This window comes from Panicum virgatum, chromosome 2K (assembly GCF_016808335.1).
Source record: "Panicum virgatum strain AP13 chromosome 2K, P.virgatum_v5, whole genome shotgun sequence".
Lineage (NCBI taxonomy): Eukaryota > Viridiplantae > Streptophyta > Magnoliopsida > Poales > Poaceae > Panicum > Panicum virgatum.
Genome location: NC_053137.1, coordinates 53,973,906 through 54,044,604, shown reverse-complemented (window position 1 = coordinate 54,044,604; position 70,699 = coordinate 53,973,906). Strand labels below are relative to the sequence as shown.

Here is a 70,699-nt window from a genome sequence, read left to right as displayed (position 1 = left end):
AATGAGTTGGGAGGGGGCAATTTAGGAAAACCTGGCCGTGGGCTAGGGGTATAAATAGCCCCCTCTCTCCACAGTGTAAGGGGTTGAATTTTTGAATCTTTACTGGAGAGTCTGACATCCGCTTTCATTGTTTTCGTACTGTTCATGCTCCCTGTTTGGGCATCAAAGAAACAAAGATCCCAACAGAGGCGCCCACCGTTCCAGCACGAAAGACAACCCTCGATGGCCCCAGCGAAGAAAAAAGCCACCGCCGGCACCACAAGCACCACTGAGCCTGGTCGTATCCTCGATGGCCCTCAACCACAACTTGAAGGAACCAACCCAAGGATCGAAGAAATCACCAACGAAGTTGCCATTCATGGAGAACCGGCTGATACCACTGAAAACACTGTTCATCAACTCACAGAAGCAGCACTGAAGCTCAAGGCCCTGGAAATGAAGAAAAAGAACATCGAAGCTCAGCTTGCAACCAAAAAGAGGGCACTGGACCAAACAAACAAGCTAGCCGAGGCCAGGCGCAGGCTAGCAGAGATGGAGGCAGAAGTTGAAAACCTGCAGAGGGCATACCAAGAAATTCCCGAAGGATCCTCTCAGCAAGAAAACCGCTACATCCTCCAGACAGCCTTCGCACAAAATGAAGACAGAAGACCGCCACCTGTCAACCTTCCATTTGACCCAACTTCGCCACTCTCAGTCGCTCTTCAGCGAACTTCATGGCCTCTCGGCTACAAGCCAACACAGCTCCCCAAGTACAATGCTACAACAGACCCAACCCAGTTCCTCATGGCCTACGAAGCAACCATCGCTTCGGCCGGAGGTGACGACTCCACCATGGCCAAGTCCTTCGTCATAGCTTGCGAGGGTTCGGTGGCCAACTGGTACTCGTACTTACCCCCGCAATCAATCAACAATTGATATCAGCTGAAAGGAAGGCTATTACAGGACTTCCAAGGTTTCAGAAGGCTCAACGCCAACACTGTAAAAGACTTCAAATGCCCCCAGCATGACCGTGAGCCTCTCTACGACTACTTCCGAAGGTTCGTCCAAAAGAAGGCTCAAATCCCAAACTTCCCAGAGAAGGACGCGATAGAGAAATGCATCGAGGGTCTCCTGCCTGGCCAACTTGCGTCACACCTCATAAGAGAACCTTCGAGGACTCTAGAGGAGCTTTATTCAGAAGCAGAAAAGTACGCAAAGTCAGACGCCGACCATCGCAGAAGGGTCGAGCAAAGAAGAATCATGCGTCAGGCAGAGAAATACAACCAACAAACATGGCAGCAAGAAAAGCAGCCAGCTCACCAGCTCGTCTTACCTCTGGAACCTTCGAATGAAGATGAGGACCAAATGACCTTCGATCCTTTCCTGACACCACCAGAGCACCAACGCACAAATGATAAGCAACCTTCGTCCGGAGCACGAGTCAGAGGTCGCGGCAGAGGAAGGGGCCGAGGTCGTGGACCTTCGCACGACCCCAAAAAATTCTTCTGTCACTTCCACGGATCTGACTCCGACCACAGAACAAATCAGTGCCCGGAGAAGAAGAAAACCCTTAATAGAATGGAGGCCGAGAAAAAAGCCAAGCTAGTTGGGCACACTACATGGCCACAGAACCAACCTTCTCAACAAATACAGTACACACAACCTTCATACATTCCACCTCCACCATTTACACAAGCGTACCGCCCACCCATGTTTAACTACAACTACAATCACAATTGGCAGCAGCAGCCAAACCCACAAACGCAACCCATTCAAACCACAACCCAAGCTCAACCCACTCAGGAGCAGCTACCTCCACCCCCAGCTCACCCACCAAAGCAAGAAAACCAAACCACAAATAGCCAACCCACAGCACTACCATCCTTCGGCATGATCATGCCCATCTCCGGAGGATCGACCCTAGACTTCGAAAACAAGAGGCAGCGCAGGGACTACTTCAGGCAAGTCCATTGCATCGTCTCCGAAGGTCCAACCAAGAGAACCCAGTGGTCACACTCTCCAATCACCTTCTCCGAAGATGTCAACCTCATCAGCTACCCACACACAGATGCCCTCGTCATCGAGGCAAACATTCAAGGCTGGAGGATTGGCAAAATATTAGTTGACACCGGCAGCTCAGCAGACATCATATTTTCTGACACCTTTGATAAGATGGGTATTGACCGAAGCCTGCTTCAGCCTTCGGACATCCCTTTAATGGGATTCGGAGGAAAGAGAGTGAACGCAATCGGCAAACTGTCACTACCCGTGTCCTTCGGAGACACAGCCAACGCAAGAACAGAGCACATCACCTTCGATGTGGTAGAAATGCCCTACCCGTACCGCGCAATCTTAGGAAGAGGGACAATCAACAAGTTCGAAGCTATCGTCCATCAACTATACTTGTGTATGAAAATGCCAGCTCCCGCGGGGGTCATCACCGTCCGCGGAGACCAGCAACTTGCGCGGGACATTGAGCGGGGATACACCCCAGGACAGAAAAATGTACACAACCTTCGGAATGAATCCAAGCCCGTTACCTTCAAAGAGCAGCAAAAGGACAGCGAGAAAGCAACCTTCGAAGAAGACTGCCAAGTTAAGAAGGTCCCCCTCGATGAACATCTCCCCGACAAAATGGTCACTATCAATGCAACCCTAGAGCCCGAAGAGGAGAAAGAACTTCTCGAGTTCCTCCGCAAGAATCAAGATGTTTTTGCATGGTCCGCCAGCGACCTTCGGGGAGTCAGCAGAGACATCATTGAGCATCGCCTGGACATCAACCCAAACATCAAGCCGAAGAAGCAGAAGCTTCGCAAAATGGCAGATGAAAAGGTCGTAGCAGTCAAGGCCGAAGTCCAGAGACTACTAGATGCAAATGTCATTAGAGAAGTCAAGTACCCAACATGGCTGGCAAACACTGTGCCGGTCAAAAAGAAGAATGGCAAATGGCGGATGTGCATCGATTTCACTGACCTAAATAAAGCCTGTCCGAAGGATGACTTCCCGCTGCCAAGAATCGACAGAGTCGTTGATGACGCAGCAAACAGTCAACTCATGTCTCTGCTAGATTGCTTCTCTAGATACCATCAGATATGGATGAGAAAGGAAGATGAAGAGAAAACAAGCTTCATAACACCCTTCGGCACCTACTGCTTCGTAAGGATGCCCGAAGGATTAAAGAATGCAGGACAGTCTTTTTCAAGAATGTCCTCCGTGGTTTTAGAACACCAACTTAGAAGGAATGTCCTGGCTTATGTTGACGACATCGTTGTAACCAGTTCAATAAGAAGCAACCATGTGGCAGACCTGGCCGAAACCTTCGCAAGCCTAAGAAAAGCAGGGCTGTCCTTAAACCCCAACAAGTGCATCTTCGGAGTTCACAAAGGAAAGGTGCTAGGATGCCTGGTTTCCACAAAAGGCATCGAAGCAAACCCTGACAAAGTAAAAGCCCTTTGGAAAATGGAGGAGCCGAAGTCCATCAGGGACGTACAGAAACTTACAGGGCGAATAGCAGCCCTAAACAGATTCATCTCCCGCTCTGCAGACCGAAGCCTTCCGTTCTTCAAGGTCCTTCGCAACGCAAACAAATTTCAGTGGGGCCCCGAGCAAAGCGAAGCCCTCCAGGCACTAAAAAACAACCTACAGAACATGATCAAAATGACCTCACCTGACCCGAAGGATGTGCTGCTCCTGTACATCGCAGCATCCTACTCCGCAGTCAGTGCAGCACTCGTGCTCGAGAGAGACAGTGAAGGGAAAAAGAAGCAACTACCTGTTTATTTCGTATCAGAAGCTCTCGCTGGCTCGAAGCTCCTGTACTCAGAGCTAGAAAAAATCGCATATGCAGTAGTCATGTCTGCCCGGAAGCTTCGACACTATTTCGAAGCTCACAAGATAATAGTGGTCACAGATCAACCTTTGCATGATTTGTTCAGTAACAGAGAGGCATCTGTCAGAATTGCCAAATGGGCTTCAGAACTCTTCGAGTTTTACATAGACTACGAAAGAAGAACAGCCATCAAATCACAAGTATTGGCAGATTTCATTGCAGATTGGACATCCCCAACCTTCGGGGCCTGGTGCAACGACGGAGCCGGCATCGCTGCAATCATAGAGTCTCCTTCGGGAGCAAAAACAAGATACGCAGCACGGCTGACCTTTGGCAACTTTGAATCATCAACCAACAACACCACTGAGTACGAAGCCTTGCTGTTGGGCCTTCGCAAAATGAAAGCCCTCGGCCATCAAAATTTCATAGTAAAAACAGATTCAAAGGTCATCAGAGATCATATCGAAAAAGACTCAGAGGCAAGAAAGCCAGAGCTCATCGAGTACCTCGATGCCGTCAGATCCATGGAGAAGTATTTTAAGGGCTTCGACATCGTTCACATCCCGAGACACATGAACGACGAAGCTGACAAGCTAGCAAAAGTAGCATCAAGAAAAGAGCAATTACCTTCGGATGTATTTTTCGAAGAAATCACGGAACCTTCGGTCAAGCCGAAGAAAGAAAAACAAGTCTTAGTCATCTCAGCCGAAGACTGGAGAACACCAATAATGAAGTACCTTCGGGGAAACATCGAGCTGCCAGATGAAAAGGAGGAAAAGAAAATGTTCCAGAGAGTGAGAGGCTATGTAATCTCCGAGGGAGAGTTGTTCAAGTCAGGTGTAACCAGCCCATGGTTAAAATGCATATCCATAGCCGAAGGAATCGAGCTCCTCAAGGAAATTCACTCCGGGTTTTGCGGATCACATATTGGCTTCAGACAACTTGTATCCAAAGCCTTCAGGCAAGGATTCTTCTGGCCAACGGCGCTGAAGGACGCTCAGCAGATAGTGAAAACCTGCAGAGCATGCCAAATGATGGGTCCAAAATGCTCAAAACCTTCGGAGCCAACTCAGCTGATACCACCGACCTGGCCTCTTCAAAGATGGGGAATTGACCTAGTGGGACCTCTACCCACAGCACAGGGCAACTACAAGTATGCAGCAGTCGCTGTCGAGTACTTCACAAAGTGGATCGAAGCCAAGCCACTAATCAACATAACCTCAGAAACGATCAAAAAATTCTTTTGGCAGAACATCATCTGCAGGTTCGGGGTCCCAAGAGAGATAACAGTAGATAACGGGAAACAATTTGATTCACAAATCTTCAGTGAATTCTGTTACAGCGTGGGAACGAAGGTAATCTTCGCCTCGGTGTATCACCCGCAATCCAATGGTGCCGTCGAAAGAGCCAATGGCATCATCTTCGGCAGCATCAAAAAGTGCCTGTTCGAACAGAAAAAAGGAAAATGGGCCGACGAACTCCCGAAAGTCATCTGGTCCCACAACACCTCAGAATCAAGAACCACCAAGTTCACCCCATTCAGGCTAATATATGGTGCCGAAGCAATGACACCAGAAGAACTCAAAAATCGAAGCCTAAGGGTGACACATCAAGCCGAGATCACCCCCTCGGACGACAAAGACCTCATAGAACTAGACATCCTCCAAGCTTCAGAAAATCTAGAAAAGTATCAACAAGAAACCACGAAGTGGAGAGACAAGAAAGTCGTGAAAAAGGGCATCACAGTCGGAGACTGGGTCCTGAAAAGGAAGCCAAATGCCGAAACCTCCGGCAAACTTCAACCAAAGTGGGAAGGGTCATTCCTAGTAATCAAGAGCAACAGGCCAGGGTCATACCACTTGTCCGACGCCGAAGGCAACGAGCTGAAACATCCTTGGAACGCAGACAGCCTCAAAAAGTTCTACATATAAACTTGTAAAAAGGACGCATCGCGAAGCTATAAGCGATTGCGAACCTTCAAATTTATTTTCAGTTCTTTTTTACATTGCAAACGGGCCGTACTCTTTTCCTCACAAGGGGAAACTCCACTTCGGAGGTGAGGTTTTTGACGAGGCGGACCCATTGTAAGCAATTTCAATACAATGAATTTCCCTAAACAAATTGTCACCTTCATCGAAGCAGCCCAAGTGGCAAGCTTCGGCAAACACCTACATGCGGCACCAAACAGTAAGTTAGCAAAGTATGCAGAATTCACAAACTTTGCATACTTATCCAAATGCCAAGAGGCTTCGACCTTTTAAAGGTCCGAACCAAAAAACCTTCGGCAGAAGCACAATAAGTGCAAAAATAACGCCAAGGGGCTTCGACCTTTTAAAGGTCCGAACCAAAAAACCTTCGGCAGAAGCACAATAAGTGCAAAAATAACGCCAAGGGGCTTCGACCTTTTAAAGGTCCGAACCAAAAAACCTTCGGCAGAAGCACAATAAGTGCAAAAATAACGCCAAGGGGCTTCGACCTTTTAAAGGTCCGAACCAAAAACCTTCGGCAGAAGCACAATAAGTGCAAAAATAACGCCAAGGGGCTTTGACCTTTTAAAGGTCCGAACCAAAAAACCTTCGGCAGAAGCACAATAAGTGCAAAAATAACGCCAAGGGGCTTCGACCTTTTAAAGGTCCGAACCAAAAAACCTTCGGCAGAAGCACAATAAGTGCAAAAATAACGCCAAGGGGCTTCGACCTTTTAAAGGTCCGAACCAAAAACCTTCGGCAGAAGCACAATAAGTGCAAAAATAACGCCAAGGGGCTTCGACCTTTTAAAGGTCCGAACCAAAAAACCTTCGGCAGAAGCACAATAAGTGCAAAAATAACGCCAAGGGGCTTCGACCTTTTAAAGGTCCGAACCAAAAAACCTTCGGCAGAAGCACAATAAGTGCAAAAATAATGCCAAGGGGCTTCGACCTTTTAAAGGTCCGAACCAAAAACCTTCGGCAGAAGCACAATAAGTGCAAAAATAACGCCAAGGGGCTTCGACCTTTTAAAGGTCCGAACCAAAAAACCTTCGGCAGAAGCACAATAAGTGCAAAAATAACGCCAAGGGGCTTCGACCTTTTAAAGGTCCGAACCAAAAAACCTTCGGCACAAGCACAATAAGTACAAAAAAAACACCGAGGAATTCGAAAGACGGATGCCAGAAGGGGGAGACGTTTTTCCTACAAGTAATTGGCATCCATCATCCGACCACAACCCGAGACAAAACGCGCAAGAAAGGGGGGAGACGTTTTTCCAAAAACAAAACTCGCGCGCACTGCCTCGGGCAAACTCATGATAACCTTCGATGCTAACAAGCGGCAACCCGAAGCACAGCCTTAACGCATCCTTCGAACTAAGGACCCAACGAGCCAAGTGCGAGAAAGGGGGGAGACGTTTTTCTAAACATTACTCTCGCACTTAGCTCGTCGGGTAATAACAATAACAAAATTGTAGACGTTTTTTCCACATACAACAAAGCACCTCGAAGGATGCATACAACAAAGCATCTCGAAGGATGCATCCAGGGATACAAAACGAAGGATGCATAAAGAAAGACATGCGAGAATATCATACATTTCAAAGACCCTCGCGAAGGTAACGTTCGGGAAACAAAGCAAAAATTACAACGAGTCACGACCGGACCAAAATAAGTACTCCGCTACGCTGCACCCAGGGTGAGCAAGGCTGAAGGCCACCCAGCTCATCTTTACCCTAGCATTGTTCGCGTCCTGCAGTATGGGAATATTTACAAAAAAATCCAAGTCCTAGAAACAAATCCCCACAAGCTAATATTTAGACCTGTGCCCTGGAAGAACCAGTAGCACCAATCCCCGAAGGAGATCTCTGATCCTCGGACATTCGATTATCCTCCGAAGGACAATCAGGAGATGCCTCCTGCACCAAATAGACAAAACCAATCAAAAAACAAACAAAAGACAGAAAAATCGCTAAAAAAAACCCTACCTCAGCAGCTGCGGCAGCCAGAGTCCGAACAGCAACCTTGCCAGAAGTTTCCCAGAAACGCTCAAAAAAAGAAGCCTTCAACTCTTGAATTTTTTTCCACCTCCACCGCCAAACCTTCGTACGGTACATATTGAAAACCATCCAGTCGTTCAAGATCAACTGCGCCGACACGAAGAAGATTTCCAAGAAGCCCCTCGAAGGAAACAGAGGCCGCGTTGTCATTTGGCACGCTCATCACCTCGCCAAGGCCCTCAAATTCTGACTTCAACCAGTCCAAAAGCAAAAAGAAAACTTGAAGACCTTCGACCGGCTTAGGCAAGGGCAAAGGCTCAGCTCCAAGGGCACCAAGAGCCTTCTTGTACTCCTGGTACACTCCTTCGGCCAGTCTGGCAACCTCGGGTATGACCCGCTCGAGTTCTGCCATTCTAATCTGAACCCATTCCAACTCCGTGATCCTACTCTTAAGGGCAGATTTCTCATTTGCATCCACCTCAACGGCCCTCCGTAGGCTCTCTAGAACCTTCTCGTTATCCGAAGCGGTTGACTCCAACTTCGAGCACTTAACCTTCAGTTGCTGGTTCTCCTCTCTCAGAGCGAGAACCTCCGCCTCAGCCCGCCGCAGTTTATCAGCCAGGCTGAATCTCTCGGTGGCGCTTTTCTCCAGAAGATTAGCATCTGCCTTGGTCTTTTGTATTAACATCCGACTAGCATGGGTAAGCCTCTTACTTAGCTCACCAATGATGAAAGTAGCGTCGGAGGTGGACGCTTCAGCCACCGCAGCCTCAAACCCTGAATCAAAAACAAAATCACCTTCGGGAACTCTAGAAATTGTTCAAGAGACAAAAATAAAAAAAGTCCACAAACCTTTCTCGAGAGGGAGAATCCCAGTCGCTCCAGGCCCGTGCATCACGGCCAACAGCTGCTGCATCGACGCCGATACAGCTGCAGAAAGCAAAAGTAAAAAACCCTTCGGACGCGGCGATCAAGCTAGGAAGTCAGGAAAGGAAAAGTAGGTGAAACTTACCAGACTCATCGAAGGTCATCCCCTCCAAAGCCTCCACCTCCCTGTCCGAAGGTGGAGCAGAGGAAACTCCACGAGCCTCCCCACCTCTGAGCGCCATCAGTGTCTCACCCACCAAGACCTCCCCCTCCTCGATGTTCAACGCAAACACAGGCTGCGCGACCTTCGGGGCTGGAGCCGAGTCCTTTAAGACATCGGCCGTCGAGGCGGCACCCTTCGGCACGGGCGGCCTCGGAAGGTCCGCGGGCTTGGTCCCAGTCTTGACGAGGCTCTGAATCCTCCGGCGTTTTGTCGTACCTTCGGATGAACAATAAAGATTAATCAACGCTTTCGCCACCTCAACCCGACGGCCGGAACCAAAAAGCATGGTCCCGTACTCATCGCTAAGATCATAATCGGATCTAAAAAGCCTCCCTTCGGGAACTACAATCTCCCCGCCCACCGTCCCCATGAGCTCTTCCATAAATGAGGGCGTACCGCTGTCGCCCGAAGAAACCTCCTCATCTTGCGCCTTTCTCTTGGCACTCTCTGCCCGCGCAACTGAAACCTTCGAGCCCGAAGGTTTCCGACCGCGACCGCGCCCCCGTGCACCGGCAGACCCGGAGCTCCCCGCCACCTCCGCCTTAGCTTTTCCTTTGGACTTCGCCTCAGGAACCTCCGAGCCTACGTTCCCCGTCGGTGTCATCCTTGCAATGGCGTTAGCCGGGACCGGCCGAGGCTCGTAAGCGACGCCCATCTCAGCTAAGCAACGGTTCAACCGAAGGTTCCCTCCGCACACCTCAACCAAAGAGCGGTACTCCTTTTTGTTCCATGGCCCCAAAATCTCCGCAGCCCGACGCTCTAGCTCGTCAAGAATAACTTCATCGCTGGCACCTTCGGGTCTTCGAAGCCCAAAAAACGGAGAAGTCACTTCGTACTTCAAACCAACAAAACTCTTGCGCTCGAACCTCACCGGAGACCAGCCAGCAGCCAGTGGCCAAACCTTCACAGCCAGAAACTCCTCGACAGCATCCCGGCCACCACAAACTTGGCAAGCTGTCATGAAAGCTTCCAGACACGACTTGAAACCTGGCCCTCGTTTGTTGAAGGCAGGCTGATAAACGTGATCGAACATCTCAATGTCCGAAGCAAGAAGGTCCTTCTCCTCGTTAGAACCTTCGGGATCGGGGAAGCCAATCTTCGCGTAAAACCAGTATTCCAACCAGTTCCCTTCCCACTTGTTCTTGTAAGCTGTCGAGAGCATAAGCTTCAACAGGCCAGTCCTTTTATTCGGTTTGCGAGGAACGAAGGTGCAGCAGCCGTTCTGAACCTCGCTAAGCTCATCATCGTCATCTACATAGACCTTCCGAGGCTGGCAGTGTAGCTGAAAGAGCCTGCAAAACGCATCCACAGACACCTCTCCTCCGAAACTCCGCACTACCCACAGAAACTTGGACAGTGTAACAATCCCGTTCGGAGTGAAATGGTGTAGCTTCGCGTTGAATGGCTCCAAAAGCTTCGGCACAATTGGATCCATCGGAAGTCTAAGTCCCGCTGTAAAAAAATCCTCAAATACTACAACCTCGCCGGTCTCCGGTACAGGAATCAATTCTGCCCCCGGAGGGCGGCAAACCCCCTCGGCGAAGTAGCCCTTCGTAACGTAGAAGTCTATCATGCTCTGAGATACGACAGATGGCTCGAAAAGCAGAGTCTTACGTTTCTCTGGAGCCATCAGATCCGACACGTCCGCAGAAACAGCCGAGAGGCTTTCGCTGGACCGCTGCTGCTGAGAAGGCTGCGAACCACCCGCCTCTCCTTCGGAAGCTGCACCAGAGTCTGTATGGAGAACTGCCCTCTTAATAAATGCCATAACTACAAAAGTAAACAAAAAAACAGTCAAATCACAAACCAAAAAGCAAACCTTCGATCAGCCTCGCTGTCTGTTTAGTGCGAGCCATGAGCCGTAGTTACTTACACCGAGGAAAACAAGCAGATTCACCACGCACAAGAACCTTCGGACAAAACGCTTTATAGCAAAAAGCGACGAAGGATAGCAAAGCTCGAAAGGGCACAGGTTCTACCCCCCCTCCTCCGCTTATATAGACGGTGAAAAGGAACAGTTCCAGCGGTAAAACCGAGGAGACTCCAGCCAAGCGGCGCAATCAGGCAACGACACGTACACAACAAAAACCGACCGTTGCAGCCGACGGTTCGGGAGACGTTTTTCCTCGAGAGCTTCCCGAAGGTTACACGCAATCTTCTTCATTAACAAGGGTTCGGACCGTCAGCTTCGGACCTCGCCCTCGAGGGGCTACTGTTGGGGATTGGACCTTCGGGTCAAGCCCTCACCCTCGGAAATGCTCCCTAACCTGTTTGCAGGGCTACAACGAAATGGAGCTAAGCGCACCCGAAAGTATCGGATGAACGCTGAGAGGCGCAAGCTTGAAGACCATGACCTTCGGTCCGAAGGATATCACCTTCCGAAGGCCGAAGGTAATGGATAGCTACCCTGAAGCGCAAGCACAAGCTCCAAGACCTTCGGTCCGAAGGATTTAGTCTCCACCGTGCCGAAGGTGACGAACGTCTACCCGGAAGAGTAAACTCGAAGTTCGAGACCTTCGGGAGAAGAGCCCGCGACCGGGAACGGTGACGACTGACCGGTTGTTGATGGGACCATCAAGACCCAAGCTCCCGGAGATACCCGAAGGTTATGGTGACCTTCGTCGACTGAAGACACGTGAGTAAAACGTGAGTATGTAAGAAGGTCGGAGTTGTACACCCTCCAAATGCGTGAGAAGGTCGGATTTGTAAACCCCTCATCTTGTAATTTTACCCCGGAACCGGCCAAGAGTGAGCTGTAAATGAGTTGGGAGGGGCAATTTAGGAAAACCTGGCCGAGGGCTAGGGGTATAAATAGCCCCCTCTCTCCACAGTGTAAGGGGTTGAATTTTTGAATCTTTACTGGAGAGTCCGACATCCGCTTTCATTGTTTTCGTACTGTTCATGCTCCCTGTTTGGGCATCAAAGAAACAAAGATCCCAACAAAGATCTCACCGACGATGAGGATGAAGATCCTATCATGTGCTTCATGGCTAAAAACTCCAAGGTAACATCTCCAAACTCATCGGACGATGAAATGGATAATGAAGTAGAAGTTGCTAAACAGTCAAGAAATATGGTAAAGGGGCCGCAACTAAAATGATGAAGTTAGTTATGAAACTAGATGAAGCGGATGAGACTCTTGAAACACAAGACGAATTGCTTAGACTTGAGAGAGAAAGATTCAAGGCTCTTGAAAAGGACCTCGCCAATGAAAAGGAGGAAAACAAAATGCTTGTGAACTCAATCAAAGTCAAGAATGGCACTCTTCTTGAGCTAAAAGAGTCACTCTCTAATGAAAAAGAAAAAGTGAATGATTTGACTAGAAAATTTTCTTTTGTCAATGACACTAACACTTTCCTAAGAAAGGATAATGAGAAACTTCAAGAGAGCATGACAAGCTTACAAGCTAATCACACGGTACTTGAAGTTCAATTTAATACTCTTTGGGAAAGTACTTCTAAGACTAGAGAGACATCTAATTCATCTAGTCCTTCTACAAGTAATGGTTGTGCACGGTGCTATAACATAGATATTCAAACTTGTGCTACTAACCATGTTAAGATGAATGCAATGAAGAAAGAAATCTATAGACTCACTCACCTATTGCAAGAAGAGGCTCCATCACATACACAAATCCCAAAGAAAAATCCCTCAACAAGGGTAGGTGAGTTTGAGAAACACACTAAGGGATTTGGGTCAAGATACATGAGCAAGTTTGGGTTTGAAAAAGGTAAGGGACTTGGTAGGAATGGGCAAGGCACTCCACATGCCATTCCATTTATCAAGAACAAGAACAAGATCGCCTTGGGTGCTCAAGGAGGTCTAGTGAACATGACCGCTCACAAGACAAATGATGTGATTCAAGAAAGTGGTCATGTCAAATTCACCAAGAGAGGCACAACATATGATGAGGGTGCTAAGATTGTTGCATCCTCATTCAAAGAAGATAAGTTCAAGGCCTCTAACTCAACCAAGATCAAGACACAAGAATCATCTCATGTATCTTTTTATGCCGATTATGTATTGACAAGGAACCACCGTGGTAAAGTGGTTGCCAAATTTGTAGGACACCGTACATGGAACACAAAAGTAAAAAAGTCATGTTTGGGTGCCCAAAATTCTTGTGACTAACATTAAAGGACCCAAGTATTGTTGGGTACCTAAAAGAAAAAAGAGTAACTTTGTTTTGTAGGGATACTCCTACGGTGGATCAACTTGGGTGATTGATAGTGGATGTACAAATCATATGACCGGAGAAAGAGTATGTTCGAAACAATAACCGCATCAAGTGGAGATCATTTCATCACCTTTGCGGAAAATCAAAAGGGAAGAGTGCTTGGTACCGGTAACATTAATCTAAACTCAAAGTTCACTCTTTCAAAGGTTCTTTTGGTTGAGTCACTTGGTTATAATTTGTTGTCCATCTCACAACTTTGTGACTCGGGCTTCAATTGTTTGTTCACTAACGAGGGTGTAACCTTCATTAGAAGAAGCGATGACTCCGTTGCTTTTAAGGGGGTGCTCAAGGGAAAGCTCTGTCTTGTGGATTTCTCTCAAAAGAGGGCTCAACTTGATGCTTGCTTGATAGCAAAGTCTAGCTTGGGTTGGTTATGGCATCGCCGACTAGCTCACGTTGGGAGAAATCTCAGCAAGTTTCTAAAGGGGGTCACATCCTAGGACTAACAAATGTTTCTTTTGAGAAAGATCGTGTTTGTAGTGCATGCCAAGCCGGGAAGCAAGTTGGTGTTCCACATCCATCAAAGAGCATGGTCACTACCATCAAGCCATTTGAACTTCTACATATAGATCTCTTTGGCCCGCTGGCGTACATTAGCATTGGTGGTAACAAATATGGTCTTGTCATTGTTGATGATTATTCTCGTTTCACTTGGGTATTCTTTTTGCATGACAAAAGTGTAGTGCAAGAGACCTTCAAGAAGTTTGCAAAAAGAGCTCAAAATGAATTCGAGACTAAGATCAAGAAAGTGAGAAGTGACAACGGCACCGAATTCAAGAACACTAACGTAGAAGAGTTTCTAGATGAAGATGGCATTGGTCATGAGTTCTCGGTTCCATACACCCCTCAACAAAATGGAATTGTTAAGAGAAAAAATAGAATTCTTATTGAGGCCGCAAGAACAATATTTGATGAGTACAAGATCTCGGATCAAATTGGTCACGGTGGCCACGCACAGGGCAAAAATATCGAGTGTTATCTACAGGGGCAAAATATCGGGTGTTACAGCAAGCTTGCTCAGCGCTTTAAGGCCGGCATGTAGGCGCTTTTCCCCGTTCATCCCACCTGCTGGCCCTGCCCGATCGAGTAGGGGAGCCGGATCAGAGGAGCCGTTTTGGCAAGGATCCTCTTTGCTTGCGCGGGCACGCTTGCCCAGCAAAGTAAGATCTCCATGCTGCTACAAAGCATTATCCTTTGTCCGCAAGGCTCGGGAAAGCCGGCCGGGGATCGTATCTCGATCTCAGGGAGTCCTCGGGCACAAGCAACCTACTATCTGGCTGGTGGTTGCACTGTAGCTGTGGGGAACAAGCTATGCCTCCCGATCGGAAAAAGCTTGTTCGGTCTTGGTCCCGGCAGTGTTCCGGACGCGACAAATGCGCCATCCACGAGAACAAATGCGCCGTACCACAGTAACAGGTTTGCCGTGTGCCACCTAGCCACAGGCAGGAAGAGCCCAGCCCAGTACTAGATATTTCTTATATAGTAGTCCAAAGTAAAAAAAAGGCCAAAACCTTCAAACGTGCAAATTCCTTGGAACCTATGGCTTCTACATGTCCATCGTGTCAAATCGTGGTGCCATGGAGCTGGATCGAGGCTGCTGAACCTCCCTAGGCCTAGTGAGAGAATGCCAACAAAATGTCCAGACTGCTGCTAGTGTTCTCTAGCGATCGGCAGCGATAGTTAATCCTACGACGATATAATCATGTAAACAAATGCTTGCAAACTTAACTGATTTTCCTCGACTGATGCACGTACTACAGGAGGATGCAAGCCCTTACACGGCCGGCCAGCTGGCCAGCCAGCCTTTCTCCCATCCAGCATCGCCGTCGCGTCGCGTCGCGCCCGGCGTCCCGTCCGGCTCCGGCGCGCACGCCTGGCATTTCGTCCGTGCAGCGGGTGGCTGCCGTGCGCCGCGGATAGAGCTGGTGGGCGTGCGATGCAGACCGGCGAGACTGCGCGGTCGAGCAGCAAGTGCGCGTGCGTAGTAGTTGTTGCACGAGCGGTTGTTGCTCTGCGATCGTCTGTGAAAGAAGGTACGGTGTCGTTTGTTACTGTGCCGTCGCTTTTTCTTTGGTTCGGTACTGAACTATACTGATGATGCGATTCTACCGTGGGCGCGTCGTTCATTCAGACAATGCAGTGCGTCAGTTTGGTCGTTCCGGACTTCCGGTGTGGTACACGAAGACACGTACTTCGTGTGAAGGATTAGCCACGCCACCTTCCGTAGAGTCACCTGCCTTCATAAACAGGAATCAGTAACTGCAACTAGTATATACGTGTGCACAACCAGGAACCCTCTTTTTTTTATAACATCCATGACACTGAAAAGGGGACGGAATAATGGTGGTATACCCCAATTTTTGTATAGCACCGAAGGGAATTCCTAATATTTTATAGCAACAAAGAAATATGAGTTTTTGTGGCATTGGGAAAATTTACTCGTAAACTCCCCGCTTTCCTTGTGTAGATTTCCACTCTGTTTGGTAGCAACCAGCCAATATTATTTTTCTTTCACACCAAATCAGCAACAGTTATTAGCACCAGCCAGTCAGCAATATTTTTCTGCCACTAGCCTCAGCCAGCCCAACGTTGTTTTTCTTTCCATTCCACTTGTCTCGTGATGGCTTGCGAATCGGACGGGCCCTCCATGGCCATGCCGGTTTGAGCCTGGTACCTTGTTCCGTTCACTTTTGTGCCAAGTTTCTGATGGGCCACCAAATTCCCACGTCTTTTTTTATTTTTATATTTTTTAAAATCATTTTTTACATAAATATATTTTCGATTTCATAATTTACAGTTTTGTACCCCTACCGCCCGGCTGCGGGGCGGCAGGGTACCTGCCGCCAACTGGCGGGGCGGTAGGGACCTGAATGTAAATAAAATTTATTTTTAATCGCATTTTGGCCCCTGGGGGAGCCTGCCGCCCCCTGCCGGGCGGCAGGGTACCTACCGCCAACTGGCGGGGCGGCAGGCCAGGCAAAAAATTATTTTCTTTTTAGTTTCCAGAACAGTGAAATTCTAAATTCAATTAAAAAATATAGAAAAATCAAAAAAATACAAACTAAATTTTTTTAGGTTTATTAAATCAAGATCTACTGAGAAAAAATACTCATGCATGTGAAATGTCAATTTTACCCCTGCTAAAATTTTAGGTTGTGTTTAATCTAGTTTATTTTGTATCTGTTGTTCTGTTTGTCTAAAAATCCTGAAAATTTTGTGATAGCCTACTCTTTTCATGTGTATTCCATTGGAAAATTTTCAGGTGCATATCCTAAGTGCATATTTGTGGATCTATTATTGTTGGATTTCCATCATTTAGCAGTAGAATAATAGATCCACAAACATGCACCTAGGCTATGCACCTGAAAATTTTCCAGTGAAATACACATGCAAAAATTAGGCTACCACAAAATTTTCAAGATTTTTAGACAAACAGAACAACAGATACAAAATAAACTAGATTAAACACAACCTAAAATTTTAGAGGGGCAAAATTGACATTTCACATGCATGAGTATTTTTTCTCTGTAGATCTTGATTTAAGAAACCTATCAAAATTTAGTTTGCATTTTTTTGATTTTTCTATAATTTTTAATTGAATTTAGAAGTTCACTGTTCTAGAAACTAAAAAGAAAATAATTTTTTGCCTGGCCTACCGCCCCGCCAGTTGGCGGTAGGTACCCTGCCGCCTGGCAGGGGGGCGGCAGGCTCCCCTAGGGGCCAAAATGCGATTAAAAATAAATTTTATTTACATTCAGATCCCTACCGCCCCGCCACTTGGAGGCAGGTACCCTGCCGCCCCGCAGCCGGGCGGTAGGGGTACAAAACTGTAAATTATGAAACCAAAAATATATTTCTATAAAAAATGATTTTAAAAAATATAAAAATAAAAAAGACGCCCAAATTCCCAGTTTGCCGCTGACGGGTGACGGCAGTGGCGGGCCCAAAGGGTAGTCCAGGTAGGCCCAGAACTACCCTGAATTCTGGCCCAAAAAGATATTAGTAGTTCGCTTTCCTAGCTCAGGATAAGAAGAATTGGCACAACAGACCGAGAAACGGAGGCTGTGCCGCTTGGCCGGGCCTGGCGGCCTGCCAACCCCACCGTCCCTGACTGCCCAACTCACGTGGACTCGCGGACTCGGCATCACCCACCCTCAGACGCGCCGGCGCAAGTCTCTGCACCTGCGGCCCGCCGCAAGTTCTGTTTGCCCGTCATTCTCCATCTCTGATCCAGCACTTCGCCTAAACTCGAGTGGGCGAGCCCAAGCACTGGCCGTCGGCATCTTGCCGCTGCTGTGTGACGCCCCGACCAGTGACCGGCTGGTGCCCGATGCCACGAGCCTGCGGTCCCGCATCTGTTCTGCCATGCAGAGAACAGGCACCCGCTCCCCTGGGAGCGACGCCGGCAATGGAACCATCCACGTTCCCCAATCGGCAAGTCCTGTCATCGTGTGTGTACTCTCATGTCTACTCCATGTCATCGTGTGTGATTAATTGGTCATGGTGTGCCCATAGTATTTCGGCCTGTGCTCAATCCGGTTTTGAATCGCAAATTGTTGGAGAATTTTGTAGCTATGTTGTTGAATTGTGTACACTGACATATTGAATTTGTTGGTCAGGCATACCCTAAATTCAAATCCTGGGTCCGCCACTGGGTGACGGGCCTGACGGCCCACGCTGCTGATTGGCAGCCCGACAAGTTACACAACGTATGTTAGACGTGGAGTCGTGCACTACCTCACTACTACTCCCTACTCGCAAAGATAGAAACAAAACGAAAAGTGACGTGCGCTGCAGCCATACTCGGACTGAAAAGGAGAAGCAGGCAAGAGGCAAGCAGCAGAATGGGTCAAAATCAATGTCGCATGCGCATTTTCGGTGAGTGGCCAGGTCGAAGATGAACACACACCTCGAGGAGAAGCAGGCAAGAGGCAAGCAGCAGAATGAGTCAAAATCAATGTCGCATGCGCATTTTTGGTGAGTGGCCAGGTCGAAGATGAACACACACACCTGGAGCTGCTAACGGTTTGGATTCAAATCTGGTTGAGTGGTTTGGTTTTGGCTCTGAGTTCTGATTGGATGGGGGCAAGTGAGTTCTATGCACGTATAGTTTTTTCTGGATTGGTTTCAGAATGCAAACGGTTTAGATTAGTTTGGATTGATATGGTTCGCTCCTTTACACAGTCCTCACATAAAGAGCCGGATCCTATAAATAAAACATCGCGTCCATATTATAATTTTTTATCGAATTGACTGAAACCTATTGGAGATGACTCAGTATAACCGGTAGTTACTCTATGTAAAGCAGTGTTGATAGAACTACACGTGGGCCCCACGACAAGAGCCGGACTCTAGAAATAAACCATCGCGTTCACACTATAAAATTTTATCGAAATTGACCGAAACTTGTTGGAGATGGTTCAGTATGACTGGCAGCTACTCTGTGCAAAGCAGTGTGACTAGAACTACACATGAGCCCCACGTCAAGAATCGGACCCTAGAAATAAAATATCGCGTTCACACTATAAAATTTTATCGAAATTGACTGAAATTTTTTGAAGATGACTCACTGGCAGCTACCCTGTGCAAATCAGTGTAGCTTGAACTATATGTGGACCTCACATCAAGAGCGGAGCCACTAAACTAGTTGGAGAGAATTTGACATAGTACTTTGAGACCGGTTTGTTTGGATTGAACTATTAGTTTGATTTGCTTTGGAGGAAGAGAACAAGTAGTTTAGATTGGTTTGGGTGGAATAACAAGTGGATGGAATTTGTTTGATTTCTAAAGTGTATTAATAATGAAATAGTTTGGTGGTTTTGATTTGGTTTTCAAACCATCATCAGCAGGGTGACACACACCTCGGTTGGGTGCAACCACGCGCGACGCGTTGGAACGTCTGGGCTGATCTTACCCTGAACGGAAAACGCGTGCTTGTCATGGTGCCAACTGCCAAAATCGAAGCTAAACGGCCATACCACCCCCGAGAGCTTGACAGTGGCCGCGCGCGTCATATCATATCGCACGCGAGAACAGAGCCGCGGTGCCTGCACCCAGGGGATTCAGAGTTGGAGAGGCCGCTGTGTGGCTGCGCCTGCGACGCCTGAACGAAAGCAAGGAGCAGGTCTCTCTGATGGCTTTCCCAAGCGCACGAGCGTAGCTCGGCTCTCTTTTCTCTTCTCCCGTACCGTATGACTATGAGACTTGTCGATGCGTGTGTCCAGTCCAGCCATTTAAAACCTCGATCGGCGAACGAGAGGAGACCCGGAGAACACGAGGGCGAGGCTTTCCACCTTTCCTTCGCTAGCTTTGCCTGCATTTTTTTTTGATCCATTGGCACTCGGCAACGGGCCGGGCTAACGTTGACTCGCCACTCACGCTCTAGTATTCGAAGTCCAGTGTCAGTGGAGGTGAATAGATGATGCTCTGCCTAAATATTCCCCAGCTTCCCGTTGTGCCTAGATACGCTAGTGTAAAATAAGGTAGCAAAGCACTTCTGACTTGTGACTTTTGTCTTCGGTTGCCACTCATCCCTCCAGCCTGCCGGCCGGTCAAACTCGTAACCTAGGAAAGGATCATCGTATGGCAAAAAAAGGGGTGGCGAAGACGACGACCCGGCCGCTTTTGTAGGCTTTGTGGCGAGACGAGGGACGTACGCGGCGCGGGCCCCACTTAAGTAAGAATCGGATCGGGCGGAACGGAACGGAACCACCCGAAAAGAAGGGCCCCGCTGCGTGCAACCATGATTCGTCCATCCATCCTGTCGACCGGCGCCACCAACCAGCAGCCAGGGGCAGCCTGTCCCCGCTCCCCTTGTTGTTTCCGGCGTGCCCAGCCCTGGCACGAGACAGGGACCGACCGAGAGCGAGCGAGCAACGGAAGAAACCCGGCGGCGCGGCGATCGTGTCGATGCCCGAACGAGAACCGGCGCTGGCGGCCGGCCGACGGCGGCGTGTCCCGCGTGGCGCGCGTGCTTGACCCATCGATCATTCACGCCTCACAAACGTCAGTGCGTCACACACTACTCGCTCCGATCGCTGGACTGGCGCGGTGGCGCCGGCGCCCGGAACAGCGTGGCAAAAGGCCCATCGGCTGCCTGAATGGCTGGCTGCTGGCGCATCACGCCCCGCGTGACGCGATGGTGGGCTGCGCTTGCGCGAGCGGACAACGAACTCGGTCGTGTCGACGACCAGCCCACGCGCCAACCGCCTGGCAACCCGTCCAATGCCAATGGTGCCCGAGACCCCGAGTGGGCGAGTCGGTCAAGATAGCGATGATGTGCAGTGGATCCGCACACGCACAAGTCGGGCGGCGTCGTGAATGCGCCGAGGGAAGAACAAGGAGAGCTGTGCGAGTGGCACTGCCTCGACCAAGTTCACGCGCTGGACGGAAGGGCGGGCCACTTTATTTTCATCGGGGGCATTGCCACGCGTTCAGCCATGGCAGTACCGACTGCCAGAAGCCCAGAACCAACCGCCGCGCCACTCTGTTCGGTGCATCCAGTTTTCTTACACATCAAACCAGCACCAATCAGCAACTATCAGCCAATCAATAGTACTTTTTTCTTATAATAAATCAGCACCAGCCACCCATCACAGCACAGCAAACAGAGGCCTCCTCACAGCGTTCTATTTTCTATGGAGTACGGAGTACTGACTATTGACTACTGGAAACCTTCAATTTTGCTCGTTTCCCCCCGGAATTTGTCTATTTTCTTTCTTTTCATAAAATCAGTGAGCCTCTCAAGCTCGCCGTAGCAGGAGAGTCCAGAGAGGTCTGGCAATGGCATGAAGCCATGAACGCACGCAAATCTCAAATCCCCCGTCCTCCGCGCAACTTCCCGGAAATACCCCCGCCACTTCCGCTAATTTCCCACCTAACCTCACACCGCCACACTGCTCTTTCCCCCGGCCCTCTCCCCCCACTCCCCTCCCCTCCCCTCGTCTCTCCTCTCGTCTCTCCTCCTGCCTGCCTCCTCGCCTCCCCCATTCCCCCCCGCAGCCGATTCGTCCGCTCCCCCAAACCCCCCACGCCGAATCCCCGTCGCATCGCCTCCCGATGTCGCCGGCAGCTGGTGGTGCCGCGCCCGCGCAATCGGCGGCGGGGGCGGGGGCGGCGGCCGCCGCCGCCACGCCGGCGATCGCGGTGCCGCCGGAGCCCGGCCGCGCCGCGCCCCGCCGGGATCCGCCGGGCCTGCCGGAGGGGTCCGATCCCGCCAATGCGGCGGCGAGGAAGACGGTGTGGAACGTGCCGGCGCCGCCCCCCGGCGCCGCGACGGCGCCGGCTGCGGGGGCGACCCCCGGCGGCGGCGGCATCATCGGCGGGGACGCCTCGTGGCCGGCGCTCGCGGAGTCGGCGCGCGCGTGGCCCAAGTCGGCCTCGTCCGACTCCCTCAAGTCCCTCTCCGATGGCTCCGGCCCGTCACAGCAGGTACCGAATCTCGCGATCAAGTTGATATGTTTCGATGCGAGTACATCTAGGCGAACCTCTCCTGTTTTGATCATCATGTTCTTATGGGTCTGATGAATCTACTGATGCAACAACCAGGAGGATCCCAGCGCTTCATCGGTGCCCCCACCTCATCCAGGTGGGGAGGTTAATCCGATCCCCACTGGCTCAAACCCTACCTCCACGCCTCCTCCAAATTCCACTGCTATGGCTTCTTCACAGTGGAACGGCTTCATGATCCAGCCAAATCCAGTTCGGCGCGGTGGCAGCAATGGTGGAAATAATGGAGGTGGCAGCCGTGGAAATGGTAGCAATGGTGGCCGCAGGGCTGCCAATAGTAGTGGAGGTGATGGGAGAAGCGGCAGTGGCGGTGATGGCAACTGGAACGAAGGGAGCCTTGGTACTGGCAGCGGTTGTAACAGCAGCAATAGCAATGGTTCCAGCAACTTGAGTGATAATGTCCCTGGTGGCGGCGCTGGTGGGAATGGCAATGAAAGCAGCAGAAATGCTCCTGGCAATAGCCACTGGAACAACAACATACGAGGTGTTGGTGTTAGCAGCAGTAACAGTACTGGTAGTGGTGATGGAAACAATAGAAATAGTGGTGGCAGCAGCAACCACTGGAACAATAATCCCCGAAACTGTAGTGGCAGCAGCAATGGCTCTGGAGGTCGTGGTGGTTACCGGGGTCGCCGTGACCACGAGAGAGGAGGTAATTTCTCCCCTAGGAACTTCCCTAGAGTTCCAGTAATGCCATATCAGCAGCAGCAGCAGCAGCAGCCACCTGGTGTCTACCAGCCTGGGGCCTTTCACCGGCCTCCACCGCCACATGCTTCCCATTTCATGGTGCCACAGCATTTTTATGTGCCGCCATTTGCCTACTCCGGTGAGCCTGAAAACTCATCCTTCTATTTTCTATGAGTAACTTCACATATGTTTATTGTAATGTGGTTATTTTGGTGATAATGCAGCTGATGTGCAACCTTATCCCGTCTATCTCCCGCCAATAGAACAGTTTCAGAACATGCATCTTGTCCGGCCGCCCATGCAGCCTGCATGGGTTCCTCCTCCTCAGGATCAGCCAAATCTCCAAGATGATATTAGGAATCAGATAGAGTTCTATTTTAGGTAGTGAATCTGCTCGGTTTCTCTTTGTGTGCTATTGCTGTTTCGTGATCTTAATTATTTGGTTCTACTCTTGTCTTGGTAGCACAAATAACCTATGCCATGACACATTCTTGAGGAGACATATGAATGATCAAGGATGGGTACCTATCGACCTCATCTTGGGGTTCAACCGGGTGAGTTGATCTTTTTTAAATTTCGCTTCTTGCTTTGGTTTCATGGGTAGGATGTTCTGTTCCTAGTGATTTCCATAATTATTGCCATATCATGCTGAATTCCGATATCATGATATGCTGGTTCTGCTGGCTGTATTATGATACTGTATACTTTTCAAATCCCAGAGCTGTTTTACTTGATCAGTACATAAGTTGGCTCCATATTTAGGTGGTTTATCACCGTAGTTAATTTTTATATGTTGTAAAGAGGCACATTTCTCCTTCCTACTTGATCCATTGCACAACTAGTAGATTGGAGATACGATTCACAATGTGCAACAGAAGGCACTTCGTTTATGTATGGTTGCGTATTTCTTGATCTTTAGGTCATAAATAGTATATGTGTTATGACAATGAAAGTTATCACAAATATAAATTTGCTGCGTGCAGTAGTCTCCTCACTCCCTTCCTGCACAGTCTGAAGGGTTATAACAATAAAAGTTACCATAAGCTGCATGCTTACTAGTTACCTATGCATCTAGACTGGCCAAAACGACCTACATTTTTGAACGGGGTATCTAGTTTGCAATTTTGATCATCTTCTAGTCTTATGTCATGTTGCTGTGTCAACTCTGTTGCTTGTTGCTAAAATGATTATTTTTCACTCATATGATATGCCTGTAACAAACTAAGCAAGTCATCAAAATACATGACAATGAGGATATTGGATTGACCAGTGCAACTTGAATTTAACTTATATCGGCGATCACTGTTGCAAATCATGGATTAAGTAGGCTCATTAGATTCGTCTCGCGATTTACAGCCCATCCATGCAAAAAGTTTTGTAAATAGACTTCATTTAGTACTCCATGCATGTGTCGAAACATTCGATGTGATGTTTTTTTTGCGTTTACGTGGTTTATGGGGTGTGATCTAAACAGGGCCTACATTTATCTTTTCCTGCTGCACTTGTATACATTCAATACCATCCTCCCTTTCCACAGATTGCCATTAAAATTATGCCTACACTTTTCTCCTTTTCTTATTTGCAAATGCAAACTGTTCTACTTAAGCTTCTAATAGGTAAGGTAATTGACTTGATACTGTGGCTTTCAATCTTGTCTGCAGTCTGCACCCTGAAATCTGTTCTTTACTGTTGTTTTGTGCTCTATTCACTGTAAAATCATGGTAGACAAATTCTCTGCTATGAGCTGTTGCCTCATCTTGTGTCCAGGTATCATGGCATGCTTGTATATGTAATACATGCTCCAAGTGAACAACTGACATTTTTAGAATGGAATAATGACTAGTTCTGATATAGTGATATCTGGATAGTGTGAAACAACCTGAAGTATTAAGTGGAAGTTAGCATATTGAAAGAAAAAGGATAATATCAATATGGCATAATGTTGAAAATATTTTGAGATGTCCAGCATGGTTTGCGAATTAACTTGCATTTAGTAATGAGGATTGAATGACAGAAACTTCCTTGCTCTGCTTTATCTTATTGTACTAGAAAATTTCTGTTTGCTAACATTCAAGTTTCAAACGTTAGAGAATAGAGATAAATAATCTTGAATATTTCTCAATAATGTTTTGTAATTTCATTATGTTGATTTGGGACTAGATAATGAATCATATTTTCGAAAAGGCTCCTGCGTGTTCAAGAAAAAAATTGAAAAGGGTTTGAAAATGTGTCTGCAGATTATGTTGGGCACATGCTCATAAAGTTGGTTGATTTGCAAGCATTTGAAGTACTGTGGAACTCCAGTTTTTTGCTTTGGCATGGATTATTTAGATGAATACATAGTATATCTTGATCATGATGCATTCTTCTAACAGTTATATTTATCATTTCTTTATTATGTTCTTTCTTAGATGAGGACATTTACAGGCTTGGTAGACACCAACTATATACTAGATGCTATTCGTGATTCTGAGTTATTGGAAGTGCAGGTTAGGCTGCTGCAACAATTCCTTTATGTTTTATTTTCATGGCTACAAAGATAATGAGATCTGGCATGGATTGTTTTTATTCGTGCTACAGGGAAATAATGTCCGAAGGCGCGATGACTGGATGGAGTGGTTACTTCATTAAGGCTGACCACTAGCGAATCAGGTTTCTTCTTCTACTATAGTCATTGGATTGATTTCATTCCATGTTCAAACTATTATTATACCTACAAACTACTTTTAGATGAGAGTACTATCTCGAATATTTGACAGGTTCAGATGCTGAAATGCATATGCATGTGATCTTCAGGGAATCTGAACGTCTTGGTTGGTCATGGGCACTGGTTCCATGATGGATTGATGTACAGCGGGTCAACTGAAACCGAAAGATTTTGTTTGTTTAGATCAGACGTGATGGCTTCACGTAAAGGCACATTTTGAAGGGGTTATTGAGGGGAAGACACCAATAACAGGAAATAACTTCGACAAAGTAAAAAAATGTTTTTCGGTCTGTATAGTTTTGTCGAAAAGAGGTGATCCTGCCTTCGCATCGGGGATGATAGGTCGTGTTGAATGGTTTTGGTGTTACCTGGGGTTTATTTGCGGGATCGCCCCTCATTTTTGGTTGCATGCACCTGACTTTGTTGTTCTTGGGGGAACGATCCTGGCTGTTGCCATTGACATTATGTATGCTATGGGAATAATTTTGTACTATGTTATTGATTCATATCGTATGGTCCTGGAGGTACGGAGTGATTGTCACTCTGTTCTTGTTGATTCCTAGGTGATCATTATGAATGCTCTCCTGGAACATTTCGGAATTTACAAACTCCTTGCGGTACTAAGTTGTACCATATCTAAAATTTTCGCTGGGCCCGTATCTAAAAATGGGCTCTCTGTATTTTACCGTGCGAGTAATGTTGTGATTAAAGGCTCTGAAGCGGGCTTTGGATCATCAGTCATCATAAAGCCGAGTTCGATCCTCCTTTTTAACGGAAGCACAGCAACAGCAACAAAAATGGAGAGACCAAACGGAGCATCATTTATGGCCTGTCCTGATTTGGGAGCGGAGACAGGACACGTCTCTGCTAGGCTCTTCCCTAGATGAATCTATTTAATCTAATTAGTTTATGATTATTATATGTGATGCCACAATAAGTATGTGCTAATAATGAATTAATTATGCTTATGTTGGTGGAAAGTACTCGGGTTGGAGAAGCACCACAACAGCCTCAACGAAGGCACCTAGAAAACACAAGAACCACAGAGACGGGGGTAATTATAGTTGGATATCCTTTCGACAATTAGACCTTGGACGCCAAAGCGCGGCCGTCGACGCGAACCGTGCGCCCAGGCGCAGCCATTGCTGTCGGCGAGCTGTGGCAGGGCAGCAGCCACGACCCAACCTCCGGATGTAAGCGGAAGAATGGGGAGGAGCGAGCTTGTTGTCCTCACGCCGGGTTCACCACGTGAGCCTCGACCAAACAGCATCCCCCGCTCCCGACTCCAGCCATCCACGAGAGGCGCCGGAACGTGCTGGAGCCTGGAGCTGAAGAACCGGGAGCGCCACATCTCCCACGAGTGCCCGAAAGAGTAGGAAGGAGCGTGACAGCATCGGCCGACGAGGGTGACCTGCCTGCGCACCCGCGGTCTACTCGATCATCCGAGAGAGATGCTCAGACAACCGAGGCGGGGTGGGGAGGTGCAAGGACGCCAGCCGCCACCTAAGGGCGATTTCCTGCTGTTCGCAAGCATTCTTCTAGTTTGCTTAGAAAACTGAGGAAGAGCGTGGGCTAAAAACAACTCCATTATAAACTACTTCTAACTCGAGCGAGATGAGTTCGAAAAATGAGAACCAGAACATCTCAATTTATAGCCACTCGGGCAAGCTGCGTGGCCCGCATGCCACGCCAGAGAAAGCTCCACCTCAAAAAATAGAAAACGTTCACAAGCCAAACAGAGGAGGAACCCCTGCAGGAGACCGACACGACGGGTCGGGCAGACCTCGAGATTCCACATCGGCACCCCTACGGTGCCATCAACGCCTTGTTCGGCTCAGAGTGAAGCTCAGAGTGAAGCAAACCCCCTTTGACCCATGGATGCAAGGGGGCTTCCAGCCTGACATCCTACAACGCTGAAAGGCATAGCTCAGAAGAAGCCCTAAAACGAGGCCAGCATGAAATGCGGAGCGATCAGCAACTCCGCGATTAAACAAATCGCAAAGCCGCTCTGGGAACCTCTAACAGATCCAGGGACTCCGGGTCCCCCAGTGGGCCCACTTCTGCAACTAATACACATCTTAGGCAAATGGCATCCGGAATAGAAGCTCCGCACTCATGGGTCGTGGCCATGTCTAGGCCCACATAAGACAACCGACCAGTCAGGCGGGAGAGTAAACCACCCAGCCCACCGACTGGGCACTCCGCCCGGACACCATCCTCCACATGACACGACCCCCGGCCGGTGAGGGGATAGGCTTCGAACGCACGCCACGCTCTGACAAACCCGCGTGGTGGAAGGAGCAGCGGATGAGGATGAGCGCCTGGGTCAAAACCACCGTACTAGTCGGCCACTCTGGGCACGCGGGTTATAGTGCCTACTGGCACTCTAATAGTGGACGCTGCTCCACCTGTCCGTCCTCAAGCATGGGCGATGGAAGGTGCCGTCAACTCACACCTAGAAATAGATTTATAAGGGCTGGTGGAGGATGAATCATCCCTACATATGCATTTGCAGGGAGGGCCGCTGCAAACTGCATTTTTAGCTGTAAAAAACAGTGACAGATGCGGTACTCGTCTCTAAAAAATTGTTTTTTAAGCCATGATACTTTACGCGTAAGATTTTTGGTCCGAGACAATTCGAGATCGATTATACAAACCCTCCAGCATTTCAACTTGGAACAAGAAGTGGGATCAAAAGAAATAGCGCAATTAGCTGTGCTACCGCTGCACGGCCCGGTGCTTGCCAACATGATGCGCGCCACCAAGATGGCCGAGGCTAAATAGGAGTATGATGTGGCAAGTGCGGGCGTGCGTGCAAATTGCACAAGGGAAAAACCAAACTCCTCAAACGTATATAGTATATACACTCCTCAAACGTTTATACACTATATATCTTCATATATGATCTCTGATTGATCGTCGATGAGCCATGAGGTCTCTCATTCACATCTCCAAAAATCCCTCTGCCTGCAAGAAGCACTACAGCAGCAGCAGATGCGTCGTCGTCCCAGCTGCCGTGTCCCTTAGCCTGTTCCTCGCTGCTCTGGCAGCTTCCAACGTGTACTACTTCACCTCCCCGAACCAACCATTTACATTTCCCCGGCCGTCCTCCTCCCGCGCGCGCTGCGACATCTTCAGCGGCGACTGGGTGCCGGACCCGGACGCGCCCTACTACACCAACGACACGTGCTCCGTGATCCACGAGCACTACGACTGCATCAAGTACGGCAAGCCGGACCTCGGCTTCGTCAAGTGGCGGTGGCAGCCCGACGGCTGCGACCTCCCCCGCTTCGATCCATGGCGCTTCCTCCACCGGATGAGGGGCAAGTCCCTAGCCTTCGTGGGGGACTCCCTCGCCAGGAACCACAAGGACTCGATCATCTGCCTCCTCGCCAGGGTAATTATATTCGATTCTTGCATGTTCCCTTATAATTATTGTACATCTACTTGACTGATGCGTACATGTATGTGCAGGCCGCGGAGCCTAAGCCGAGCTGGCCGAGCAGCAAGCAGACGGTCTACTACTACGGCGAGTACAACTTCACCGTACTACTACAGAAACCTACAATAGTCACGGTTGGAAACTAGCTTGTAACAATCTGTTCTTAAAAATCGGAAATCAAAGTTGAATTCGAAAAATTTAAATAAATTCCATTCAAATCTCTAGTTTGGGCTGAGTTCAGCTTGTTGGATTAGTTTGGCTCGGCTCGTGTATGCTCGGCTCGACTTCAGCGGCACGCATCGCAGGCTCCGCGCGTCGAGCAACATCGACGACGAGCGAACGCAGCAGGCCAGGTGCCGGCCATCCTCAAGAGACGCTCGCCGGGGGGGTTATCAGCCAATGGGCAAGCGCCATCGCGCCACCGGCCACGCCGTCGCCCATACCGAGACCCGTCGACGGTCGTCGCCGGACCCGCGACTGCCACGCGCTGGCCGTGCAGGGGCTGGCCTCCCCTCTTTCCCGGCCATCCTCGGCGTCCTGGACGTCCTCGTTCAAGCCCCCAAACCGGTGCCTGCTCTCTTCCTTGGCTCTCTCTCAGTTCTCTCTTTCTTCTACCTCCGAACGCAAGAAACAGAGGGCAGGCCACCCTCTTCTTCGATCCAAGGTCTGGCCATCAAACCTCCATGGATCCCAAATCCACTACGCCCGAAGCTCCTCCACCTCCCTAGCGTCCTCCCCAACCCCTCCAATCACAGTCCCGACCCCACTTCGCCGGGAATCGGAGGTTCCCTGTCCGCCGGCGAGCAGGAACGCCCGACATCCACCTCCACGTCGACGACCTACCCTCGGCCCCTCTCTGCTCGAACTAGGTATGGGAATCGGTCTTCCTCACACCCACGATGCTCATTCTCTCCCTATTCGCCCGTGTTCGCTGGTCAATCAACCGGAACGCCGCCGCGCCGCCGCTCCAGGCCGCCTAGACCGCCACGAGCTGCCCCTGTACAGTTTTTGCCGCGCCGCCGGCCGTGCTGGCTCCGCCCAGCCCTCTGGCCGCCGTGCTGCCCTACCCCGCCGCTGCCTTGGCCCATCGCCGGCGAGGCAGGCGCGCTATGCCGCCGGCCATGGCCCTGGTGGCAGGGGCGGAGGCAGCTGGATTCCTGGGTATTCCCAGGAATACCTAAGTTTTTTTGCACCACAACAAGTATATACATTAAGTAATACATATATACATACTATATTGAGTCACAATTTCCATTCTTGAGCTCAAACATAGCCCAAATAGACGATCCAACCCACAAACGAAATCCTCCTCCTACCAGGCCAGCTTCGGCCCACAAATCACGGCCCACAAGTCACCAATAGGCAACGACCCACCGGCCTGCTCTGTTCTCTCGCTCAATTCCTCTGTGTCCCGACTCCCGAGTCTCTGTCCCTCCCGTAGTCCCGTTCGGCATTCCTTCCGTTGATGGTTCCCCAAAATCCAAAGCACCGAAAAGGCGAAAACCTAGATCGGCAGGTGGGCGGAGGCCGGAACCGGGAGCCGCTTCTGGCGACCGCGAGCGCCGGCAGGGGGGCGCGGCCCGCGGGCAGCCGGCCTGTGCCCTCCCGCTGCTCGGCAGTTGCGGGGCGCTGGGCGGCGGCACCGTGGCAGGCCGCTGGAGCCTGGGGCGCAGGTCGCTGGGCAGCGGCAGGCGTTGCCGGCTGCCGCGCTGTGCCGCCTGCCCACGGGGGCAAGGCCAAGGGAGGCAGGGATTCATAGTTCAGGTGTCGGAGCAACCAATGACCAGGGGGCAGGCAGGGGACAGAGGTCAGAGGTGAGCAAGCAGAGCTTTGCAATTAGAAATTTTGTCTTCCAATTGATATACCATTTTGCTACTCTTCCAAGCCATGAAGGCACAGGAACATAAAGTTAGAGTTAATTTGCAATTTTCTTTATGTATTTTGTAAAAACTTCCCTAATTCCCTTTGTTTCATGGATATATTAGAGTTGAACAGCTTTGTACCTTTATTTTCTCAAATACTACGTCTTGCGAACCTTTTACTGTTCACATGGCTTTTTTTAGTTGTTGGGAGATGGGAATACCCTACTCTAAAATCCTGGCTCCGCCACTGCCTGGTGGCCATGGGTGCTGCCGTACCCTGTTCTTTTGTCAAATGATTTTAGTCTATTTAGTCTGAGACTTGTAAAGTGCCTAGTAAATTAAAGAAAAATGCTATAAATGTGAAACCAATTTTGATAGACCTGTTAGACCAAGATCTATGGAGGAAAAATATCCATGCTAGTAAAATAACCTTTTTACCCCTGCAAAAATTTAAATTGTATTTAGTCTTGCTTAATTAGTTTCTATAAATTTGTTCATCCAGAAATTATGAAATTTTTTGCAGTAGCTTACTTTAAGTATGGGTGGTTCACTGTAAAATTTTCATGATCATAATACATAGTTTAGTACATGAGTATAGTAGGTGCTTAACTAGTGTGTTTAAATAGGGATAAGTAATGTTACATGTAAATTCTGTAAAGATTATGAGAAATATGTTAAAAGTGTCTCCACTATTTAGATTATGTTTTATATTTATTTATACTCTAATTTGATACTTAGGTAGATTAGTTGTTCTTAGCACTTAGGGTTTAAGTTAATTATCACCATACCTGCGTCATTTTATGTAAATTGTTAATTTGTTTAATGTTTATCTTCTAATTACAAAGTAAAGTTGGCATTTACTCATTGTCTCATATGCATATATATAGAATCCGCGACCGAGGAAGTCGTGTACGAGGTGATCGCGGAGCCGCAGGAGCAGACGGAGTAAGCTCCGTTGGAGTTTCGTGACGACCCGGCCCAAGGCCCAGGGGACACTAGCACTGAGCAGCAGCCCGAAGGCAAGCCCCGGAGCATAACCTATTATTTTAACTTATGAAATGTTATATATATATATATATATTTACTTGATTATGCATTAAGTTTCTAGGCGTTGAATGAAACCCTAGTTGCATGATTCCTAGGTTCCATTGGTCGAAATATTAGTATGGGTAGGTCGGTATCTTTGCCATGCAAAAAAAATAGAATTCGGTAGAAGTCGAGTAATTTCCTGTTACTCGCAAGATATATGATGTCTCTATGAATTGATTATGGAATATTTGAATATAGAGGAAAGGAAATGAATTGGAGACCGGGCGGGAACTGTCTAGCCCCGTCTGTGTCGGTTAAGGACCGTACCGTTATCGGCCCTGCTGATCATGTTTGAATTGTACTAACCGCATATCGGGAGTAGGAGGTAGTCGAAACCAGTAAGCCGAGTACTACCTCACCTCGAAAGTACAGGACTCCATCTCACCTCCTGGGGTAGTCGAACGGAGAAATGGGATTGCATATGTTTACTTTTGGTGGTCTCACGTTGAGCTCGGCTGACCATATGATGGTGGGGCGGTACTATAGTTCGAGACGGGGAGGGGAATGGTTGGCTCGTATAGTCCGACGAGGCATGTGCGTGCCGTGTTGGTTAGGTCCACCTTGCAAGGTTAAATCGGATCGATTCACCGTCAGTCGCTCTCGGACAAGAGCACCTTGATCTCCGAGTCACATCGTAGTAAGAATATGGAAGGGAATGAAATGATCAATATGGTTGTACCTAATCGATTGTTTTTCCACACTGATTGGTGTAGAAATGCAAACCATAGAAAATAGGTACTCATTCCTAATCTTGAGCTAAAATATTGAAAGTAAGGACTCACTCTTAAATGCTTTTCCGCAAAACAATCCACAGCCAAAAAGCCGTGCATGTCTAGATAGTGGGCTATGTATACTCATAGTCGGGTAAGTCTTGCGGAGTATTAGTATACTCAGGGTTGTGGCTCAAACTATTTCAGGTCAGAATGAGGTAGACTTCTGCCCTTGTTGTGCCAAGTTCATCCGGCTTGACGCGGATGGTTGGGAGGTGGCCGGACCAGATGCTTAGTCCCTGTTAGTTACCGAATCACACACCCGTGGGCTGAGTGTGTGATTCGACTCTGCGCTTCATGTATTATAGACGTCAGGTTTCCTGTATCGAACTTTGTTTTAAACTGTAGTGCACTTGTATATTATTTATGTAATTAAACCAGGTTTGTAAAACTTAATGCACTCTACTCTGTATTGTAGTTGTATTTGCATGTACTCGATATGTTTGTACTGCCTGCGCTCACCTTCGTGTGAGACTACTGGTGTTTGTTTCGATCGGAAGGTCAGTTCCGAAAGGACTGTCAAATTAAACCGTTAAGCCAAATGTGCCTGATGTGTTCAAATGATGGTCATTTCGTTTAATTTTGAGTTTTAATTTGGCGGTTCTGTCACATAGTTTTTATCCCGGTTTTCCAACGGGGACTATGTAGCTGGAATAAATGTACCCTATCCTTTTATCCTGGTAACTATGGAGCCAGGATAAATGAGATTTTTCACAAACAAAAAAATCAGCTCTGCACACGCAGCTCGTCTACGCACGCATGCCTTTTTCTCAAATTCCAAACGTTTCTCCATAATTGCAATAGCAAAATCAATTACAAATGTTTCTCCATAATTGCAATAGCAAAATCAATTATAAATGTTTCTCCATAATTGCAATAGCAAAATCAATTACAATCACACAAAATCATTCACAAGCACATAAGAATCCCAGTCCATATACATATTTGAAAAAAAAAAAGTAAAAAAAATATGAAGACTAGCCTTGTGCGCCGCACTGCCGGCCGCCGGGGCTCGCCGGGACGCACCGCTCGTCGGGGCCACGCCTCCCGCCGCTCGCCGGTCCTGGCCGTGCCGCCCACGCCGGGGCCTAGTCGCGCCGCCCGCCGGGGCTTGGCCGAGCTGCCCCCGCCGGCACATGGCCACGCCTCCCGCCGCTCGCCGGTCCTGGCCGCGCCGCCCACGCTGGGGCCTAGTCGCGCCGCCCGCCGGGGCTTAGCTGCGCCGCCCAAAGCCGAGCTGCCACCGCCGGCGCATGGCCGCGCCTCCCGTAGCTCGCCGGGCACCCGCCCGCGCCACTCACGCCAGGGCCCAGCGGCGGCTCACCGGACCCCTGCCCGTGCCAGTCCTGGCCGGAGGGAGTGAGGAGAGAAGGGGGGCACTGCGCCGCTGAGGAAGGGGGGCGGGAGGAAGGAGATAAGGTAGAGAGAGAAAGGAGAGGGAGAGAAATAAGAGGAGAGGAGCCAGGGACTTAGAAAAATATCAGGAGGGAGAGGCCGGTCGCCTCTTTTGTCCCGGACGGTTGTTTGGACCGGGACAAAAGGGAGGCCTTTTGTCCCGGTTGGAGCCACCAACCGGGATAAAATGCCCCTCTTTTGTCTCGGTTGTTGCCTCCAACCGGGACAAAATGCCTCTGTCTCCCCGCTGGCCCGGCTAGCCGTTGGACCCGAGACAAAAGCCACCTATTGTCCCGGGCCTAAAGGCAGCCGGGACAAATGGCCTGGAACAAAGGCTTATTCTGTAGTAGTGCCGTGACCAACTTCTGGGCGCCGTACCTGGTTCAGCACGAGCAGGTCGACGAGGACGGGCCGGCGCACACGGGGCTCTGGAACCTCTACCTCGACGAGCCGGACGACGTGTGGGCGGCTGTAACAATCCAAAAATTGGAATTCAAATGGAAATACAAAATTTTATTTAAATTTGAACCTTACCTGTGGACCCCACCTGTCAATCTCTCACTCTCTCTTCTCTCTCTCCCTCCTCTGTTCTGTGCTGGCCGAGCCGTGGTCGCCGTCCGAGTCCGGGCCGCCGGCCACGCGTCGTGCCCTCGCCGCGCCCCGTCTTTGGTCTCCCGAAGCCTCTCGGCCTCTCCACGCGGCGCCATCTCCTTGCACGCACGCCGAGGACGGCCGTCGACGCGCCACGGCGACGAACGCGCCGAGCCGAGCCGTGCGCCGCTTCGCCGCTCGCTTGCCCCTTCTGTTGGCTCTTCTCCCTTCCATGTGCTTCGCAAACGAGTCTCCTCCCTCCCCCTCTACTCCCCGTCTCTGCTCTAGGCGCCCAGCCAAGCTTTCCGGCGTCCAGAGCCACCATTAGCGCCGCCCCTCCCTAGGCCGCCGCGGAGCTTCCACCTCCGGCCTCCCTTCGTCCAAACTAAGCCCGAGAATCGCTCCACGACCTTCCCCTGAAGCTCACCGACCCCTCCACCGCTCGCCCTCGCCCACCGGAGCGCTGCCGCGGCGGAGCAGACCACCGCCGGCCGCCGCTCTCCGCGGTGCCGCCAATTCCGAGCACCCCAGCCCCCACCGAGGCCTTCTACAGGTGCGGCTCGACCTCCTCTCCATTTCCCCCAACCTAGCCCCCACCTCCGGTGACTCTACTCGCCGGAAAAAGGGCCGGAATTCCTCCTCTGTTCCTGGTCCGACCAGGGACCCACGGTGAGAAGGAGATAGAAGTCCAGGCGTCTAGATGCAAGATTTCCTTTCCTTTTTCTTTTGTTTTCAAAAACAGCAAATTTGTAAATTCCATATAAAATCGTATAAAAATCAGAAAAATACAAAATAAAATGTTTTGGAATCCTTGCAACAAGATCTACAACTTTCATTACATGCACATATTTATTTTCTGTCTGTATTTTAATCTAGGAAAAAGATTAGATTACATAGGTTATAATTATTCTAGGAGTTCTACTCACTATCTATGGGTTATTTTTGGTGGGTAGCTGCTTCATGTCATGATTAGCTTTTTGTAAAAATTTGAGCACCAGTTAATACTTTTAACTAGATGAAACTCTAGTCTTGGCTAGATCTAGTAGAATAATATATTCTTTTATTTCTGGATGTTCTGATTTAGATATATGTATGAAACTTTTTCTTTGTATTTCCAATACTAAATGAACACCACTGTCCAAATTTCGTTAATTATAGATTTGTGTAGCTATTTTTTTTATTGAATCCTTGTTTAGTAGACTTTAATTATGAGAAATAAGTTATGTTGTTTTTAAATTATGAAAATATTTCTGAGTGTTCTTTTTGAATAGCTTGTCCATGAAGTTTGAGAACCAGTTCATGACTAGAACAGAAGTTAAAAATGAATCTTGTTAGATTGATGTATGTTTTGTTTATTTTCTCAGAATTAATTCTGTGCAGATAAAATCATGAAAAATTCACAGTAGCTAATTAATCCCTGTTTCGACCTCCTGTTAAATTTTCGGTGTCTGTTTTGCTCTGGTCTGACCTGTATAATTCAATCTTGTTCTAGGAGTTGTCTGGATGAATGAATTGTTCGGATTAAATGGATGCATGAAATGACATGCTTTTTACAGAGTAGATTGCTCTTTGTACCTTCTGTTTAGAATATTTTTTGCTGAAATTGTTGTTGTTTATGTACTGAGTTATTTAATTATTAGCAAGCCATGACCTGCACGTTATAGGAATCAACTACTGCTTGTTTGTGCAGTTAGTGAACTTCTTTTGTGCCGTTGATCATGATGCCATGGGTAGTTAGAAATGTAGTTAACTACTCTATAAACGATTACCCATGTGATATGATTGTTTGCTACTTGTTAGACTACAACTTTATCATGAAGAAAAAGTAATAGCATCTATATTGTTAAGTAACTCAGAACTGTGCATTCATACATATGCATTGCTGCATTTCATTTAGGTACGATAGAAGAACCGCAGGAATGACGTGATGATGGAGTCGAGCCAGAAGACGGTGAATGTGGACACGTCTAAAAGATGGACGGATGGATCCCGATGTGCACGACCGAAGGAAGATGCTCATTGAGCAATTCTCCTCTAACTAACACTGATCTAGTGTTATTCCCAGGCAAGCCCCGGTGCACATCCTATTATTTGAAATTATGACACCTATATATGTATTTATTACTTGTGCATTACGTTTCAGGAGTTGATTGGAACCCTAGTGCATGATCCCTAGGTTTCCCTGAATTATACTAGCATGTATAGGACGATAGAAATGCTATGCTTAATACTTCTCGATAGAAGTCGAGTGACTTTTTGCACTCGCGAGATATATGATGTCTTTATGATTTAATTATGGAATACTGGGATATGGAGGAAAGGAAAAGAATTGGAGACCGGACGGGAATTGTCTAGCCCCGTCTGTGTCGATTAAGGACCGTACCGTTGTCGGCCCTGCTGATCATGTTTGAATTGTACTAACCGCATACCGGAAGTAGGAGGTAGTCGAAACCGGTAAGCCGAGTACTGCCTTGTTTCGAAAGTACAGAACTTCATCACCACCCCTTAGGGCGAGTCGGGTAGTCGCGGAGAATTGGGATGCATATGTTACTTTTGGTGGTCTCTCGTTGAGCCCGGCTGACTATATGTAGGTGGGGCGGTTCTGTAGTTCGAGGCGGGGAGGAGAATGGTTGGTCCGTATGGTCCGACGGGGCTAATACGTGCCGTGTTGGTTAGGTCCACCTTGCAAGGTTAAATCGGATCGATTCGCCGTCAGTCGCTCTCGGACATGAGCACCTTGATCTCCGAGTCACATCGTAGTAAGGAAATGAAATGAAATGATATGATACATGTTGATGTTATTTAATCAATTATGTTTTCACATTGATTGTTATAGATCTGCAAATCATAGATGTGTAGCAACTCTATAACTATAATTTGGAGCTAAAATTTTGAAATTAAGGATTTACCCTTAGATGCTTTTCTGCAAATAAATCCACCAGCCAGAAAGCTTTGCATGTCTAGATATGTGGGCTAAGTATACCCATAGTCGGGTAAGTCTTGCTGAGTATTAGTATACTCAGTGTTTGTTGTTTACCCTGTTTCAGGTATAGAAGCTAACCAGGATTCGCATCAGTGGGCTCGATGTGACGTCCTCACGTGTTCATAGTTATCGTTTTGTTTTATTGGTTCTCAATCAAATTTCTTTCTCTCAGGTCATATTCTCTTCTGCTGCTGTCATTTATTTTATGTAAATTCTAAATTTAAAGCTGTTTTATAAATATTTATGTTATTATCTATTTTGTGAAATTATATTATGCTGGTACCGTCTGTGCTCGCCGTCGCGCGAGACTTCTGGTGTGTTTCGATCGGCCTGTGGGTTGTAAACAGGCTGTCCGGTTACACTTAATTAAGCTAATGCGCCTGATGCGTTCAAATGATAGCCATTATGCTTAATTAAGCCGTTTAACTTGGCGGTTCTGTCACAGCTGGTATCAGAGCCGAAATACACCAGGGGTGGTATGGATGTGACTATTTTCTAGACTTTCAAAAGTAAAAACAAATTTCTAGGTTATAAAGAAAATCGTTTCAGTCGCGCTTTACGATTAAATCCGTATTAAGCCCTACATAGTACTTGGTTATTTATGAATTGGTGGCAATATTTATATTCACTGACTTCCAGCACATTTCTTTTGGTTAAACCTTAATTTCTTGCATAACCTTTACTTAATGTTGTAACGACGCACCTACGCTGAGATAAGCAAGGTGAGCATTCTTGGTAGTCCTTAGAATAGCCCACGTGTTTCATACGTGCGCGGGTCCCGTATGATGAGCATACGAGGAGGTGATAAGGCTCCATTCAAATGAGCCTGTCGCTATCTGCCGCCTGATATGGAGCGCAGACTTCCCACCGTGTGATTGTGAGCACGGCCATTTCGTAAGGCAATGTTACGAGATGTAAATCTGTCATGCGATTGGTTATGACCGTGTACCTTGGGACACGTGTACCCTTGGATGTCCCGTAAGGCGATTTGTACGGAAAGTGAATACGTTGCCTCGGTAACGTATGCAGCGCTGTCCATGCAGCGTTAAATGCATGGGCGCCATCTCTCTAGTAGATGGTGATGTATGTGTGAATATGTGGGCAACTGCATATGCGTTACCCATGTGGCGTAGGACACATGGGGGCCGTTCGTGTGTGCTGGCACGAAGGGTCCAGTCGTGGATATATATGTATATCATGTGATTTTCTGCAGGTACACTAACAAACGAACGCGTAAGTTAAGGCGTGAAGAAATCGATTGTATAATTGAGAGCGTATGTTGCCACGGAAAGTCCGCGTATATTGCCATATGTATTTCGATTGGCAAAATTTTGGTGAGAACGTATAGGGCATACCTATATCATATCATGTGTGATTTGGAATTTAGTTAATAGCAATTCATGTTATTTTCCTTACCAAAAGTTAAAAGTGTTGATGTCTAAAATTTAACATTGTCGTTGTTTATATAGTTTTGACCACCAAAATGATTTACCTAAAAATCTCATAATAATAAAGTTGTAAGAAAATTTTAGATTTGCTTGCTGGTCAAAATTCCACGATTCTAACTAAGGTATATGTTGAGATATGCCAAATAATAATAATAATAATAATAATAATATAGGTGAGCTTAGTTTTCTGGAATTTCTAAATCTGCATCAAATAGTCAAATCCATATTTGACTAATTTAAACTTAAAACTACCAAATTGTAGGTAATTTGCATACCTATGTGCTGGTTAAGTTTTATGATTTTTCAAGATGTATATTTCAAGATATGATTTTTTGTAAGACTGCTTTGCTTGCTAAAAATTTTGGATGGAAGGCTGACAATAAAACCTGAATTAGACTAAATTAAAGTGTGAATCTCTCCAAACCCATACTACCAAAGTTGTAGCTTAGTATTAATCATCTATCTCCTATCCAGGTTTAAGAAAATGTGTATAAGTGGTTTGTGAGATATAGATTTTCAAATCTGTTGCCTAGTGCAACCCTATGCAGCGTGCAACTCTTTAGCACTTCCTCCTGACAGGCCTCACTATATTGCATTGCTGTTTAGCTCGAGTAGAGCTGCTGTACTGCTAGCGAGCTTCAATACAAGATAAGATAAGCTAAACTGGGCATGATCAGAACTTGTGCATTCAGAGTCGAAAACCCCAAACATCATAAAATGGCTTTATTAGCTGCATATTGCCGTTATCTTTATGCCTTATGATTGGATGTTCTGAACATGGGTTGATCTGCATACCTGTTGTAGAACCAGGCTTTTAGGTACTCAGATTTTTATCACCAGTAATAGATTTTTTTTATATATACCTAAACGGATAGGTGACAAACTTGATGGGTTCATAATGTCCACACTCACTTAACAAAAGTGTGTGAGTTCAGGAGATTACCATAATGAGGCTTGTTCCACTTAAAAAAAAAATTGTGTGGAGCTCAATTATGTCAGTCCCAAATTAGATAAATATCAACTTGTAATCTCGTGTCCCCTATATCTTCCAACTATTAAAAATACAATACATATCTGTTCAGTTCTGGGCAACTAATATTTTTTTCCCTCTCGTGCATGCATGCATTATATCGTGCATACTATTATGTTTTGACTGTTTGTTAGTATTTCTGTATAAATTTCTTTGTACCATGTACATCTCACTTTCGGTAATTTTAGACCTTATGTCGTTAGGGAAGTAGAAAAATAAATGCATGTGTTTGAACAAAACCTATCTACTAGTTCAAACAATAGACGTGCGAAGTGAGTCTAGTAGTATGGTCGGTGTTTCTCGTTTCTAAGGTTAGAATCTTTTGACCGATTTTGTCCTCTTTGATAGTTAAAGTAGGCATGTTAACGTTAAATGAAATCCTCGGGTGGTTTTCGTCGTATACCTTTTATCTCGTAATCAGCCAATCTTATCCTATCCGTGACTCAATGACCATTCCGGTTAATCCAAATATCGATGCTTTCTACTATGGATCAATGTTCAGTTCAAAATCATATATCCTCATCTCTAGGCCATTCGTTCCGATGCCCAACGATAATCCATTCCAGCCCTCCTTGACGACTAGAGACATTCTATTGTCCTTCGAGTATTGATATCCTTTATTCTTAATCATTTTGATTTCTACCCTTAATATGGATTCACTTGCATTTTTGCTCGAATCAATGTGAATAAGTTAAAGATTTTAATCACTTGCATTATAGTCATCTTGCATGAATAGGAATGCAATATTGTTGCATTGCATAATCATACATTGTTTAAGTATGGGTCTGACAAGGTGAAACCCGGATGACAGGCTAACTAACGTTATGTGTCCCGTATGTCTACGTAGAACTTTTGATGTTTTTGAAATCTGAAAAACCTCTCTGAATTTGTGCTGCTTGGATTGCTTTTTATGATTTTTCTTTCGTAGTGGTGATTGTCTTTCGAACTATAGTGCCGCGACGAGACCTAGTGCCTCGTATGGACGCATACGATTGTGCCGCTGGGTGCGCGCTGGCGCTTAAGTACGGAGGGACATGGACTGTTACGACTGTCTTTTTATGCAACTCATAAAATATTTTTCTCTACTTCGTCTTCTTTAAGGGGGTAGGCCCTAGACAAATAACGACGCGAACGGGTTGCTTTAGGTTTGAGTTTCTGGGATAGTAGTGCACTAACATGCATGGCAATATATGCATCTTGCATCATGCAGTTCAATTAATAAACAATATCGAGCAAGAATATTCTTAAGAAAAACTTGTCTTGATACCCTTTCTTTCCAGTTTCCCTGAGTTCCTTAAAACTCACCGGGATGTCTTTTCTATCTAGATTCACCACCAAATTGAGAATTTGATTCTTCTCAGAAATCTCCCTGATTCATATTCGTTGAGAAGCTTAGAACCTCCCTTCTTTAAAAATCCTACTTTCTGTTAGTACGAGAATAATCAACCGGACCTTTTCAGCCGACGTTGATGGTGATTGTGTCCACATATATTATCCACAGACACTTGCTGCAAAAGTTGAAGCCCTGGAGCTTTTTAGTGTGGAAAAACAATTGATTAGCTCATACCGTGGCACGGTTAATTTTCAGTAAGATTATGACAGTCTAGTTGCTATGCAACTTATGTCTTCCAGAATCATATCGAGCAAGAGATTAGCAAATCAGCTGGCAATAATTATACCATTAAAATCAGCTATATTGATTAATCTAGAAACTAGCACCACATCGGCCGATCCTTGTCCCTGAGTTTATCGATTGTTCGTCTTTACTTCTTCTCCACTTAAATCTCGGGACGAGATTTCTTTAAGGGGGTAGGATTGTAACAATCCAAAAATTGGAATTCAAATGGAAATACAAAATTTTATTTAAATTTGAACCTTACCTGTGGACCCCACCTGTCAATCTCTCACTCTCTCTTCTCTCTCTCCCTCCTCTGTTCTGTGCTGGCCGAGCTGTGGTCGCCGTCCGAGTCCGGGCCGCCGGCCACGCGCCGTGCCCTCGCCGCGCCCCATCTTTGGTCTCCCGAAGCCTCTCGGCCTCTCCACGTGGCGCCATCTCCTTGCACGCACGCCGAGGACGGCCGTCGACGCGCCACGGCGACGAACGCGCCGAGCCGAGCCGTGCGCCGCTTCGCCGCTCGCTTGCGCCTTCTGTTGGCTCTTCTCCCTTCCATGTGCTTCGCAAACGAGTCTCCTCCCTCCCCCTCTACTCCCCGTCTCTGCTCCAGGCGCCCAGCCAAGCTTTCCGGCGTCCAGAGCCACCATTAGCGCCGCCCCTCCCTAGGCCGCCGCGGAGCTTCCACCTCCGGCCTCCCTTCGTCCATACTAAGCCCGAGAATCGCTCATTGAGCAATTCTCCTCTAACTAACACTGATCTAGTGTTATTCCCAGGCAAGCCCCGGTGCACATCCTATTATTTGAAATTATGACACCTACATATGTATTTATTACTTGTGCATTACGTTTCAGGAGTTGATTGGAACCCTAGTGCATGATCCCTAGGTTTCCCTGAATTATACTAGCATGTATAAGACGATAGAAATGCTATGCTTAATACTTCTCGATAGAAGTCGAGTGACTTTTTGCACTCGCGAGATATATGATGTCTTTATGATTTAATTATGGAATACTGGGATATGGAGGAAAGAAAAAGAATTGGAGACCGGACGGGAATTGTCTAGCCCCGTCTGTGTCGGTTAAAGACCGTACCGTTGTCGGCCCTGCTGATCATGTTTGAATTGTACTAACCGCATACCGGAAGTAGGAGGTAGTCGAAACCGGTAAGCCGAGTACTGCCTTGTTTCGAAAGTACAGAACTTCATCACCACCCCTTAGGGCGAGTCGGGTAGTCGCGGAGAATTGGGATGCATATGTTACTTTTGGTGGTCTCTCGTTGAGCCCGGCTGACTATATGTAGGTGGGGCGGTTCTGTAGTTCGAGGCGTGGAGGAGAATGGTTGGTCCGTATGGTCCGACGAGGCTAATACGTGCCGTGTTGGTTAGGTCCACCTTGCAAGGTTAAATCGGATCGATTCGCCGTCAGTCGCTCTCGGACATGAGCACCTTGATCTCCGAGTCACATCGTAGTAAGGAAATGAAATGAAATGAAATGATATGATACATATTGATGTTATTTAATCAATTATGTTTTCACATTGATTGTTATAGATCTGCAAATCATAGATGTGTAGCAACTCTATAACTATAATTTGGAGCTAAAATTTTGAAATTAAGGATTTACCCTTAGATGCTTTTCTGCAAATAAATCCACCAGCCAGAAAGCTTTGCATGTCTAGATATGTGGGCTAAGTATACCCATAGTCGGGTAAGTCTTGCTGAGTATTAGTATACTCAGGGTTTGTTGTTTACTCTGTTTCAGGTATAGAAGCTAACCAGGATTCGCATCAGTGGGCTCGATGTGACGTCCTCACGTGTTCATAGTTATCGTTTTGTTTTATTGGTTCTCAATCAAATTTCTTTCTCTCAGGTCATATTCTCTTCTGCTGCTGTCATTTATTTTATGTAAATTCTAAATTTAAAGCTGTTTTATAAATATTTATGTTATTATCTATTTTGTGAAATTATATTATGCTGGTACCGTCTGTGCTCGCCGTCGCGCGAGACTTCTGGTGTGTTTCGATCGGCCTGTGGGTTATAAACAGGCTGTCCGGTTACACTTAATTAAGCTAATGCGCCTGATGCATTTAAATGATGGCCATTACGCTTAATTAAAGCATTTAACTTGACGGTTCTGTCACAGCGGCGCACCTCGCGGAGCTGGACATCGTCGTGGTGTCGGCGTCCAGCTGGTTCTACCGGCCGTCGATGCTCTACGAGGCCGGCAGGGTGGTCGGGTGCCACTACTGCCTCCTCCCCAACGTCACGGACCTCACGCTGCGGTACGCGCTGCGCATGGCCACGCGCGCCGCGCTGCGGGCGCTGTCCGGCGCCGACGGCCGGTTCCGCGGCACGGCCGTGCTGCGCACCGTGGACCCGTCGCAGTATGAGGGCGGGGAGTGGAACAAGGACGGCAACTGCGTCCGGACGAGGCCCAACCGGCGCGGGGAGAAGACGCTCGAGGGCTTCGAGTTGGATTTCCGCAACCTGCAGGTGGAGGAATTTGCAGCGGCGGAGAAGGCGGCGGCGGACGCGGGCGGCGAGGTGAGGATGACGCTGATGGACACGACGGCGGCGATGATACTTCGCGCAGACGCGCACCCAAGCAAATACCGGGGCTGGACGCCGGAGAAGCACTTCACCCTGCCTGCACAACGACTACGTGCACTGGTGCCTGCCCGGGGCCATCGATACCTGGAACGATCGATATGCTCCTTCACATGCTGGTGCCTGCATAAACTGATGACCGACTAGATTGTCAGTCGAGTGCAGCTAGCTGTGTGTACTACAACACACAATCAGTAATAAGAAACGTTGGACGACGGAGTTGATCGGCAGAAGGGAAAAGCGGGCGCTTCCGTCATTTGGTTTTGCAACACGCTTTGGGCTTGTTTGGATTGTACAAATCGCGTGAAGGAATTTCAAAGGAATGCCGTCCCTATATTTTGCTGACGTCATGTGCTGTTTGGATTGGAGGAATGAATCTTAACATTCCTCCGGCCGGAAAGGCTTTCCTTCCCCTAGAGAACGAAGAACAACTTGTGCTGCTAATATTAATATCCCCTGATGCACGATATTTTAGTCCAAGAAGGAGATGGTAATAGCATTTTATTCAGTTTTTTTTTGAAAGCATGCTTGAATAACAAACGAAGAAGCAACGACGACACGTCCCGGCCGTCTCATGTATGCATGCATGGTTTATTAATCCCCTGGTATCTCTCTTTGCATCAAAGACGGATGTCATGATGAACAGATAAGCAAGCCCCTGCTTTCCTCTCAAAACATTAGCGGCAACCTAGATCCACGTCAACCCGTGTTTTCAAAGATGCATATGCGCGCGCCTCATCGGTACGCACCACACACCCACGCACGCACATCACCCTGCACTCAAATTTTGCCAGTTAAACTGGTGTGCGAGAGGACTAGATGATTACCTAATGCTCCTTGCGTGCGCGTGTGTCATCGATCCTTATGAGTAGATAATGCTGATCAAGATTGTGAGTAGTGGGTTCCAATTAAGCAAGCACGTGTGTCACCCAACATGCATGTACATTATACACTGCATCTCCTCGGTGTATCGGCTACTATGCTAGCAGTGTCAGCTTCCTTGGAACAGAGCTATTCTATCTCATGGGCATGACCAAATGTGACATCGATCTCTGCAACTTTGCGTTTCACAAATGGCTAGTGGATGATGAGCAACTCGGTGCAAAGGCTACATGTATGGATTCCATGTACACATCAACTTAACAAGTGAAGAACCGGTACGGTTGATAACAAATGGATGTGAAAAAGGTAGAATTGTTATTGGTGCTTGAGCGTGCTCGTGCCACTCACTACCACTCTGTTCGGCAGCTCCAGCACTCTCCAGCCCAACAGTGTTTTCCTCTCACACCGCTCCAACATCAGCTTCCAACCACCAGCCAGCCAACAATATTTTTCTCTCACACCACTCTAGCCACCAGCTCCAGTTCCAGCCCAGCGAACAGAGTATACGGGAGCACGTGAAGCTACACGCTGATCCGATTTGGCGGACGACTAATATAAGCATGTAAAAAAAAGTGTGTTTCACAATGCAGTTTGATAGGATAAGAGCAAAAAAGTTGCCACCAGTTGTCAGATACCACAAACTGTAAGGGCCAGACGGCCAGTTTGGATGGGCTATGGCGGGTGATAATTCCACCAGCAACAATATAAGGCTTGACCACCAGCAGGAGCATGCATGTCGATGGCACATTCGATTCTAATAAGAACTTCTGTGCTGCCTCCGATCACAAGGAGTCACTGGAGGATAAGAAGATGTAGTCGGCCGGTGTCGAGCGACTGCTCGTCCGAACAACAAAACTTTCAACAATCACCATCAAACTATACAGGTAAAAGAGAGATGCTTCTGTTTCTGTCAACTGGTTATGCAAACATGCTTCTGTTTCTATCAACTAGAAGCTATTTTCTGTAATTCCGAAGAAAAAGAGATGGCGTACTTTTCAGATTTTCTTGTATTAGAGAGGACGAGAATTGAGCCAATTAAATATTAAATACAGAATTTTAAAAACTATATAGTATGCCTTAGGGAACCACCTTGATCTTAAAAACATATATGTCACAGCAAATCTCTACCAAGGGCTAGGACGAAATTATTTTCAAGCGAGGATCACTCTGTTCTGCTGGCAATCAGCAGCAGTACCTTTCTCTCACAGCAAATCAACACCAGTCACCAGCCACCCAGCAGTACTTTTCTCTCACAGCAAATCAACACCAGTCACTAGCCACAATCAGCCAAATCAGAGGAGAAGCAAAATATTTTCGATATATAATCAAATGCATTGCTACAGTAACAATGTTCTCATAAAAACATAGTTAGCTTGGACCTTATTTTCTCTGGGACATGCATCTTGCTTGAATGTTATCCTGCTGATTAATGAATGAAGATTGAAGCTCATGATCTATTTTTTAAAATAAAACATGTGAGGGGTGCACATGGCAGTGACGCCCATCTATCACTTAGGGCGTGGCCAATAGCAACGCCCGTTGTCCGCCCACTGCCGGCTGGGAGGAACCTCATGATGGTGGCGGGCCCTATATCTCAGCCAATAGGAGCAGAGCCAGACTGTCTTCGTCGGCTGCAGTCGGCGCATAGCGAAGTGCCTGCATGCTTCTCTCTCTTCTTCCACGTAGGCTCTCAGCCCACTCTGCGCCCTCCACTATACTTGCTCTTATAGCTAGACATGCATGCCTTAAGGAACCAAAAATTGTTCATGATTTTAATTCTGATGAATATGCAGTACACAATGTCATGGGTAGCTCAACCAGCCGATATAATAAACTGTGCAAAGGAAAAATACACAAACATTAGGTATATAACAGGAGATTTGATCACGTGACAAGATTTTCAAGAATTTTTTTCCAACACCCCTCAATTTTTTTAAAAAAAACGGATGACATCCTAGCCAGCTAGAAACTGGTTTTGACCCATTTAATCTGTATACACATTGTTTGCATTACTACTTTGGATCCTCTCAAAAAAAATTCCTTACTACTTTGGATATATAAATTTGTACTCCCTCCGTTATAAATTATAGGCCGTTTGACTCTTTTGATCCCAAGTTTGACCACTCGTCTTATTCAAAAATTTGTGCAAAATATGTCTTCTTTTGTTGTGGCTTGGTTTATCAATACAAGTTTTTTAAGAATGACGTAAATTTGATTGTGTTTGCATAAATTTTTTGAATAAGCCGATGGTCAAACTTGAGGTTAAAAAAGTCAAACGATCTATAATTTGGAACGGATGAAGTATGAGTTTGTTCTACCAAATTCTAAACGGTCTTGTACTTTTATTGCGCCTTATCTAATTAATCTAATCATTTAAAGTGCATAAAGTGTCAATATACGTGTTGTAAAATCTCAAAACCACCGCATTAATTATTTTAATCAAGTAATTAGGGGTATCCATCAATAATGTTGATTATAAATTATTTGGAAAATGACTACAAAAGTTATTCTGTGACAACGTAACCATATACTACTATATGCAATTTAAGTGGTGAAAAGAAATTTTGATTGTAGGCTCGTGATCATTATTCGGATGGGCATCTTGGTGCTCTTCTTCAAGTGGCGGATCAGCACTGCTCTTGTGACGATAAGCTCCCCCGACACAAACGACACAAGTACAGTTGGCGCAATGTGGACAGTGTCCATCGCCGGGGAGCTCTGGTTCGCCCTGATGTGGGTGCTCGACCAGCTGCCCAAGATGCAGCCTGTCCACCGCGCCGTCGACGTCACCGCGCTGGACGAGTCACTGCTACCGACCATGGACGTGTTCGTCACCACCGCGGATCCCGACAAGGAGCCGCCGCTGGTGACCGTGAACACCATCCTCTCCATCCTCGCCGCGGACTACCCCGCAGACAGGTTCACGTGCTACGTCTCCGACGATGGCGGTGCGCCGGTGACGCGCGAGGCCGTAGCCGAGGCTGCCCGGTTCGCCGGACTGTGGGTGCCGTTCTGCCGGAAGCACGGGGTCGAGCCGAGGAACCCGGAGGCCTACTTCTTCAGACCCGGCGGCACCGGCAGCGTTGGTGCTGGTGGCTACAAGGGGAGGGCGTGGCCGGAGCTGGCAAGGGACCGGAGGCGTGTGCGGCGGGAGTACGAGGAGCTGCGGCTGCGGATCGACGCGCTCAAGGCAGGAGACATGCGGCGCCAGCGGTGGTCGTCCCTGGCCGATGGAACCTGCTTGCGGCGCCGGCGCGGCACCGTGGAAGATCATGCCGGAGTTGTCGACGTGCTAATCGGTCGTCCCAGCCGCACGCCGCAGCTCGGCGTCAGGACCATCGTCGATGGCACCACTAACCAGCAGCTTGTGGACCTCAGCTCCGTGGATCTGAGGGTTCCAGCGGTTGTGTACATGTGCCGGGAGAAGCGCCACGGCCGCGCGCACCACCGGAAGGCCGGCGCCATGAACGCGCTTCTCCGTGCCTCGGCCGTGCTCTCCAACGCGCCCTTCATCCTCAACCTCGACTGCGACCACTACGTCAACAACTCGGAGGCCCTCCGCGCCGGAGCGTGCCTCCTCCTCGACGGCGGCGGCGTCGGCTGCGACGTCGCGTTCGTGCAGTTCCCGCAGCGCTTCGACGGCGTCGACCGCGCCGACCGCTACGCCAACCACAACCGCGTGTTCTTCAACTGCACAGAGCTCGGCCTCGACGGCCTCCAGGGACCCATTTACTTCGGCACCGGGTGCATGTTTCGCCGCTCGGCGCTATACGGCGTCGACCCGCCGCGCTGGAGACCGCGCCGCGGCGCTGCAGCAGGCAAGGATGACGACGACGCCATCAAGATCAAGCCTGACACGTTCGGCTTGTCGACGCCGTTACTTGGATCAGTGCGTGTGGTCTCGGAGCAATGCAGGAACACTACCACCTCTCCGTCGTGCTCCTTCGATGGCGCTGCCATCGGCGAGGCAACCGCCCTTGTCTCGTGCGGCTACCAGGACGGGACGGCGTGGGGCAGGGACATTGGCTGGATGTACGGCACCGTGACAGAGGACGTGGCCACTGGCCTCTGCCTGCGCCGGACGCGTTCCGCGGCACCGCGCCGCTCAACCTCACCGACCGGCTGCGCCAGGTCCTGCGCTGGGCGGCGGGCTCCCTCGAGATATTCTTCTCCCGCAACAACGCTCTCCGACTCCGCACCGGCGGCCGGCTCCATCCGCTGCAGCGCGTGGCGTACCTGAACACGACGGTGTACCCGTTCACCTCCATCTTCCTCCTAGCCTACTGCGCCTTCCCGGCGATCCCGCTTCTGGCGATGAACGCCACGGCCGCCGGCACCTTCTCCACGGGCACACCACCGCCGTCGGCCACGTACATCGCCTTCCTGGCGGCGCTGATGCTGACGCTCGTAGTGGTGGCCGTCCTGGAGGTGAGGTGGTCGGGCATCACGCTGGGCGAGTGGTGGCGGAACGAGCAGTTCTGGATGGTGTCAGCCACGAGCGCGTACCTGGCCGCGGTGGTGCAGGTGGCGCTCAAGGTCGCGGCGGGGAAGGAGATATCGTTCCGGCTGACGGCCAAGCAGACGACGACGAGCTCCGGCGCCGATGTGAAGGCAGAAAAGTTTGCGGAGCTGTATGCCGTGAGGTGGACGGTGCTGATGGTCCCACCGGCGGTGGTGCTGGCGGTGAACGTGATGTCCATGGCAGCTGCAGTAGAAGGGGGGCGGTGGAGGAATGGCCCGGCGGCGGTGCTCGCCGTGGTGTTCAACGCGTGGGTGGTGGTGCATCTCTACCCCTTCGCCCTGGGCCTCATGGGCCGTTGGAGCAAGACATTGAACCCCATACTCTTGCTTATTGCGGTGCTCACCATTCGATTAATATGTTTTATTCTCCATTTACACGTGCTTTGATGTACATATTTTTTCTCTGGAACATATTAGATGCAAACCAACCTTTCTGTGCAAGCTATGGAAACTACAATCTTCTTTCTCTTCGTGACCTTAATTATGGACACAAAGATTGGTGCAATATAGTAGAAGAGGAGGGGGGCATATGCATATGCCGCCGCCCGCCAGGGCCGGCAAATTTGTTGGCGTCCATCTTATGTCTCAGAGTCGTTATCTTGGCCCAGCTGCTTCACTGAATATTGCATATCAAAATAATGAGTCCTACATTGCGCCTAGCACTTTGCCTAGAACCGACGGAGAAACAAATCTTGACACTAGCACTGCTACGAAAATGATTTTTAGGAATGAATTAAAATGCATTCACTTCTAGAGAGCCTTTAATTTGTATCGGTTGGAAAACCTCTGTTGTCCCGGTTTCTCAATAAGGACCACTAATCCGGGACTAAAGGGGTCCTTTAGAAGTTTGGCAAGCGGAACAAAAGGTCACCTTTACTTAACATCAATCGGGACCAAAAGGGCTGCCAGTCCCGGCGCGGCGGGCACACACCCTTTGGTTGGACACACACAGAGCGTATACTCAGTGGCCGGCTAGAATAGCTTACTTTATAGCCAGGCTAACTTACTGTTTTGGGGCACACTGCCATCAGTCCAGCGCGAGTAATTGTTCCATGAGTACACTACACCACAACACCAATCGATGGACTTCAGTTGGTAAAAGTCTAGCAGCGTCGATGAACAGACAGTCGGTAAAACTTCCCGATGCACGATGAGTAGGTAATTCTAATTTTAAAGAGTAACCATCCGTCAGTAATGATATGTATATTTATCAATTGATGGTCAGTCGACAATTGTGTTTCCAATATAGAAACGTTAGTCGGTAAATAGAGCTAAGAATTTGAAGAAGAGCTCTAGAACCCACTCGTCGATCGTGGGGTGTCAGACCTGGGGCGACGGGACTGCTCACATGCATAGAATGTTCTAGAGTAAGAAATATCACGTCGGATAGGACTTACCGCATTGTAACTACTGTCCACATGTCATTCACTTTGTTTTTCATTTGCCTTATCTCCTTTCTCACCCAACCTCCACCGCTCACTATGCAAAGCACGCTTGCCATCCACTGCCGCTCCGCCACGAGGGGACCGCTCCAGGCCACCAGCTGCTGGAACCCCGCCATGGGCAGCGGCCGCCCACGAAACACGATCTAGATCTATAGGCTTATTAGGAGGAGTGAGGCTACCTCGCCACCACCATCCTCGCCATCGCACGGGCTTCCGCGGTCGGCTCTGGTGGCGGCGTGGCGGGAGGAGGGTAGGGGGTCTTGAACGGCGGCGGCAAGGTTCCACCCGTGTCGCCCGAGAGGGTGACACGGGGGAGATGAAGCAGGCGGTTCGTTGTCGATGGAGCTTAAAATAATTTCTAGGAAATCAAACACCTCCTAAGTTGTTTATCTCTTGTAAAATTTTCGTTGAACCTTGCCCATGTCTAAAAATGGGCTCTCGGTATTTTACCGTGGGAATAATGTTCACGACTGGCAACAGGTATTCAGTTTCACAGCCTTATCTCCTCCATTCCATCTTTCAGGAAAGCAAAGGGTGGGCAGAATACGATCCATTTCCTCCGAATTTCGCCGAAAACGAAATGCCCCTCGCAAAATTACACCCTTTCCCTCGCAGCCTCGCCAAAGTTGACCAGCATAATTAAAGGAGGCATCTATAAAATAGCAACGTCCCTTTCAGATTGCAAGTTATTGCGAACCTAGGAGTATGTCATCAAACTAAGAGCATCTCCGAGAGCTCTTGTATTTATAAATAGCTAAAATTATGATATAGCTATTATGTAAAACAAAATAACTAGCAAAAAAAAGGATGAAATCCAACAGCTTCTCCAAATAAAAAAGGAATAGTTAGTGCTCAGCTCTAGACAAAGATGCCCAGCGGCACCCCCTAGATAGAAAACGAGGATAGAAGACGAGATAGATAGAATTTCTGTTGGATGTGAGTTTTTTATCTTCCTTTTTTAAAAAAAAAACTCACCCAAAATACAAGAGCTCTTGGAGATGCTCTACCGGTGGTCCTCCCTGTTTTAGCAGAGACCAGCATGGAAACACTGCGCATGCTCTTTCAGGATCAGAGTCTCTGAACCTCCAAACCAGAGACGAAGAAAACGACCTCACCTGCAGCAAATATTCTGAACTAAAGCCGGGTCTCGCTTTTCTGATACCGACGGGGAACAAACGAGTGCGTCGAGATAGCATGCATAGCAAGAGGATGAGTAGAAAGAAGGGGGGACGAAGAGCAATCGCCATCTATCATGGAAGAGGAAAACAGGAAGAGACTAGCTAGCTTCCTGGATTGTTCTTTCTTTCTTGCGCCCCGAAATGACATTGTTCCAGGAAGCAATAGTTACCACATTTGTACAAGCAGCCCATCATCTTTCTGCCTAATCCCACGCGACAAGCTACACACATAAGTATATATGGCAGCCAGCAGGACGCCTCTTCTAGCTAGGCAGCTGCCATTGTGCAGATGGATCAAGGTTCAAGGCAAAAGCTAGTAGCTAGTACGCGCCCTGGGCGAGGTTGAACATGACTTGATGTTTGTACACGCACGGCGAGCTAGGTAGAGTAGCAGCAGATGCAGAGCACTACTGGCTGCGGCATATCAATTGAAGCTATGTGAGTAGTTGTCGAGCAGCACTCACTAATTACTTGAAACCACGATCGATCACTGGATCGCCTCAAAAGGAGAAGAGCAACCGCCTGCTTCGATCCATCCATCGATCGATCTCCTCGCCGTCGTCCTCAAAATGGCGCGGACGGCATCCTCTGCAGAGTCTTCTTCACCGGCACCGCCACCTCCACGGACGCCCTCAGCTGCGGAATCGAGAAAAAGGCGCGAGCTTTGACTTTGAGCAAGCATCGATGGATGGCTAGGTGCGCGCTCGGTGCGAGTGGGGTTTCCGATCGGTTACCTGCTCGTACTTGACGCGGAGGCTCTCGTTCTCCTGCTGCAGGAGCTGCACCTCCTGCTCCAGCTCGCGGACGTAGGCCTGCTTGCGCGCGCGGGAGCGCGCCGCGGACTCGCGGTTCTTGATCATGCGCTTCTTGCGGCGGTCGGAGCCTCCGGCCCCGGCCCCGGCCCCGGCCCAGGCGGCCGCCGCCGCGCCGGGGCCGAGGCACATCTCGTCCTCGAGCGCGCTGCGGGCGGCGCCGGCGTCGGGGTTGTAGGCGGAGAAGAAGGGCGCCGGGGACGCGGCGGCATTGCGGAAGCCGGCGCCGAGGTCCATGTGGCGGCGCCCGCCGTCCGCGGCGTAGATGCCGGCGGAGGAGCCGCCCGCGGTGGAGAGGAGGTGGAGGCGGGAGCTGAGGCTGAGCTGCGTGGAGATGAAGGCGCCGCAAGGGGAGGCCGCGGCCGCGGCGAGCGGCTGCGGCGGAACCGCGCTGGGGCTGCTGGCGGCGTCCCCCCAGATGTCCTCGTCGTCCTCCATGTCCATGGCCGCCGCCATCCCACTTCCCACCGCTCCTCGCGCGTTGGCGCCTCTACGCTGCGCTTGCTTGTTTTGGGCACGCACCGGCGCCCCACAGGGCCACAGGGCTGGGTGGGTGGGTGGCTTTAGTAGCCGCGGCCTCCTGGGGCCGAGCCAGGGTTCACCAAACCGGTGGGAACTGATCCGGTTTGACCGCAAACCGGTCCGGCCCGATTCTGGTTTGGACTAGCCGATCCAAATTCCCGATGCACCATGAGTCGGTAATTCTCATTTTAAAGAGTAACCATATGTCAGTAAAGATATGTATATTTATCAATTGATGGTCAGTCGACAATTGTGTTTCCAATATAGAACCGTCAGTTGGTAAATATGGCTAAGAATTTGAAGAAGAGCTCTAGAACCCACTCGTCGATCGTGGGGTGTCAGACTTGGGCGGCGGGACTGCTCACATGCATAGAATGTTCTAGAGTAAGAAATATCACGTCGGATAGGACTTACCGCATTGTAACTACTGTCCACATGTCATTCACTTTGTTTTTCATTTGCCTTATCTCCTTTCTCACCCAACCTCCATCGCTCACTATGCAAAGCACGCTTGCCATCCACTGCCGCTCCGCCACGAGGGGACCGCTCCAGGCCACCAGCTGCTGGACCCCACCATGGGCAGCGGCCACCCACGAAACACGATCTAGATCTATAGGATTAGGAGGAGTGAGGCTACCTCGCCACCACCATCCTCGCCATCGCACGGGCTTCTGCGGTCGGCTCTGGTGGCAGCGTGGCGGCAGGAGGGTAGGGGGGTCTTGAACGGCGGCGGCCAGGTTCCACCCGTGTCGCCCGAGAGGGTGACACGGGGGAGATGAAGCAGGCGGTTCGTTGTCGATAGAGCTTAAAATAAGTTCTAGGAAATCAAACACCTCCTAAGTTGTTTATCTCTTGTAAAATTTTCGTTGAACCTTGCCCATGTCTAAAAATGGGCTCTCGGTATTTTACCGTGGGAATAATGTTCTGATTAAAGGCTCTGAAACCGTGAAGCGGGCCTCGGATCATTGTCATAAATCTGAGCTCGATCCTCTTTTTTAACGGAAGCACAGCAGCTGCAAGAAAAATGGAGACCAAACGGCGCATGTATATGACCTGTCCTGATTTGGGAGCGGAGACAGGACACGTCCCTGCGGGACAAACCATTGGGGAATGCAAAGGCGACGCCCATATGATTGATGAGTGATGACATCGCCCGGCCGGCCAGGGGCAGGGCGCCCAGCGATGACCTCATCGATCCTCTCCTGGTCCTGGGTTCCGTCGCGGCCGGCGGGCCAATCCGGCGCCCTGGCCGTGGCCGTGGTGTGCATGTGCGCCGTGCCATCCACCTCCATCCTCGGTGGATTAAATAGGCTCGCTAGATCCGTCTCGCGATTTACAGCCCATTCATTCAAAAAAAATTTATAAATAGACTTCATTTAATACTTTATACATGTATCAAAATATTCGATGTGACGTTTTTTGTGTTTACGGGATTTATATGTAAAGATCTAAACAGAGCCAAAGTCGTAAAGCAGACAGTACTCTGATATTCCCATGTCCCCACCACCACGCTATCATCATACGGAGTAATGTCATGCGGCCATCATCTCTCATATAGAGCTCGCTAACTGTTGTCGGTCAAAACCCACCGGCGAGTAGCAACAGGCAACACGAAGAGCCGGGAGGCTGCCGGGGCGCTGGCTGGCACCGGTCCCTCGATCAACAGCCCAGATCCTGGCACACGCTGACACTTCCGGAGATGCAGGGCGTGCCACCTGACCTATACCCGATCAAGAAGGTGCGAACGTGCTTTCGACGATTTGCCTGCATGCACAAACACGTGTAAACATTAGTCCGAGCAGTGGTCGGCTCCCCGGGACGACTCTTGCATCGGCTTTAAAGAGCCGATCGAGTCCCGGTGTCAGATCAGATCTGCATATCCGGATATTAATAGATAAAGCAAATAACTGCAAAAACTGCTTCAATTAGATCTAGCTAATCCAATCCACGACGGTAAAAGCTTCACTGCTAGATCGGAACATCATACACGTAGTTAGGCCTAATGAGCGTAATAGATAACCAAACCTTAACCAGAATAGAGGCCTAAGAATAAGCGAAAGTCGATTCCCGGATCAATCCCTATTAAGATCAAGGCAAAACATCTAATACGTCGCCGGATCGTCCAACCCATTTGCAAGGCCTAACCTAACAGATATTAAGCTGATTCTTAAGTATAAGAACAAATCATAATAGATTAGATCTACTAGATAGAAAAGAAGCAGGGTGTTATCTCTACGCGACTAACTCTATGCAACGAGAATTAGCGTAAGATTAATACATGATCACGCAGAGATAACATGATATTCATAGATGATAAACAGCAAGAGCATGATAAATCTACTAAAGGTCAGATAAATATCTAAGCAGGGCCAAAGTCGTAAAGCAGGCGGTACTCCGATATTCCCATGTCCCCACCACCACGCTATCATCGTACTACTGTCATGCGGCCATCATCTCTCATATAGAGCTCGCTAACATCCTTTTTTTCCGTCGCTGTCCTTTTTCCTTCGAGGAACAGAACGGCGTCCCGGCCACCTGTTTCGTGCGCACGGCGTGCGCATCGGCGGCTTTGATTTTCCGCTCCCCAGCCGGCCGCCGCGCCGGCGCAGTCGCAGCAGCAGCAGCAGCGCGGCATCCGCCGAATTCACCATGATCGATCAGTCCATCACTGCAGCACGCCGATCGGGGGCGTTCGCGGCTTCGCTTCGGGGGGCGTGTGGTACTTGGTACGCGGCCGTGCGGGGGCGGCAGCGAGGGGGTGCGTACGTCGCGGCGCGGGCATCCGACACGTCAAATATTCTGCTTTCTTGTGATGGCCGCTCGGCCGGGCCTCCGCCGCGGTAGTACGTGCGCATGCATGGCACCACATTGGCCATGCTCATGCTGTACCTGCCCCTGCCGAGATGCGGCCTGCCCTGCCGCTTTCTCGCCGCGAGCCGAGCTCATCCACAGGAACAACCTCAGGCGAAGCGCTCAGCTTGGAGGCTGCCGGCTCCTTTTATTTCCTTCCTCAAGCCCAGGTCCCTGCCCAGTGCCCGCCACAAAGGCTGGGAGTATACTATAAATTGTCCAGTCCACGTATATTTCTATCGCAAGGACGACCTGCCCGGGCCGGCTCTCGTGGTCCACGGTAGAATTCGAGAGGTTCGCCACCACGGCGCGGGGATGCTTGATCGAAACTTGAGCAACGGTGGTAGGGTCATTTTAGGGGAGGATCCCCTTATCATTCCGACCGGTTAACTTTCTAATCGGCTAATATAGCCTCTCAACTCTTATTTTTGATCAAACTCGTTCTTATACTGATAGGAGCGTTAATCTAATTATATAGTAATATATATAATAATTTGTATACTTGCATAATCACTTGATATACTTGCACATATTGCTGGAACGGGCTCTAAATTTGAGAAAGAGTAAATTTCACTGGCGGTCCCCAAACTTGTCCCGAGATTTCAAGTAGGTCCCGGTACTCTCAAAATGCACGTCTAGGTCCCTGAACTTGTCCCGAGTTCTCATCCCGGTCCCGGTACTCTCAAAATGCACGTCTAGGTCCCTGAACTTGCTAATCCATTTCATATATGTCCAAATCTCCATAACATGCTCTCCAAACAGTACGATTAAGTGAACTAATAGGTGGGGCCCATATGGCTGTCACACCTCTCCCTTCTCCCTCCTCCCTCTGTATGGGCGCCGCCGGACCCCACCCCTAGCGTCCGTCGCCACCCATGCGCTTGCGCTGCCACGATGGACCTCAGCTCCGCGCCGCCCCGGTCCTCGTTCATGCCCCAACCGCCGCTTGGCCACGCCGACGGCGGACCCTCCATGGCCACCACCGCCGGCGCGCCCTGGCGGGCGAGCCCCGCTCCGGTCCTGGTCCCGGTCCAGCGCCCGCGGGCCCGCACAGCGCCGCCCCGGCCGGCGAGCCGGCGACCCCCTCGCCCGAGCCTGCCCCCTTCCCATCTGTTAGTTCACTTAATCGTACTATTTGGAGAGCATGTTATGGAGATTTGGACCTATATGAAATGGATTAGCAAGTTCAGGGACCTAGACGTGCATTTTGAGAGTACCGGGACCGGGATGAGAACTCGGGACAAGTTCAGGGACCTAGACGTGCATTTTGAGAGTACCGGGACCTACTTGAAATCTCGGAACAAGTTTGGGGACCGCCAGTGAAATTTACTCTTTGAGAAAACTATAGACACACAGAAGTGATTAGTAGTGTCTTCTATTGTTTTAAGTATCTACTCCGATCCAACAAGAAGCACCTTCATAGCAGGATCAGCCAATTCCAAATGATCAATTCGTCCTATAAGACTGGGATTTATAGGCTTAAGAAAAGAAAATGAGATTAAGGAAACGAAAATATGCCCACAAGGAAACAGCAAGAGATTGGGATTAAGAATGATTCATGCTATGGTAGGATGTACAACTTCTGTTAATCCTTTTGCTAGAAAAAGGGAGGAAAAATGGGAAGAGAACGAGGGAGTAGAAGGAAAGTTTGTGCTGTCGTGAGGTTTTTCCAAGAAGCTGTATAGAATCTTGAGTGACCACATCCATTTTGCAAGCACTAATGATACTGATTTTTTTAAGGGGAACTAATGATACTAACTAGTAGTAGATTAATCTAGCTTGGGGGCCCTGATTTTTTGGGGGCCCTGTGCCAGTGCACAGGTTGCGCGTGCCTAGGGACGGCCCTGTACTGATACAGCTCTCCACGCTAATATGAGACCGATACGAAAAGTCGATTTTACTCTTGGCTCCTCCTTCCCATACTCAATTTTCGTGGTTGTATCGCTATAACTAATCAATGATGCAACACAATAGATCCATTATATATTTTGTCTCCTAGCTCGTTGTCTCTTGTATGTGTTGAAGTGCCCTGTCATATTTAATTTAATCTAGATAATACAAAAACAAAATGCATATGTTTGCTCAACTTTTTGCAGCACCGTTCAATATGCAAATTGAGAAGAATAAATAACTAAGGGTATATATGTTTTCTCAACTTTCTACAACACCGCTCAACGTGCAAATTGAGGAGAATAAATAACTAAGGGTAAAGAGAACTTTTCGCATTAGCATCATACTATTGTAGAGCATCACGTAGAATAAGGATTAATTTGACCTAAAAACAAAACTGGAAGAACTAAATTGAACATTCTAAAAGTTGAGGGACGAACATGATCCTCGAAATAAAGTTAAGGGACCAAAACATCTATTTTGCCATCAAACGGCTCATCCATACCTATGAGTGCGCAAGGCAGCAATTTCAACATGGAAAAACACAAGTCTATGTATATACACACACCTGCACGAGGCATGGTAGCCGCGGTTGTTAGCGTGAACTAGTCATAGAATTTCCAGTTTTCCACCCTCCTATCCAACTATCACATCAAGATCAAGCCTCTCTGCGTGGGTTAAGGCCATGTTAGTTTCAAAAAAATTCTTATAGTACCCACCACATCGAATCTTCGGACATATACATGGGGCATCAAATGCAGTTGAAAAAATAACTCATTACACAATTTAACCGTAAACAACGAGACGAATCTTTTAAGCCTAATTAGTTTATAATTAGATATTAATTACTAAATAACAACAAAAATGCTACCAAATTCAAAAATTTTCACGAACTAAACAAGGCCTAAGGATGGAGGTCGGGGATCTAGAACTCTAGAGGAAGGCCAAAGGAGAAATTTCGTCCCATGGTACCGTCAGGGCAACAGGGGTGTGACCAGTCGAAATGGTGGAGGATGGCCAGTGAAATTCAATATATACAGCATCCAAAACATCATTTCTGTACTATCTAAATTTCTGTAACAATGTCACAGCAGTAATAGAATAGTATATTTGATGCATTGCTAATTTTTTTAACGCCACGTATTTGAGAATAAAAAAATGTACGCTAGAAACACTAGTACAGTGGCAAATCGTGAAAGGCGGAAAGATTACCAATGAGTTCTTTGCATTCCTGAGTCATCGTGGGGGTGCACATTTTCCTTTGTGTCCATGATAACTTTTGTTGACTAATCAATAATGATACTTACTCCATTTATCGTGAGAATTTTGCGTGGAAATTCTATGGCTACTTGAGGGTGAGGCTTGAATTGTGCCACCCATTTGTTCTTTTTTTGTACAACCGTGTAGTACTACGCTTCAGGAACTAAAGTAGTTCTGGTTGCTTTATGGGAACTACACAAAACTTACTTTTAATAATAAGCGTGCACGTAGTATATATGTCCTGCTAGATGTTTAAGCTACGCTAGCTCGAGCCTGTGTCCCAGTGCTGTCACTTCTTGAAAGCCTTTGAACAGTGAACCAGTGGTAATGCATTGACAATTTGTTCTTTGAGCTTGTTTGGTTCACACTAGGGTTCCTAGTGCACACAAGCCGAGAAAAAAATATTACATGCATGGAGTGCTAAATGAAGTCTATTTGCAAAAATTTTTCAGGGGTGTGTATAACTTTTGCGATAAATCTAATGACGGTAATTAATCGATGATTGGCTACAATGATTCTACAGTAACCATCCTCTAATAACACGATCAAAAAACTGATTTTATTTAACATCGTAATTAGCTGTCAAAGTTTTCTGGTACTCCCTAGTGCAGGAAAGAAAGAAGGCCCTCTGTGAGCATAGTACATGAGAAAACACAGGGGCCTGATCAGTGGCAGACGCATGTAAAAGAGCGGCGCACCAGAAAGAATTTTTCGGTCGGTCACTCATCCCCAAATTGCTCCGAACCAAACACACTCAATCTTGGAGTTCTTTGCAGATCGGCTTCCTGAAAAGAAGTTACAACTTGTTGGTATGAATATTCTATTAATTCTATTAACGACTGGGTTGGGATGTCACAATTATACTTTTGAAGGATGTCATACGTGGTGCAAGATTTTCTACTGCTCAGGAACAGTGGTGAACATATATTTACAAAGTACACTTGGTGCATCCAGTGTCTCTGGTGTAGTTTCACAAGATATCTTGCCGGCTGAAACGATCATGGTCACGAGGACGAAGGCAGAGGAAATTATGGCTTTATCGTCTTGGGCTATCTGTCTATCTCGTACCCTAATGGCTTAATTTGTAGCCAAGTGGGTCCCTGGCTGTGGCACATCTGACATCCCCATTCCCCAGGGTTCCAACAAGTTCCATCTGAAACTTTTGTGATAGCACATCTGAAACTTTTGTGATAGCAGACAGGTGCTTACTAATTTTTTTTAGAATAAAGAGAGGTTCTTGGAGGAGTAGATGATTGCTATTTGGGTGATGTTACCTATGCTAGCTACGTACTATGTTAGAGTTTTTTATTCTTTAAAAAGAAAGTATTCTGGACTTTGTTGACGCTTAAGGTAATAAGGTGGAAGGATTGTGGTTCACGGGGACCTAAGGTGATGTGACAGCATATCCTGATCACTCCTGGCGGGTGTAGGCAAAGCAATGCTAGCTACCTTATCTAAAAAAGGAAATTACACAAAAAGATCATAAGCAAGCTCCGTGTTAAGGTAATGATTGATCACGACTGGCAACATGTATTCAGTTTCACAGCCTTATCTCCTCCATTCCATCTTTCAGGAAAGCAAAGGGTGGGCAGAATACGATCCATTTCCTCCGAATTTCGCCGAAAACGAAATGCCCCTCGCAAAATTACACCATTTCCCTCGCTGCCTCGCCAAAGTTGACCAGCATAATTAAAGGAGGCATCTATAAAATAGCAACGTCACTTTCGGATTGCAAGTTATTGCGAACCTAGGAGTATGTCATCAAACTAAGAGCATCTCCGAGAGCTCTTGTATCTATAAATAGCTAAAATTCTGATATAACTATTATGTAAAAAAAAATAACTAGAAAAAAAGGATGAAATCCAACAGCTTCTCCAAATAAAAAAGGAATATTTAGTGCTCAGCTCTAGGCAAAGATGCCCAGCGGCACCCCTAGATAGAAAACGAGGATAGAAAACGAGATAGATAGAATTTCTGTTAGATGTGAGTTTTTTATCTTCCTTTTTTTTAAAAAAAAACTCACCCAAAATATAAAAACTCTTGGAGATGCTCTACCGGTGGTCCTCCCTGTTTTAGCAGAGACCAGCATGGAAACACTGCGCATGCTCTTTCAGGATCAGAGTCTCTGAACCTCCAAACCAGAGACGAAGAAAACGACCGCACCTGCAGCAAATATTCTGAACTAAAGCCGGGTCTCGCTTTTCTGATACCGACGGGGAACAAACGAGTGCGTCGAGATAGCATGCATAGCAAGAGGATGAGTAGAAAGAGGGGGGGGGGGGGGGGCGAAGAGCAATCGCCATCTATCCTGGAAGAGGAAAACAGGAAGAGACTGGCTAGCTTCCTGGATTGTTCTTTCTTTCTTGCGGCCCGAAATGACATTGTTCCAGGAAGCAATAGTTACCACATTTGTACAAGCAGGCCCATCATCTTTCTGCCTAATCCCACACGACAAGCTACACACATAAGTATATATGGCAGCCAGCAGGACGCCTCTTCTAGCTAGGCAGCTGCCACTGTGCAGATGGATCAAGGTTCAAGGCAAAAGCTAGTAGCTAGTACGCGCCCTGGGCGAGGTTGAACATGACTTGTTTGTACACGCACGGCGAGCTAGGTAGAGTAGCAGCAGATGCAGAGCATATCAATTGAAGCTATGTGAGTAGTTGTCGTAGCAGCACTCACTAATTAGTCGACTACTTGAAAACACGATCGATCACTGGATCGCCTCAAAAGGAGAAGAGCAACCGCCTGCTTCGATCCATCCATCGATCGATCTCCTCGCCGTCGTCCTCAAAATGGCGCGGACGGCATCCTCTGCAGAGTCTTCTTCACCGGCCCCGCCACCTCCACGGACGCCCTCAGCTGCGGAATCGAGAAAAAGGCGCGAGCTTTGACTTTGAGCAAGCATCGATGGATGGCTAGGTGCGCGCTCGGTGCGAGTGGGGTTTCCGATCGGTTACCTGCTCGTACTTGACGCGGAGGCTCTCGTTCTCCTGCTGCAGGAGCTGCACCTCCTGCTCCAGCTCGCGGACGTAGGCCTGCTTGCGCGCGCGGGAGCGCGCCGCGGACTCGCGGTTCTTGATCATGCGCTTCTTGCGGCGGTCGGAGCCCCCGGCCCCGGCCCCGGCCCCGGCCCAGGCGGCCGCCGCCGCGCCGGGGCCGAGGCACATCTCGTCCTCGAGCGCGCTGCGGGCGGCGCCGGCGTCGGGGTTGTAGGCGGAGAAGAAGGGCGCCGGGGACGCGGCGGCATTGCGGAAGCCGGCGCCGAGGTCCATGTGGCGGCGGCCGCCGTCCGCGGCGTAGATGCCGGCGGAGGAGCCGCCCGCGGTGGAGAGGAGGTGGAGGCGGGAGCTGAGGCTGAGCTGCGTAGAGATGAAGGCGCCGCAAGGGGAGGCCGCGGCCGCGGCGAGCGGCTGCGGCGGCGTCGCGCTGGGGCTGCTGGCGGCGTTCCCCCAGATGTCCTCGTCGTCCTCCAAGTCCATGGCCGCCGCCATCCCACTTCCCACCGCTCGTCGCGCGTTGGCGCCTCTACGCTGCGCTTGCTTGTTTTGGGCACGCACCGGCGCCCCACAGGGCCACAGGGCTGGCTGGGTGGGTGGCTTTAGTAGCCGCGGCCTCCTCCAAAGGGGGGCCGAGGCAGCGTTCACCAATCCGGTGGGAACCGATGTAGTTTGACCGGTTACCGGTCAAATCGGTCCGGTCCAGTTCTGGTTTGGACTGGTACCAAACGGATTAAAATTCAAAATTCAAATTTAAAATAAAAAAATGAAAAATTCTAAAAAAAATTCTAAAAATAATTCAAGGTGCGACGAATCTAATGGTGTCAAATTTTTTAAAAAATTCATTCATTTAGTATAGTTTACGGGGATTTGAAGTTAAACAAAAAATATGCATATAAAAATATACAAATACAATGTAAAAGTAGTACAAAAAAGGATTGCAGGGTTCATTTAGGCTAAAACATGTTATACAAACATTCATTTAGTATACTTTGCGGGCATTTGAATTTAAACAAAAAAAAATTGAATTTGGCCGGTTACCAATCAAACCGACCGGTCAAACCGGCCGGTAAACCGGTCAAACCGACCAATATACCGGTACCCGTTTGCACTGAGGATTTTAAATTCAAATTTGACTTCGATCGGTTTGGACCGATTTCCGGCCAAACCGGTCCGGTATATCGGTACCGGACCCTACCGATTTGGCCAGACCGATCAGTAACTTAAACCCTGGCCGAGCCCAGCTCAGCTCACTGTGCCATCGTGGGTGAGGCAGCCAATGCCCGAGAGATCACTGTGGACTGGCGAAGGAGACCCGGCACTGGTCAAATGGTGCCCGCGCCGCGAGCCAGATCGCCCGTGTCTCTGATTGGCCCGTTCGCCGTTTCCGCTGCGATTGGCCAGCGCCTCCTTTTTCTACTCTCGATTCTGGATTGATCCGTCAGAAAACGTCTCCTCACCTGCAAGCCTGCATGACTGCTCGGTTGCTAAGAGCATCTCCAACAGATTATGTAAATCAACGTGAATAGATAAAAAAAGAGAAAAGATGCTAAAACTCGTTTCCAACGTAGTAGCTAAAGTAATACACTCGGTTTCTCGTTCTGCATCCCGAAAAAGCCGTTAGCCATCTTTGCCGGTGCCTCACCACTCGCCATCCCTCCTCCCATTTGGTCCCACCCTCTCTCTCTCCCGCGCGCGCCACCTGCTGCAGGTGACCACGCCGCCGCCGCCGCACTCCCAGGCTCGCCGACCGTCGCGCTCCCCTGCAGCCCTGCTTGTAGACCGTACACTCCGACCGCTGCGTTTCCCCCTGCTCGCGGGCCGCGAACTCCGGCGGCCGCCGCGCCTCCCTGCTCGCCAGTTCCAAGCTTCACCGGCCGCCGCGCCTCTCTGCTCCTCGGCCGCGAGCTCAGCCGGCCGCAAGCGTCTCCTTGCTCGCTGGCCGCAAGCTTCGCCGGTCGCTGTGCCTCCCAGCTCGCCGGCCCCAAACTCCGGCGGCAGCAAGCGCCTCACTGCTCGCTTGCCGCGAGCTTCGCCAAGATTGTTTGGTTCACCATAGCCATTCAATACCAGCACACACTCTAGCAGTCGTCCCGTGATTGGGGTTATGGTGTTTTGTGTTTAATTCACTGTCTTAGTTGTGTCTTGCAAGAACCGCTTAGAACCCTTGGCTCATGTCGTAGACCTCTTGGCTCAAGGGCCCTGTTTGGTTGTTTGCACTAGTAAGTGCTAGAAAATTTTGACTGCTAATTATGGTGTTAAATAAAGTCAGTTTACAAAATCAATTTTAGAACCCCTGCGTTAGGAACCTTGAAGAATCTAATGAGGCCTTTGACCACGTGATTAGAGGATGGTTATTATAGCATCACTGTTGCCAATAATTAATTAATTACCATCATTAAATATGTCACAAAAGTTATATCCATCTCTAAAAAGATTTTAAAAATAGACTTCATTTAGCACCATATGTATGCGAGATTCTTTTTTCGACTTGTGTGCACTGAGAGAACCAAACAAGGCCGAACACCTCCTTTGTCTCATTCAGAGGCGGAGCTATGACTTGTAGAAAGTAGAGTATCCTACTGGCTACTTGCAACTTGCAAGCAAGCAGCCGACAACCTCACTGGCCGGCACAGGCATTTCACCATTGGAATCCGTAATAACTGATCCGGGAGCTGTCGATTGCCATGCGAACGAGGCATCTGATTGCGTCCTCGCGGGGAGACCATGCGCATTGGTGACGGCACCACAGAGCATGTCGTCGTCGTCGTCGTCACAGATCTCGACGGCAGCACCAGACAGCAGACACACCAATGGGCAATGGTCACTCTCGCTCGTCCAGTCCGATTCTTTTTCAGAAGCGGGTGCGGCCGTACGAGGCCGCGGTCACCCAAACAGAGCTTCGCACCAGTGCTCGTCAGAAAAGAAGGATCAACAGGTGCGTTCGTTTGCTTATCACTATCATCTCATTCCTACTAAACCTCAGGATCCCAACTGCAAATACAGTACTACTAGAGTAGTAGTACAGTGTTGTGAGCTGGATCCGTTGTCGTGGCACGAGCACGACGACCTCGACTTGCCGGCGCCGGCGCACGCCTGCCTCCCTCGATTTGGGCGTCCCGTTGCCGCCTGGTACACTGCCAATTAAAGAGCGGCACGTACCCGCCACCGACTGATTGACGCGACGGGGGGCATGCACAAACATATGGCCACGCACGCAGATGCCGCCGCTGCCTGCCTGCCTGCCTGCTGCTGCCGCTGCTGCTGCTAGTGGAGCACGTACGCCGCTGCGCTGTGCACCTGCGCGCCGTGCCGAGTCACTGCCGAGGCCCACGGGTCGCTAGCCGGCTAGGCCCGGCCCTAGGGGCGGAGTAGCCTTCGCGGTTCCCAACAGCGGCGCGGCGTGGCGCGCAGACACACGCACGGCCGGGGAGAATGGCAGGAGGGCGTGGACACGGGCGGCGACCGGGACTGGCTGACCGCGACCCACGAGCGTGACTACACTGGGGGTCTGGCCCGGGCCGGCCGAGCTCATCAGCTCGGCGCCTCGGCCTCGGTGGTGACCGTGTCGTGCCGCCGCGTACCAGCCGTGTCCTCGCCCCCTCCTCGGGCGGCTCCGCCGAGGCCAGCCAGCAGCGAGGCAGGCAGCAGAGGAGGGCGCCGGGCGGACCGGTTCGTCCGCGGCGGCCTGCACGACTGCACGAGCACTGCGTGCGCCCTGCTGAGGCCTTTTGCTCCCTTTCCCTGGGCATCCCGTACGGCGTGGGCATGGACGGCCGCCTGTAGCCGTGTTGCGTGTCGCCCGTCAGCCGTCCCTGCCGGCCTGTTGCTTTCGCTATTTTAAAAAAATGAACGGCCAAAAGGCCGCCATGCGTGCTCCGGTCACACCCGAGCTCCTCCCGGCACTCCAATGGCAAGGTCGCGTTGCCTGCTGGACGGATTCGTCCCCGATTTTTCCTTCAGACTCCCAGCAGGACAGAGAGCCCCTAGGCGCGACGGGCGGGCTCGCTCCCGTCGTCCAGCCAGCGTGCGCATCTCGCGACGGGATGGGACGGGGCGCATCTCGGAGTTGGCCTTTCCGCCCTCTCCTTTCGAACTGGGACGTGACAGCGAATGATTGCGATGCGGAACGGAGACGCGCAGCATGGTCGCGGCAGCTGAACCCAGCATGTTCGGGTGCACAGATCGGGTGCTGCTGCCAGCACACCACCACGGATCAGGCTCGGCACTGAAAGATACTAGCTGGTCGGGATTTGGGACAGACAAAAACACAAGAGGATCGATCAGACAAGATCCACACAGGTAAACTGAGATATCATACGAATTTAATCGAGTCATCATCTTCGCACGGACGATAGCAACTCAGGAATGAATGAATGTCTCTTGGATCCTACCACAGGTTAACTGCAGACACAATCCCTCCGAGTATGCTTGGTGCCACTGAACAGGCAACTAACTCATCTTATGTGGCGAGGCATGCGTCAGTTGTCCTGCAGCGAGTAGTCATCGCTGTAGATGCTCTCCGCCATCTCCCAGATCTGCAGGATGTTATCTTCACCCACGCTGGCAACGACCCATTTCTCGCTGGGGTTCCACGACAGCTCTGATATCTTGGCCGTGTGGCCTCCATGGACGAACAGCAGCTCCGGGGATCCGTCATCAGCGTCCTCTGACTGCTCATCTCCAATCCTGACAGCCACAAGACAAGTCAGAACCAGAAAAAAAAAAGGAAAAGGGCACATGGTCAAAAGAAATTGTCACCAATAAGAACCGAGGCTTTGCTTCAACTATATTGGAATCTGTCATGGCGATGGAACGTGACAAGGACAAAAAAGGCCCCAAGGATTTGACTTGATGAATGCGAAAATTTAGTAATCCACATAAGCTTTTGTACCTAAAGAGATCTCCAAGGTAATGCCTACAGCAACTAGATTTAGCCTTTGTACAGTTAGTAATTGTAGATTGCATGAAGAGCCCCCATCGTAGATGTTGAATTGGATAATTTCATAGGATGTACCTTCTCTTTAAGTCATGGCATTGGTAGGACTAAAAAATAGACAACTACTGCAAATACAATAGAACTTCGGAGTTGGTTTGACTCAACGTACCTGTTGACATCCCATATCATCACTCTTTTGTCTGCGGCAGATGAAGCTAATACAGTAGCCAAATTCGGGTTCCATTCAACCTGAAACACCTCGCCCCTGCATATGCAAATCGTGCAACAGAAAATTTCAGACACCAACAATAAAGAAAGGTAACGCAAATCAGTTAGGTTGAAGAAACAGATAGACTGATTAATAACAAAGGATAGACTGACAAATAGAGTGCTTCAGTGCTCCAAAGTATGCCAAGTTAATAGGTTTGTTACTTACAGAAGGGTAAGTGCTCCAGTGGTCTTAAAACATGCACGGATTTCTTAAGCCAATAAATGGTGGAGATTACTTTAGCTAATTATCTCTTGTAGAAGGATAAACATCAATTGAAATTAAACTTCGTGCGGTAACCAACAAATATTCAGAGTTGCCACAGGTCCTTATGTAGTGGGGTACCACAAATTGCTGTCCTCCAAACAATCCCTTGTGTAAGATTAGGGCAGGTTATCTAAAACAGGATCACGGGAGCAATTCTTGCGTACCACCTTTGTTATGGACCAGTCACATGTTACAAGTTACAAAAAATAGTGACATAAAGGCAGAAAGCACCAACCTCTTTTGCAACTGAAATCTTCCACTGGCCCATTAAGATACTGGTTATTTTCCAACATATTTAGGTTCCCAGTGTGTATTAAATACAATATCAAACCAAAGTGTAAAGTAAAAGGATTGCATATATGCAGTTATTAAATTTCCTACAGAAGAAATAAAGACTGAAGCACATAGGGCACACACAAAAATTACGTACTCATGGCTGTCGAAAGTGTGCAAGCTTCTCGATAATTTTCGCATATCAAATAGCTTAACTGTCGCATCTCCAGATGCTGTAGCCAAGATCCATTCATTAAATGGATTGAATGACAAAGAGTTGACCTACAAAAGTGAATTGTCCACATTATGAACATAAATCAATCCAAGAAGTAGGGCAGGACAGGACTGAAATAGTGAGCATATGATATTTTTATTTTTTTATAGAAGTAAAATACAAAAGCAAACTGAAAGGTCAGCATGACCACCAATGCATCACTATTGCCTAATCACAAGGGAGGGCCATAGATAAATGAATCATGTGCCCAGTTTCCTATTGCTCTTCAGCTCAAAACACACAGAAAAATAAAATTATCTCAGGCAAAATATGGCACCGGATGCAGGAAGACAAAATGCATAATGTTCCACTATAAACTAAAAAAAGGTGAAAACTATCTCATGCAGATGGATTGAGCATTATCTTATAGATTTTTGGAGTTTGTTTCATATACCACTCCAATTCACAAAAGCAAAAGGTGCGCAAATGCAATTATCTGAACATCAAGGCCTCAACATACAGTTTGATAATCCTTGGTTGAAGCAAGCCTACCTCCTTTTGGTGTGCAGCAATAGATTGTTCTGGTTTGTTTGTACGCAGGTCCCACATCATCAACTTGCAGTCATCCCCAACAGATCCAAATATATTGTCATCTTTCAGGTGCCAGGCAACATCTTCAACGAGATCCTCATGAGCCTGCAAAAGCAAATATCCACCAGACACTCTGAATAAAAACAAGATAACACTGGCAAGAATAAGATGGTTAACATTTAGTGGAAGGGACAGCTTATGACTTCTTTATGTTGCATACCAAATAATGCTGATACAATTCCAGAGTTTCTAAAATGCTTTAAATGAATGTGATCTGACAGAAGTACTTATTAGATAGGTGAGATAAAGAACAAAAGAACAAATATGTCATGACCTATCTAATACTAATGACAATATCCTGACATCAACAAATATTGGAAACAATCCAATGCACAACAAACGTAGTCACATTTCTACAGGAGCTTGTGTTCTGCCAGTTTAGTATTGCAATAACAAAGTAATGAATACTCAGATGTTCCAAAAAGACAGACATAACAAAAGGACCAAATTTTTTCTCGGATTACCCTTTCTCATATAGAGCTCTAGGTATGGGGTAACACATAAAAAAGGAACACAAGGTCTGAGGTTGATTTCCTTGGCAACAGGGAAACAATAAAAGTCGCTTTAGAACAACTATAGGAATTGTGTGGTAAAGCCTAATAGTATGAACAAGAACTCTTCTGAGCATCGTTCTTGGATTTCAAAAGAAGGAACCTATGCTACCGAAAACAATGCTGGTTGCAAAGTATATAACTGACAACAGAAATATCCTTATTTGTAAAAACAGGAAGCAAGTTCTCCAAGTATCAAATTGGGCTTTGGGTCTTTGGGAACAGAGGACTTCTGGTTCTAATCGAGATAGTCAATGGGTAAATGCCCTTCTCTCTGCAGCTCAGACGCCTCAGCTAAATTATGGTACAAGAGAAACAGAGAAGCTTCGGCATGTTAAGGAAAATTGCATTTCAGTGAAACAATTGCAAAGGAGGAATTAAACAATTGGTAGGTTTCTAATATTTCCCCTAATTTTGAACATGCTAAATTAACTGTCACAGAAGGCATGCTAATGTGCCTTGGATGATCCACATCTTCGGGTCAGGCGCTAATGAGCACATTGAACTATCCATGTGGCTGAGAGCCCTCACAGCCCAGGCACAACGACGCAATTATCAGGGGCACGCTCTACCACTGAGCTAATAGCCCGTCGCGCGGGCCTCCCTTTGGGAGTTAATTCAAATTGCTGGACAGCACAAAGCGCAAACAAAATAAATTGGTTTCCAGAATAACATATTACATCAAAGTATGGAGCCACTGCAGCTTTTTCTTACACGGTTAAACCTACATCTCATCACCTCCGGGTGCACCATAAATATTTACTGCACATACTGTTCCAAAGCCAATTTATATTACAAACAAATGAAACAAATCTAGCACTCTATACATCAAGTCACACGGTAATGAAGTGAACGTAAATATCTGAACCGAAAGTGTAGCGGTACTGAATAAAGTGGCACACGAATTGAAGGGGGAAAAGAAACAGGAGCGTCAAACGGGGCATTACCTCAAACACCTGATGGGCATCCAGAACAGGAGCTCCACTCCCAGAGGCAAGATCCCACAGGCAAATCTTCTTATCATACGAGCCGCTCAGCAGCCATCCCTCCTTCATCGGGCTCCAGGCCAAACCATAACCCTCCGCGTCATGCCCCCGTAGCACAACATCGGCGCCGCTTTTCTCGCTGCCGTCGCCGTCGCCGAGATGGTACACGTGGACCTCATCCAGGCACGTTTTGGTGGCCACCGTAAAGGGCCGCTGCGGCATGCAGCGCGCGCGGTTTACCTCGCCCCGGTGCGGCGCCGCGAGGGAGACGGACACGGACGGGGCCGGGACGGCGCCGCCCGAGGCAGCGGCGGCCGCCGCGAGGCGGGGCGGGAGCGGGAGCACCGCGTCCAAGACCA

The 70,699-nt window shown here is 48.6% G+C and overlaps 4 protein-coding genes and 2 pseudogenes across 5 annotated transcripts in view; 3 read left to right on the top strand and 3 right to left on the bottom strand.

Moving 5' to 3' along the window:
* Positions 1–21,045: 21,045 nt before the first annotated feature.
* Positions 21,046–25,525, top strand: LOC120685697 (la-related protein 1B-like). Of its 2 annotated transcripts, none has more exons than XM_039967768.1 (7): positions 21,046–21,530; positions 21,648–22,434; positions 22,520–22,676; positions 22,759–22,849; positions 24,707–24,784; positions 24,876–24,947; positions 25,092–25,525. In XM_039967768.1, the coding sequence occupies exons 1-6, from the start codon at positions 21,159–21,161 to the stop codon at positions 24,924–24,926; spliced, it is 1,536 nt and encodes a 511-aa protein (XP_039823702.1). In that variant the 5' UTR covers positions 21,046–21,158; the 3' UTR covers positions 24,927–24,947; positions 25,092–25,525. The 2 variants fall into 2 exon arrangements, with proteins under 2 accessions (XP_039823702.1, XP_039823695.1); XM_039967761.1 differs by having other exon boundaries at positions 25,055–25,521.
* A 2,304-nt stretch (positions 25,526–27,829) lies between these two features.
* On the top strand, positions 27,830–43,963 carry LOC120695461 (annotated as a pseudogene).
* Positions 43,964–45,443: 1,480 nt separating this feature from the next.
* On the top strand, positions 45,444–49,685 carry LOC120695460 (annotated as a pseudogene).
* Positions 49,686–51,933: 2,248 nt separating this feature from the next.
* On the bottom strand, positions 51,934–53,197 carry LOC120685692 (ABSCISIC ACID-INSENSITIVE 5-like protein 2). Its single transcript, XM_039967747.1, has 2 exons — positions 52,593–53,197; positions 51,934–52,494 (listed from the first exon to the last, which is right to left on the bottom strand). The coding sequence occupies exons 1-2, from the start codon at positions 53,124–53,126 to the stop codon at positions 52,423–52,425; spliced, it is 606 nt and encodes a 201-aa protein (XP_039823681.1). The 5' UTR covers positions 53,127–53,197; the 3' UTR covers positions 51,934–52,422.
* An 8,328-nt stretch (positions 53,198–61,525) lies between these two features.
* On the bottom strand, positions 61,526–62,753 carry LOC120685682 (ABSCISIC ACID-INSENSITIVE 5-like protein 2). The gene is made up of 2 exons (XM_039967738.1): positions 62,153–62,753; positions 61,526–62,054 (listed from the first exon to the last, which is right to left on the bottom strand). The coding sequence occupies exons 1-2, from the start codon at positions 62,684–62,686 to the stop codon at positions 61,983–61,985; spliced, it is 606 nt and encodes a 201-aa protein (XP_039823672.1). The 5' UTR covers positions 62,687–62,753; the 3' UTR covers positions 61,526–61,982.
* A 3,719-nt stretch (positions 62,754–66,472) lies between these two features.
* Positions 66,473–70,699, bottom strand: part of LOC120685673 (WD-40 repeat-containing protein MSI3-like) — a 4,546-nt gene continuing 319 nt past the window's right edge. The window contains exons 1-5 of the mRNA XM_039967729.1: positions 70,302–70,699; positions 68,705–68,848; positions 68,096–68,220; positions 67,300–67,395; positions 66,473–66,880 (exon numbers count right to left, since the gene is read on the bottom strand). The exon at positions 70,302–70,699 is cut by the window's right edge and continues 319 nt beyond it. Of these exons, the coding sequence (XP_039823663.1) occupies positions 66,673–66,880; positions 67,300–67,395; positions 68,096–68,220; positions 68,705–68,848; positions 70,302–70,699 (971 nt within the window). The 3' untranslated portion in view covers positions 66,473–66,672. The remainder of the gene's footprint in view (positions 66,881–67,299; positions 67,396–68,095; positions 68,221–68,704; positions 68,849–70,301) is intronic.

What these genes read in the sequence shown, in the direction of transcription:
- LOC120685697 (XM_039967768.1), top strand. Translation starts at nt 21,159, where the DNA reads ATGTCGCCGGCAGCTGGTGGTGCCGCGCCCGCGCAATCGGCGGCGGGG. An exon ending in GCTCCGGCCCGTCACAGCAG is followed by an intron (nt 21,531 to 21,647) that starts GTACCGAATCTC and finishes TGCAACAACCAG; the next exon opens with GAGGATCCCAGCGCTTCATC. An exon ending in TCATCTTGGGGTTCAACCGG is followed by an intron (nt 22,850 to 24,706) that starts GTGAGTTGATCT and finishes GTTCTTTCTTAG; the next exon opens with ATGAGGACATTTACAGGCTT.
- LOC120685682 (XM_039967738.1), bottom strand. Translation starts at nt 62,686, where the DNA reads ATGGCGGCGGCCATGGACTTGGAGGACGACGAGGACATCTGGGGGAAC. An exon ending in TCCGCGTCAAGTACGAGCAG is followed by an intron (nt 62,055 to 62,152) that starts GTAACCGATCGG and finishes TCGATTCCGCAG; the next exon opens with CTGAGGGCGTCCGTGGAGGT.
- LOC120685692 (XM_039967747.1), bottom strand. Translation starts at nt 53,126, where the DNA reads ATGGCGGCGGCCATGGACATGGAGGACGACGAGGACATCTGGGGGGAC. An exon ending in TCCGCGTCAAGTACGAGCAG is followed by an intron (nt 52,495 to 52,592) that starts GTAACCGATCGG and finishes TCGATTCCGCAG; the next exon opens with CTGAGGGCGTCCGTGGAGGT.